At 28.6% G+C, this 71,257-nt stretch overlaps 6 protein-coding genes and 4 long non-coding RNA genes across 29 annotated transcripts in view; 8 read left to right on the forward strand and 2 right to left on the reverse strand.

The window, feature by feature from the left end:
• The first annotated feature begins 12,352 nt into the window (after positions 1-12,352).
• On the forward strand, positions 12,353-19,020 carry LOC145753883 (uncharacterized). The gene is made up of 6 exons (XR_014283882.1): positions 12,353-12,470; positions 17,061-17,117; positions 17,250-17,353; positions 17,424-17,467; positions 17,704-17,948; positions 18,896-19,020. It is a non-coding gene; the product is annotated as an uncharacterized LOC145753883 (long non-coding RNA).
• Positions 15,302-22,222, reverse strand: LOC145753836 (uncharacterized). Of its 5 annotated transcripts, XM_082570309.1 has the most exons (17): positions 22,089-22,222; positions 21,679-22,020; positions 21,031-21,222; positions 20,609-20,748; positions 20,281-20,419; positions 18,869-19,000; positions 18,668-18,747; positions 18,251-18,503; positions 17,686-17,775; positions 17,400-17,510; positions 17,229-17,342; positions 17,046-17,144; positions 16,761-16,886; positions 16,451-16,507; positions 16,076-16,110; positions 15,936-15,967; positions 15,485-15,582 (listed from the first exon to the last, which is right to left on the reverse strand). In XM_082570309.1, the coding sequence occupies exons 1-16, from the start codon at positions 22,135-22,137 to the stop codon at positions 15,959-15,961; spliced, it is 1,968 nt and encodes a 655-aa protein (XP_082426435.1). In that variant the 5' UTR covers positions 22,138-22,222; the 3' UTR covers positions 15,485-15,582; positions 15,936-15,958. The 5 variants fall into 5 exon arrangements, with proteins under 5 accessions (XP_082426432.1, XP_082426434.1, XP_082426433.1 ...); XM_082570306.1 differs by lacking the exon at positions 15,936-15,967 and having other exon boundaries at positions 15,302-15,582; positions 20,612-20,748; XM_082570308.1 differs by lacking the exon at positions 15,936-15,967 and having other exon boundaries at positions 15,302-15,582; positions 17,686-17,742.
• LOC145753875 (uncharacterized) lies at positions 20,744-28,050 on the forward strand. 2 transcript variants are annotated; one of them, XR_014283866.1, is made up of 8 exons: positions 20,744-22,395; positions 23,101-23,319; positions 23,743-23,864; positions 24,326-24,420; positions 24,607-24,754; positions 26,292-26,451; positions 26,877-27,003; positions 27,161-28,050. It is a non-coding gene; the product is annotated as an uncharacterized LOC145753875 (long non-coding RNA). The 2 variants fall into 2 exon arrangements; XR_014283865.1 differs by having other exon boundaries at positions 20,744-23,319.
• A 2,962-nt stretch (positions 28,051-31,012) lies between these two features.
• On the forward strand, positions 31,013-35,147 carry LOC145753313 (uncharacterized). The gene is given in 2 exon segments (XM_082569723.1): positions 31,013-33,580; positions 33,582-35,147. Coding segments are annotated over 2 exon segments (4,134 nt in total).
• Positions 35,148-35,225: 78 nt separating this feature from the next.
• LOC145753314 (uncharacterized) lies at positions 35,226-37,016 on the forward strand. The gene has a single exon (XM_082569724.1). The coding sequence runs from the start codon at positions 35,226-35,228 to the stop codon at positions 37,014-37,016; it is 1,791 nt and encodes a 596-aa protein (XP_082425850.1).
• Positions 37,017-38,811: 1,795 nt separating this feature from the next.
• On the reverse strand, positions 38,812-44,780 carry LOC145753854 (uncharacterized). Of its 2 annotated transcripts, XM_082570354.1 has the most exons (12): positions 43,311-44,780; positions 42,591-42,941; positions 41,983-42,174; positions 40,831-40,970; positions 40,511-40,649; positions 40,302-40,421; positions 40,160-40,242; positions 39,800-40,067; positions 39,551-39,591; positions 39,384-39,414; positions 39,273-39,313; positions 38,812-39,174 (listed from the first exon to the last, which is right to left on the reverse strand). In XM_082570354.1, exons 2-12 carry the CDS (start codon positions 42,757-42,759, stop codon positions 39,103-39,105), a joined length of 1,296 nt encoding a protein of 431 aa, XP_082426480.1. In that variant the 5' UTR covers positions 42,760-42,941; positions 43,311-44,780; the 3' UTR covers positions 38,812-39,102. The 2 variants fall into 2 exon arrangements, with proteins under 2 accessions (XP_082426480.1, XP_082426481.1); XM_082570355.1 differs by lacking the exon at positions 39,273-39,313 and having other exon boundaries at positions 39,084-39,174.
• An 848-nt stretch (positions 44,781-45,628) lies between these two features.
• LOC145752663 (uncharacterized) lies at positions 45,629-53,711 on the forward strand. Of its 8 annotated transcripts, XM_082568971.1 has the most exons (14): positions 45,629-46,242; positions 46,734-46,873; positions 47,678-47,766; positions 47,892-48,040; positions 48,355-48,519; positions 49,512-49,574; positions 50,027-50,077; positions 50,192-50,251; positions 50,371-50,433; positions 50,847-50,903; positions 52,081-52,245; positions 52,599-52,664; positions 52,892-52,922; positions 53,089-53,711. In XM_082568971.1, the coding sequence occupies exons 1-12, from the start codon at positions 46,182-46,184 to the stop codon at positions 52,652-52,654; spliced, it is 1,119 nt and encodes a 372-aa protein (XP_082425097.1). In that variant the 5' UTR covers positions 45,629-46,181; the 3' UTR covers positions 52,655-52,664; positions 52,892-52,922; positions 53,089-53,711. The 8 variants fall into 8 exon arrangements, with proteins under 8 accessions (XP_082425097.1, XP_082425098.1, XP_082425100.1 ...); XM_082568972.1 differs by lacking the exon at positions 52,892-52,922; XM_082568974.1 differs by lacking the exon at positions 52,599-52,664 and having other exon boundaries at positions 45,630-46,242.
• A 3,165-nt stretch (positions 53,712-56,876) lies between these two features.
• On the forward strand, positions 56,877-59,334 carry LOC145753005 (uncharacterized). Of its 4 annotated transcripts, XR_014283803.1 has the most exons (6): positions 56,877-56,939; positions 57,029-57,244; positions 57,510-57,872; positions 58,012-58,209; positions 58,559-58,624; positions 58,827-59,334. It is a non-coding gene; the product is annotated as an uncharacterized LOC145753005 (long non-coding RNA). The 4 variants fall into 4 exon arrangements; XR_014283802.1 differs by having other exon boundaries at positions 58,012-58,624; XR_014283801.1 differs by having other exon boundaries at positions 58,559-59,334.
• Positions 59,335-62,235: 2,901 nt separating this feature from the next.
• On the forward strand, positions 62,236-64,533 carry LOC145752315 (uncharacterized). Its single transcript, XR_014283780.1, has 4 exons — positions 62,236-62,361; positions 62,634-62,993; positions 63,097-63,291; positions 64,439-64,533. It is a non-coding gene; the product is annotated as an uncharacterized LOC145752315 (long non-coding RNA).
• A 3,756-nt stretch (positions 64,534-68,289) lies between these two features.
• The window catches only part of LOC145752314 (uncharacterized), a 4,175-nt gene continuing 1,207 nt past the window's right edge, over positions 68,290-71,257 (forward strand). The window contains exons 1-3 of one of the 4 annotated variants that reach the window (XM_082568578.1): positions 68,290-68,577; positions 69,163-69,465; positions 69,605-69,799. In XM_082568578.1, the coding sequence (XP_082424704.1) occupies positions 69,447-69,465; positions 69,605-69,799 (214 nt within the window). In that variant the 5' untranslated portion in view covers positions 68,290-68,577; positions 69,163-69,446. The other 3 variants (XM_082568577.1, XM_082568579.1, XM_082568580.1) reach the window with 3 other exon arrangements.

Genomic DNA, 71,257 nt, shown 5'->3' on the forward strand with positions numbered 1-71,257 from the left:
TTTGGAAGCTATTAAAGAGCTAAATGAGAGTAATATTTTTTCTGCATCTGAAATTTTTAAGTTTGCTTGTATATCCCAAGATGAATTTGAAGACGCTGTTAATATTTTAGGTACACGAAACCAGGTTGTTTTAAAACGCAATTCGGAAGAGATGTGGATAAATCCCTACAACCCAAATTTACTTCGCGCATGGAATGCAAATATGGACATCCAATATGTTTTAGATCCATACAGGTATTATAATATATACAGTTTTATAAATTTTTTTTATGTGCTATAAAGTTACATTTGACCTAGACAATATCAATTGTAAAAGTCATAATTAATTTTTATTTTAATTTCACAGTTGTGTTATGTACATTCTCTCCTACATTACTAAGGAGGAGAGGGAAGTTGGAATGTTCATTAAACAAGCACAGAAGGAGGCGCGTGAAGGAAATTTGGATGCGATGAAAGAACTGAAGTCACTTTCTAATGTCTATCTTAGTCATCGGGAAGTGTCTGTGATGGAAGCGATCTATCGTGTTGGGGGTTTACCATTGAAATAGTGTACCAGAGATGTTGTTTTTATACCTGTGGATGCTGACAGTACCAGGTTAGTTTCGTTAGTCTTACAAATAACATGAAAAATAAAGAATTTTTTATATGTTTATTAGCTTTCTATAATTGTATAATTTAAAGTTAATCTCAGGTAATTTCAATATTAAATTAGTGCACTTTGTTAGATCAGATGTTAAATATCAGGTATAAAATATGCAATATTATTGTTATGTATGGGTTATCGAAGAGCTTTGGTTTTAAACTTCACTTTTATTTTAAGGATTTCTTTACCATTGTCAGTATTACAATCGCAAGCGGAAGATGGCATTCAAAATATGTGGATGACGAGTTTAATGGATCGTTATCTTAATCGACCTGATTTGCAACAATTCCAGAATCTCTGTTTGGCGGAATTCTGTTCCAAATATAGAGTAATTTATGATGATTCAAAAGATGGAGCAGATGATGGAGATGTGTCAGAGTATTCTGTGTTTTTACTAAAAAATGACATGGGTCGTATTAAGAAACGGTGAGCTACACGTTTTTTCATGATGTATAATGTGTTTTACCTATTCCAATTAAAAATTACATAAAATATTTTTTTGTTTTAAAATTTTTTTTTTGTCTACATAGCCTATAAAGTAAGAATAACAACTATTTTTATACCGTTTTTTTAATTATATATTTAGAATGGGACGGTCTGCAGTGATTAAACACTGTAAGCTCAATAAAGAACGAGACGGTGATCAATATTTTGAAAGAATCTTGCGATTGTACTTTCCTCATCGTAATATAAAAGAACTCATACCTGATGGTCATAGCACTTACGAAGATTTTTATGAAAACGGAGAAATTTTCACAACAGATTCTGTTTTGAATGTGAAGGATGTTGTAATTAACAACATGGCGGACTTCACAAGCCACATTGAAGAAGCATTGGAAACAGCGGCAGAATCGATGGATCTGGAAGATCTTGAAGATGCTTGGGCAAACTTAGCTCCCCAAACTGAATCAGATCGACTGGAATTGAAGGACCTTAAAAAATCTGACGTTGTTGATAGTGAAGAAGAAGAGGTGCCAGCTGAACTGACTGTTGTGAAAAATCTCCCAACTTCTCAAATTTCCGAATGTGTGAGTGCTCAACCATCAATTGCTTATGCTGAGGGTATGAATATGATACGGACTTTAAACGGTAATCAACATGCTATATTCAACTATGTACGTCTTTGGTGTTTAAAAAAATTACATGAAGACACTCCTGAACCTTTAAGACTATTTTTGACTGGTGGTGCTGGAACTGGAAAAAGCCATATGATTCACTGTATTTTCTTTGAAATGCAACGTGTTTTTCAAAGAGCAGTTGACACTCCGGATAGTTCTTCTGTGTTATTAATTGCTCCAACAGGTGTCTCTGCTTTTGCCATAGGGGGTCAAACCATTCATCATGCTTTTCGTATCAGTCCAGGAATGAGGCTGAATCACATGAAAGGTCTTACTGAAGAAACTGCAAACACACTACGATCACAATATCAAAATCTTAAACTTTTAATTATCGATGAAATTTCAATGGTCAGCAAGGAAATGTTAGGTGTCATTAGCGAACGTCTTAATCAAATTCTTCGACCAAATTTAAAAAATTCTTCTTTTGGAAATGTTGGTGTGATTGCAGTAGGTGACTTTCATCAGCTTCCTCCTGTCAAAGCTCGTGCTTTGTATGATGTTGATCCTGGCTCCCTCCTTCCTGAACACTGGCTTCATTTCAAAGTTCACCATCTTGATGAAATTGTGAGGCAGAAAGGTGACCAACAGTTTGCGACAATGCTAAACAGACTTCGAGTCAAAGTTAACACAATCATTCAAAAATCAGACGATGAATTACTTCAATCTAAAATTTTAAACAAAGATACTAATTTGGGTAGTAATATTTTGCACATATTTGGCACTAATCGTGAAGTTAATATGCACAATTCTAGAGTTATTGAAAAACTGGACAATCTGTACGACTTGAAAGCTGTTGACATTTCGAAAAATTTGAGTGGAAAAACCTGTATTGAATCTGTGAATTTTAAATATCCTGCAGCAGCCTATCAAAAAACTATAATTTTTGATGGGGTTATTCAAGTTGCCGTGGGATGTCGTGTCATGATCTTGGTGAACATTGACGTAGCTGATGGTATCTGCAACGGTTGTATTGGAACTGTAAGATGCATCATTGAGGGTGAAATGAAATATGGTCTTCCCCGATACATCGGAATCTCATTTGATTCCTCTAAGGTTGGGAAAAATCGTAGATTAAAACAACCGTACTACAAAGAGGTTGGTGAAGATTGTCTTTTGATCGAACCACATCTTTGCCAACCAATTAGATCTGGGACCAAAACTTACAGCAGATACCAGTTTCCAATACGTCTTTGTTATGCCTGCACTGTTCACAAAATCCAAGGGATGACACTTCAAAATGCAGTCGTTGACATGGCTAAGATTAATCGCGCAGGTAACTTGATTAGTTTAATATTGTACATAAAAAATGTAAAGTCAATTTTTTATGTTAAACTACATTTCTAAATAAATTATTTATGTTTTTTAGGACAAGCTTATGTCGCTTTAAGTAGATGTCAAGAATTAAAAGGATTGCATCTCAAAAATTATAATTCGGACTTTATCCATACCAAACATTCGATTATTCAAGCTGTGGAAAAAATGCCTAAAATTATTTCGCATCAACTATTCCCCATTCAAACTTTAAAGCAACATGATTCTCATTTAGTAATAACTGCAATTAATGCACAATCTTTATCTTTGCATATTGATGATTTCAAATCCTACCATGAACTTTTAAAATCAGATGTTATTTGTGTCAGTGAAACATGGTGTAAAGAGACAGATTTAACTACGAGGTACTTTTACTTTATTTAGTTATCTATATATTTACTTGTTTGTTTTAATAATTTTTAGTTGATGAACTAATAATCTCTTACAGTCGCTAATTAACTCAATTTACATTATTTTTAGGTTTGAAATCGAAAGCCATTTCCTTTTACGATTTGACCGAAACAAAGGATCGCGAGGTGGTGGCATAATTATTTACATAAAAAACAATTTGAATCATCAATTTCTTGAACAATATTCGGACTCCTATTATAATCAAATCATGTGTGTCAAAGTTAAAGATTGTGTTATATGCGCAGTGTACAGGCCCCCCAATTCAACAACTACCAACTTTCTAAGATTTATTTTAAAAATTCAAAAATCTTATGGCACTGTAATTTTATTGGGTGATTTCAATGAAGATTTATTAAGGTAATTTTTAATTCATTATAAGGTTTAATAGGAAATATTTTTAAATTATATATAGATTATAATTTTCTTATACACTAATTTTATTATTGAACATATTGTGGTTATTTAAAAAGATTATTTTTAAATTTTAGTGATCGGAGACTTCCTATAAATGAAGAATTGGTCGAAAACAAATTTCTGCAATTAATGAAGACTTCTACAACAACAAACAACACCTTGTTAGATCACATTTATACTTCAAAAAAGCTATCTTGTCATGTGGGAATTCTTTCTGTGCATTTCAGTTACCACAACGCCATTTATATCGCCTTATGCAACAATGAAAATTGTGAATATAATCAAGGTAAATCACTAACCAAAAATAAGTTTAAAATTTTTAAATTTTTCATAAGTTTATGTTGTATTTATAATATTTTTTTTTACTCTACAGCTGCTGCAAATCATTTTTCTTTGGAACATATCAGTAATAAGACTCTACAAACTAATTTTAAATCCGAAACTCCAATCATTCAAGTTAAATCTAGTAAAAACCACATAAAACTTCAAGTTAATTCATACAACCTTTCGGACAACACTCTTATTCGTGGCAAAGCTCGAGTTATCGATTTTATGGCAAGTAGAGTTTCTCATGATTTGGTTGATTCTTTAAGAAGAATTGGTTTCAACGTGACAGCAACTATCAACGATTCTCAACGTGGATATTCTTGTGGATACATCGGCATTGGAGCAAGCTGGTCAATCTATCACACATTGGATAAACTCACCTATACCAATTAATTTGTTAAAACGGGGCATTTTAAATGGCCCCACACGCCATTCAAGGCGACGACACCCACACAATAATGTTAGAATTGTTATAGTTAACACTGTTGAACAGTCGGCTGAGCGTTGTAATGAAGTAGCTGGTGCACATTGGTTTACTGTTGCTTATGAATTCGATTGATGCTTTTAAATTATTTAAATTTTAAAATTCTTTTTTATTTATTGTATTATGATTATTTATTTTTATTTTATTTATTCTATATTAGCTGATTTTTGTTTATTTCTGCATTGACCTATACCCTTTTATTTTTCTTTGCTTTAATTGATCTTATTTTTTCTTTTTGATTGATCTATACACTTTTCTTTACTTTAATTGACTATACTTTTTCTTTGTTTTTAATTGACAAATTTTCTTTTTTTGTAATTGATCTTTACCTTTTCTTTTCTTTGTTTCTGTTAACCTAAAAACTTTTTACTTTTAAACATATTATACACCTTTTCTACACTCTTATTAATCTTTAACTATTTTTTTTTAACTTTTTTTATATATACTTTACTTTTTACCATTTTTTCCTGGATAAAAGCAACCCCTTGTCGTGGGATCTGGGCTTTAAACTAAGATTGCTTATTTATTTTAAAATTCGTTATTAACACTTCTTTAATTGAGAGTCTAATGCTTACCAAAAACAAATAAATACATATATTTTTATGTAATTACCAACAGCATCTCTATATTAAATTTATATATTGTTTTTTTTTCCAATGTTTAATATATATTTACTGTTGCTATTGATTTTTGTATACTTATTTAGAAAATGTTGGTTGTAAGATTAATTTTTTAGCAATTTGTACCATTCCTAAATCTTTTAAAATAATGCTACATCTATAAAACATATAAATATATATTTTGTTGCATTTTTTCAACATTTCTTTGTCACTTTTGTTCTTTTATTATTCTTCAAGTAATTTTAGGAACGTGTTTACAATTTTTTTATGTTTTACACTTTTAAAGGCAGTCAAAACTTAAAAATTTCCAAAGCAATAAAATAGTTTCCTTACATAACTTAAGGAAAATATTATTTTTAAGAAAACTTTGTGAGAACAAAATTTTTTTTAATGAATATTTCTATAATTACTTTTTTAACTAATTCATAACTTTAACAATGTCCCAACAATTTGTTGTAAACCTAATTTAATTACATCAAGGCATTTATGGGAACAAAGCCCCATTGTTCTTAGCCTTGGTACTAAAATATATTTATTAAGCAAAGTTATTTAGACTTTAAAGGGAGGTTGAATTTGCTAGCTAACCAAGTAATAAAATTGTTATTTTTCAATACATTATGTAAAAACAATAAAATGCAACACAGTATAAGAGAAACATGTAAAATTGTTTTTTTTTATAATACTTTAAACTAATAGATGTTATATTCGCTTGTTGAAGAATGTGGTGTTGTGGTGTGATTAGGATATTTATTTATAAAGGTGAGTCTTATGGGCTTTTAACGTGACATTAAGGCGACTTGAACATAAAATCTTATGGCTTCCAATTTAGTGCAGTGACCGATATACTATGCTAATAAACAGACACACGTTAATTGAACTTAAAAATATATAATAAATTCCAAAGTGTTATATATTAAAAATTATTTGCTTTTTTGTATAAATTAGGGTGTCCTAATTGTTACATGTAATCATTCACACCAAAGCCTGTGTTGCAAAAGCCTAACAGAACCCATCTATTTAATAAAATTATTTATTTAAAGCTATCAAGGGTTAAACTTATTTTGGCCTTTTTAAAAAAGGGAATGTGTTGTCCGTTTTTTTCCTATTTAAAATTTTAACATGAAAATAAAGAAATTGATTATTTTAAGTTCAACTTGTATGGTTAAAACTGCCTTTTAATTTAAGATAAGACTATTTTATACAGTTTATTAAGCGAAAACATGAAGTACACATACATTAGCACACAAAAAAACAAAATATTTACATTTATTTACACAGACCACTTTACTTTTTAAAATTTAAAAATGAGGCAGTATTTAGTGTCCACAATAATTTTTACAAAATCATTGTCCAACAACAAACAAGCAATATCTTCGTCTTCATTGGTTATGTCAATATTGAAAAAATTTGTTAGTACAGTATTACATAAGGAAAGATTGTATTGTTTGTCACCGTCAAAGAAGTCGAGGTTAATATTGCAAACTAGAGTAAGGTTTTTCATTTTTAAAAGTCTGTGACATAGTTGGCATTTGCCAACCTTTGGGTTTGCAGTAACCGAAACTTCGCCCTCACACTTGTTTGCATTACATTTAAGGTAATGTTTTATTTTAGAAACGGAATTAATTTCCCCATTTAGAGCAAAGGGATCACTTGCTTCTATAGTTGAGATAGTTTCAACTTCACCTATCTCCACTATAGAAGTCAAGTGATTAAATTTGCAGTAAGTAAAAACTCCAAACTTAGTATGCTCTAAATAGGTGATCTCGTAGCTTTTATTTATTTTTAAGGTATTAACAAATTTTTCCCATAAAATTATGCCGATTGAGTTTGTATTGTCGGCGACAACAACAAATTGTCGTTGCACCGAATTGCCTTTAAGAAAAGTTAACAATGGCGAGTCCACTTGAACCACTTTAATTCTAATGGAACATGGTTCGACGTCGTTGGTGACTAAAATGTCGTTTAAAGTTAAAAGTTTAAAATCTTCGGGAATATATACCAAATTTCGGTTGGAAGCTTCACAGATATTGCCGGGATTGACAATAATTTGAAGTTTGTCGCCATAATTTGCCCCCGATTTTCTAACTGAAACCCCGCGAGCGATAATCGGCGTTTTATCATCGGCAAATTTTGCAAATTTCGGTTGTTGTTCGTGGTCAAACGAAATAAGAGGTAATTTTCGTTTGCCAGCAGCAACTTCTGCGGTAAAATATGATTTTACTCTGCCCTGCTTTACCGGGGAAACCTTCATGGGAATGATATGCAAGCTAACGTTTTTGCGCTCTTCGTTAATGTTTTCTGCGTCTATTTCTTCGTGCGAGGTGGATTGTTTGTTCTAAAAGTTCTAAATTTTTAGTATGTTTGTTATTATCCCAACGAATCGCAAACCTCCTATTTACGACATTTAATTATCACTAATTACTAATTAATAGGTGTTTGTTTATTAAAATTTAATGGTTGTTATTAATTTTTTAAATCTTGGTCAATTGTATATTATGATATTACTAACTCAAAAATAAATTAAAATTTTAATTTTTATCACTAATTACTTAATAATAGGTGTTTATTTATTAAAATTTAAAGTTTGTTATTTATTTTTTAAATCTTGGTCAATTGTATATCATGATATCAGTAACTCAAAAATAAATTAAAATTTTAATTTTTATCACTAATTACTAATTAAAAGGTGTTTCTTTATTAAAATTTAAAGGTTGTTATTAATTTTTCAAATCTTGGTCAATTGTATATCATGATATTAGTAACTCAAAACTGAATTAAAATTTTAATTTTTAATCACTAAATACTAATTATTAAGTGTTTGTTTATTTAAATTTAAAGGTTGTTGTTAATTTTTTAAATTTTTGTCAATTGTATATTATGATATTAGTAACTCAAAAATAAATTAAAATTTTAATTTTTAACACTAATTACTAATAAATAGGTGTTTGTTTATTTAAATTTAATGATTGTTATTAGATTTTTTAATTTTGGTCAGTTATATGTTATAATATTTATAACTTGAAAATGAAATAAAAATTAATTCTTGTTTGTTTATTATATTTAAATGCTTGTTTGTTGATTAAAAGTTAAAGTCCGATATTAAGCATTAAAAATTTGGTATAATGTATTTTAAAATATAAGTAGTTGAAAAACATATTTGAAAAATAAGTTTCAATTGTTTATCATATTTAAATGCTTGTTTATTTAATTTAAATCAAAAATCAATTTTAGGAATTTAAAATTTGGTATCATCTATATCCTGATATAAACAACTTAAAACTGCGTTAAATATTAGTTTTTGTGTGTATAGTATATATAAATGCTTGTTTGTTTATTCGAAGATATGTAATATTCTTAGTTAATGTTTATGCATATCTTTTTTTATTTATAAAAATTTATGTTAAAAATAATCAAAAAATTTCGAACCATATTTTATTTATCAAATAAATCTAGTTATTATTATTATTATGGTTCGAAATCTTAGATTTCGAAACATATTGTTATTGTCATTATGGTTCGAAATCTTCGATTTCGAAACATATTGTTATTGTCATTATATTTATTGTTTTTATTCTTATTTGACGAATTTTGAAAGACGATAACTTTTGTTCTTTAAAACTAAAAGTTCTAAATTTTTAGTATGTTTGTTATTATCCCAACGAATCGCAAACCTCCTATTCACGACATTTAATTATCACTAATTACTAATTAATATATTTTATTATTAAAATTTAAAGATTAAATTTTCTGAAATTTTAATATGTTGTTGGTATTATTATTTTGTATGTTGCTATTTAAAATGAAGATTTAACTCTAGCTAAATATCGTTTAATCATTATTTTTGTTTTTTTATAAAATATTGAATCAGTGTGAGTTTAACGCTTGAATAATTTAATAGCGTTCTGGTCGCCGTCAAAAATCGTCCTTTTCGCTGTCCATTAAAGTAAAAAATATTAGTTGAAAATTTAAGTAAAATGTTAAAATATAAGTAAAAAATGTGTAAAATTTTTGTTTTAATTGTTTTGTTATTATTATATTTTAATACTTGTTTGTTTACTAAAAAATTAAGATCGGTATTTTGCTTTTAAATTTAGTTTACTTTTATATTACAATATCAATGAATGCGTGTTCGTTTGTTAAAATTAGGTTTAAATATAAAAAAGTTCATATTTAAATTTATAAATTAATTAATAAACCTACTAAATAAATTATATTTATAAAATAGAATCAAACAATTTCGAACCATATTTTATTTATCAAATAAATCTAGTTAAGTTTAAAATAGTTTCAAAAATTGCATTACATGTATACAAAAAAACGAGTTTTTTTTAAAAACGAGTTACTTGTTTTGCCTCTTACATTACAGTAACATATTTCTCATTTTCAAAACCTATTCATCAAATAGTAAAACACAAAGGTAACATTTGTCACGACGACCCGGTCTTAAGTCGACAGTCATGATTGGTAATAAATACGCAATTATAAAGTTTGGCAGAATGTCGTACCGATTATAACGCCTCATTTCAATGCATGAAAGCAAATGCATGAAAGGGGATTAAAATCTGGACTTACAGAACTTAATTTTTTATGGTTACTACTAATATTGATACCAAACATTAATAAAGTAAGGTTGCTTAGTACCGAATTGCAAGATTAATGCACCAACAACAAATCGCTCTTCCAACCAACAAGGAGAAAACTAAGTAACGGTGAAAGATCAACAAACAACAAAGTAAACGGCGGCACAAAAGTCATATCTTAAACAAAAAAACAGGTTTTAAATAAGGTTCTTTCACTCAAGTAAATTTAAAAAAGAATACAGTTAAAAAAGTTACTTTTATAGATATGAATCAATTCTTAAAAATAAAAGAAAATGTTACCTGAAAACGCTCCGTCCAATATATTTAAATTTGTTACTCTTTCACAAATAACAACTGGTAAATCGTAAAAAACAAACCAATTCACCTAAAATTTAACCTAATTTTTTTTTTATATTTTTCTTTCTTTTCACATCTACAATATGTTCTTAGCAAAAAATTAAACTTAGTGGTGAAAGTTAAAGGGTTGTTTTCTATCTTTGCACAAATTTTTAGTTGGAAGTCAACCTTTAATCTGCCAATGTGAAAAGCTTTCTAGGTACAATTTATCCTTTATAATAAATAAACAAAATTATTACTGTAAATAATTTGAATATGTTAAATATAAATATAGACCTAAATGAAGTCAATTTTTACCTTCTCTGCAAATCTGAAGCCAACAGCATCTGTTTTTTTCACACAATAATGTTTTTCTTGGCAGAAATTTCACTTTAGCCAAAAAATTTACTTAACTAGGAAGATATTAAAAGGTCAACTAACAAAATTTAACAGATCAACTAACAAAATTTATTTTTAAACACCTAAATGTTTTTAATTAGTATAAGTTTAGTTCATTCATCAGCAATTTCAATTAGTATTGGGCATCCAAAAATCTTGGAGGTAATATGCTGTTAACTGATTTATCTTTAAGTTAAAAAATAAATGCACTTTATTAAAAAAATTTAAATCATTTATAATTTAGAAAAAGTCGAATAGAAATATAAATTGCTAAATTTTACCTGAACTATAAATGTTCAAACACCTGAAAAAATTACAGAGTTTATTTGTGATTTAAATTGGCGCAAATAAGGTTAAAAAATAGAATACAATTTCTTACCTTTTAAACTCTGTAAAATACTTAACAACAACACCTTAAAAAAGCCTCGTAATGCCTGATGATTTAGCCACTGCAGCTAAATTGCGTGATAAAAAAAGCACACTGCTCCCGAGTATATTGTTGGTTGTACTAATGTTACCAAACTAAAAACAATGCAAATTTAAAAAAATATTTTTGTATCCTAATCAATGGTTGCTATTAGTTGGTTAATAAACCTACATTTGCCTACTGTTCAACACCCCTTGAGAAATTGTATAGAACGTAGATACAAAAATTTAAAAAAGGTCAATCAGATTAATATATATATCTAAAAAAATACTAAAATAAAAAATCAAAAAAAAAAGAATCACTAATTAAAAAATTTTTTTAAGGTTTTTGACCAGAAAGTATATAATGGCTGTTCGGAACTAAATATATTTTTTAATTTAAACTTAAGGTGGGACTAAAACATTATAATTTATAAAGCAAAATTTACTTCAAATTAGTAACATTATTAGCATAAGTCCATTAGACAAAACTAGTATTTAAATCATTTAGTTTTTTTATAATTTTGCATAAAATATATTTTAATATTTATTAATAATTGTATATGAGATATTAATATACCCAAAGTCTACCTTAAAACGGTATAATTGCTATATAGATCGAAAAAATTTAAATTGCCCTATTTAGGATGTATTAATTTCGTTATTACCTCAATACAGAAGCCATTTAATTTCTTACTATTTAGATAAAATTATGTAACTCTATTGAAAATTATGTAAGAAATTATGTAAAGGTTATTTATGCCTAATTTAAGTTTAATTTTAGGCCATTGCCACAATTTTATTTTAATTTTAATATTGTTTCTTACAAAATTTAAAAACCCTTAACAATTAAATTCATGACATCATATTAATTTTGAAAAATAATGTGTCCTTCTATATTAATTTGTTTTATATATTAACCAAATGTAATAAAAAAAACTACAAAAAAGGTTAAATATAAATTTGACATATTTGAATGACGTGCTGGTAGAGAAAAAAAAATTTTGCATATAAAAAAACTAATTTTAAACAAAAAATAATAAGTGCTAATTTTTTTTTAATTTGTTAACAATATTACCATTTTAACTTGGTATAGGCTATACTAATTTATTTTAAGAAAAAAAATAATTCTTGAAAACTAATATGCATGCATGCATAAAGAATATGAATCTCATTCTTAGTCATTATATTGAATAAAATAGTATCTTTAGTTTTTATATATTTATATTTCTTACTAAATATTTCCGGGTGGGTTTTCAATAAAATCATATGATCATATTTTACTCAGAAGCATTGAAATCACCAGACAACAAAGTAACATTTCGATGATAACTTGCTTCTGTATCAGATCTTAGGCTGAATTCTGCAAAGACAATCTTTGTTAAATTTGCAATGAAAAAATTAAAAGAAACTGTATACAAGGTAAATTTATTAAGATATTTAATGTTTTTTTAGTAATTCGTTTTTAATGTTTTAAAAAACAAACTATTAGAAATTTTAAATTTAAATGTAGAAATCTCTTAGACAGTTAAATAACAAAATCAATAAAAAATATTTTAAGTTTTTAAAAGACAATATTTCTGCCTATTTTAAAAATGTTTTTAATATAATTATTAGGGAAGACATATTAAATAAAATGCAATTAAAATAGAAGTTTCTTTAGTCTAAATTAATTATATACAATTTTATTTTATACATAAAAATTCAATCACAATTAAAAGATTTAATTGCTAACTTCAGTTACTCAAAAATATTACAAAGTTATACTTAAATTAAGACTATTGTGTTTTAACAAATTGCTGTAAATATACGATCTTGGTTTATAAGTTTTTAATTAGTTTTACTAAACCTAACAAGATATTACAATGTTAGAGTATTACACCAAGTTGGTGTTAAATAAAATTAAAAGCAAGTAGAATAAGCCCAACATGTTTTTAGTTATTTAGACAACAATAAGAAAAGTTATAAAAAGGTACCAGCAAGCAACATAACTTTAATAGGGCCTTAAAGTCAGGTTTTTGTGTTAAAAAAGACATTATACCAAAAATATAATAAACTGGATTAATTTTTTCTTTATTTTAAATTTTGTACCTGTTCAACATTTTGATGGTTTGTGATATGTTTACATCTTTGGTCAAATGATTCTGCTTGTCATTGTTAATAAATAAATAGCAATTTTTTGTATGTAATTGTTACACTAAAAACAAAATTAGGGTTGTGCATTAAAAATATAAAAGCAATTACCAAAGGCTTTAATTGTCTAGCCTATTTGAAGTTTTTCAACTTTTCAGACTAAAATTAAAAAGCCGATATTAGTAAAACTTTACACTAAGATTACAAGTAGAAATACCGCTCATTGGCTTAGTTATTACAAAATTATTATATATTGTTTAGTTATTTGAAGTTGTTAAAAACAAAATATGGAATTAAAGGTGTTTGTTACCATCAGACAATTTTTTTCCATCAAGTTAACAATTTTTTTTTTGAATCCTAAAATCCACGAAAACCACGTTTTTTTAATTAATGACGTTAGCCGTACATAGAAATCAATAAAATCAGACAGATTTTTTTTAATAAAATAAAAAAATTAATATTGGCCGAAACCAACAATTTTAATCGGGTTTTAAAAAAATCATGCAATTTTGATTAAAATTACTTAAAATTATGGCCATTTAGGTGTTATTTTAAACTAACTGATTTTTGTTATGAAGCCCCTTTAAGGCCTGTTCACACGACAAGTCTAACGTTGTTTTCAAATGGATTTTAAATGGTTACGCATTCTTACTTTACGTTACATTGCTTAAGCCATGTGAACGGGCCTTTAAACGTATAATTGCTTAGGTTCAAAACATAGAGTTAAAAGAGGTAAAATACACGTAACTTTAAAAATGTTATGTCACTTAAAAAAGTATTATACGTCACGGTAAAAATTTTTGATATTTTTATAGAATATTTGTTAGCTTGGTAGCTTTTTTGGATAAACGCGCATAAGCTTACTTTAATTTCAAATACGCCTGTAAAAGATGTTTTTAATATCGAATTACCATTAAATTGTTATTAGTTTACTACTTTTATCCCCATTTTAATAAGTAGTTCAAATGCCTTTCGCTTCAATTTGGTTATCGAATTTGCGGTTTATATTTAACAACTCTTTTTGGCATAGAAATTTTAAACTAGATTTTCAGGTATTAATTCAAATTTTTAAATTATTGGTTTTCACTTTTTATCAAGTACAAATGTTTGTTTTAAAACCAGGCTACAAATTTTTGTTCTACTTAACAGACGCCACCCAATAACCATTGATTAAAACGTTTCTTAAAGAGTTCAACGATTAAGCCGCATTAATGCCACTGTTTATCCTTGAGCCCGATCACCATCACGTAACTAAAAATACGTTTGTTGGTTGCAGATTAAGCTTACTAATGTAAGCAATATTCTTGCATTTTATTTGGTACAGGTCCAATATTAGGTAGTGTATGTAGTTAAACTACTATCGCCTAATTTCTATAGATTAAAATATACGTAAGATTACATTGATTTTATTCTGCATAGGATAAAACAATTTACAAAATAACACAGTATTTGGAAAAAGGGTTTTAAAAATTGCACATTTTATGATTAACAGTCGTTAGTTTGTTACGTTAATATTGCAGATTTTGATTGCACATTATAAATTTATATTTAAAAATATATATAACAGTGTGGGGTTATCTTTTTTAAAGATTCATTTACAGTGATTTGGATACAGTAAAAATTTGGAAAACAAGTAGTACAAAAATACAGAATGTGAAGAATTTAAAAGTGCTAACCAGTGGAAATAAAAATTAAAAAAAAAACTTACATTAAAAAGTGAATACATATTAATAGGCATAAAAACGACATTTTTGTGTAAATAAAGTTCTTAAAGATCTTAACTGTCACTGGAATATAAGTAAATGCAATATGGAATACAACACATTTTTAAAACAAAAAAAAAATAAAAAAATTCATTATTTTAAAAAAGTTTATAATTGAACATAACTTTAACCGAAACTTTTGAATTTTAATTCAAAAATGTTAATCAAGTCATGAACTATAAATAATATTAACATTACCATATTTGGTCAAAAAATTCAAATAAGTGCTACAAATAAACAAATAGAAAGGTTGTGACTACAAGATTTTTAGTTCTATGTATAAAAAAAATGCAACAATATTTTAATTTCTTTACAGACAGTAATTTTTTTTTATATAATAATATTTTTATAATATTCCAATTTTTATTAATTAATTTTATGTATGCTGTGAAAACGAGTTTTTTAGACAATAATTGCTTTTATAAATTCTTAAAACGTTTGAATTATGTTAATAAACACTTAAAATAAGACTGTATAATAATAGCATATATATTATCAGCAATTAAACATTTTCTTACAGTAAATATATATAAAGAATCTTTTATAAGCATTGCTTCTTGGATTATTAAGTGGAACTAGAAGGCCGAAACAGTATATTCTTTATTTATGTTGTCACTGGTGTAGTTTTTAAGCCCAATCTTAGGATAAAAAAATTTTTAGTTAATATATTACATTTTAAATTAATAAAACTTTATACAAAAAAATAAAAAAAATTTTTGTAAAATTTAAAACAAAAGTGCTATTAGGTGTTCCCAGATAGCATCACAGACTTTAATTAGCTATAAATTGTTAGTTTATGATATGAAACATGCTAAAAGTTTAACTAAATTACATGCTTGTGTAAGTTATCACAAGTAGCAAACGAAATATTAGTTTTTATGTTATATAATTTATTTTATTCAAATGCAAAATTTTTGATAAAAAGTTAGTTGAATGTTTAAACAAAAGAAAGTAAACATAATTTTTTAAATTATGTGACAAGGCAACCTACTACTTTTAAACATCTCGTTTGCGTTAGTAGTCCTGTGTAACAATGTTAAATATTCAATTGTTGCTTTAACCAACTAAATTTAAATAACATTTTTTTACCCAAATTTAAGAAATAAAATCAGGAATTTTTTTTTAACTTACATGAGAATCATTGCCATGTAGATCGTCACCATCTCCTTAAAAATAGATAAGGTTATTACTTTGTATTTTACTTCCTTGTTTGAGTTGACATAAGATTGTATACCAGGAAACTGTTGGCTTATTTTTATACGTTATTGTTTGCATTAAAGCATGGATTTGGTGCATAAAATAACAATTAAGATTGTGTGGTGTGTGGGATGAATGCATTGTGTTTAAACTACCAATATTATTTTAAATTGATTTTTTAATGACTGAGCCTTCCTTTTATCTTTGTTGCGTTGTTGTAAATTAAAATCTTAATAAAAAATATTATTTTCGGTCTGCATATAAGTATAAAAATTGCATCAATGGTGAACTATCTTTTTATATAGTTACCTGGTGGCTTTGGTTTTTTGTTTGACTTGTTAACCTCTGCATAGGCTTCATCAGGTGCTTAATTACATATTAAATGATTAAAAATTGAAAAGATTTTTTTGATGTTGATAAATGAATTTTTTACATGTTATTGTATGGCTAATTTACTTAAGCTATATATAATATAAAGTGTATAAATTTAAATAAAGGCAGATGCATCATGTTTGAAAAATTTTAACAAATTAATTTTATAAGAATTAAAAAATTAAATTTCAAAGATTTAAAATTCTATAAACCTTCTTTAAATATACATTTACAGAAATTTAAATACCTGGTGCTGTATTTTTCTTTCCTTTCTTTTTTTTGCTAAAGTTGACTTCAGCATAAGCCTCATTTACTCCTGCAGAAGTGGAGGGAGCATAAAGAGGATTTACCTTTTCCTCTTTCTCATTTTTGCCTAAAATATAGATAAAAATATTGCAAAAAATTATCATTTTGCAAGTAATTGTTTACTTAAATTTTCTTAGTCCAAACCATGTATTATATAATTATTTGCTAATATATACAAATTTTAATATAATTGCAGTTATCATTTTTATTTGTTGAAAACAAAAACCTTTTTTCTTCTTAGGTTTGTTGACTTCAGCATAAGCATCCTCAATGAAGTCAGGATCACCAGGTTGATAGAGTGGGTTTACCTTTTCCTCCTTTTCACCTTTACCAATAAATAGAACAATTAGAAGGCTTTAAAAACATTTTTGATCAAAAGTAGTTTTAAAAGATTATCTCTAAAGTTTACCCTTTTTTTTCTTGTTTTTAGGTTTATCAACAACAGTATAGGCTTCTTCTATTCCATTTCCACAACCAGATGGTCCATACAATGAATTAATTCGCTCTTCTTTTTCACTGTTGTCTACAGAAAAAGTTTGAATTATAAAAAATCATTTTTTTAAATGAAACATGTTTTTACCTTTCTTTTTCTTTTTTCCTTTAGATTTGTCCACAACAGCATAAGCTTCCTCTGCTCCAATTCGCGAGGTACCATATAAGGGATTGCCCCTTTCCACCTTTTCATCTTTAACTGAAATGTTAAAAATCATAAATGAACCCCAAAATTTAAATTTATTTTTTAATTTTCTAAAATAAAAATTTAAAATAGTAACTGCAACAAAAACCATAAGAAAAAGTGGAGTTTTACAATTTATCTAATTAAGAGCTATTGAAAGCAATTTTTGTTCTAAACTATTTTTCATCACCTTTCTTTATCTTTTTAGGTTTATTGACAGCAGCATAGACGTCTGCACCATTTCCACCTGAAGAGATATGCAATGAGTTATCTCTTTCTTCTACATTTAAAAAGCATTTTATCAATAACTTGTTTAGCCTACTAATTTGTAAAAAAGCAATTGTGTTTTCACATTGCTAAAGTTAACATCTGGATTCTGTAACCTCGGACACAAAACTTTTACTTCTTTCATTAGCAAAAGGGGATTGTGTCAATAAACGAGCAGAAAAAAAGGTATTTCTACAAAACTTTTAACTGAATTTTCACATAACAATATATTTACAACTATAATTTATAATATCCTAAACTAGCAAAGGCAACTTAAGTCTTGGTCAGGATGTTACTCTATGTTTAGGTAGTAAAGTCAACCTTCCCACATCAAGAATAAATAGGTATAAAAAAGTGAACATACCACTATGCATATTTTAAATGGGGGTGATGGTGTTATTACTTTCTGTTATAAAAAAAAATTAAAATCTAAAAGTGTATTTTGAGTTTACTTTTAAAAATTTGCAAAAAACTTAAATAAAACTTGCCATTTTTCTTTACGCTGTTTTTTCTTCTTCGACACCAAAGAAATAACAAAACCCCAACCAACAATAAAACAACAACAACAACTACAATAATAATTATAATTGTTGTGTCCAAGCCATTTGAACCACCAGGACCTTTGGGGTCAATCGGTGTTGAATCAAAAACATTTACATCAAATTCAACAGAAAGTAGTTGAGTAGGAAATGTAGGGGATTGAATAGTTAATGTATAACTACCATTGTCAGCTTGTGATACCTATATAAAAACTGATAAATTTTACATTAACACTGGGTTTTAAAACAGCAATCTTTCAATTTCATTAAACAAATTGTTGTTAAAAAAATCTTATTTTACATAATATATAATTTAATCAAAAATTTTTTAAATAAAATAACTACATAAATTAACACAAGATTAACCTTATTTCTTGTAAATGAAAAAGTCTGTGAGTCACTTATATTGGTGAGTGGTTTCATATTATCATTTGCAACATTACTTCCTGCCAAAAAAAATCTAATTTTAATCCCTCATAAACTGATGTTTTAAAACCATTTAAATAATAAAAAATTTCCTGCTAAAATAAGATTAAAACTATTTGTTAATAATTCAAAATTACAAACCATTTAAAGTAAGACTTGAAATATTAGAAAGTGGATTGGAAATAAATTGAAGTGTGCAAGTTCCAGTTTGATTGACAACCCAAGGTAATGAACATTCAACTTCTGTGGAGGGAGATGTTAGTCTGGGTGAATCTATTTTAAAAAAAAGGTTGATAAAATTTAAAATTTACTAATTTACAAAAAAATTAAATAAAATCCAGTAAAAAAAGGTAGTAAAAAACAATTTTTTTTCTCCAAATTAGTACACTATAATGAACCACATAGTTTTAAAAAATTATATATTTTTTAAATAATTATTTACAGTATTATAAACAATAATAAAACCATAGACAAAAATTGTGTCTACAAATTTATTTTTGAATTTTGCCAACTTATTTAAGTAACCAAGATTACATGTAAAAGGTGTTATGCATAAATATTGTGGGTTAGGATTTCTATTAATCGACTTCCCAACAAGTTATTAACAGATTTGATCTGATTAAATATACACTTCCTAATTTTATTACAAACTCTGATGTTTAAATATTATTGGTTTGTAAACTGTGTAATTCTAGTATAGATATTTTGTACAAATAGACCCAAAATAGGTTTACTGGCAAACCAATACAAAAATATAAAGTAAAAGTTAACATACAAATGAATTATAAAAGTTAAACAACTTTACTTAGTAAAACAACCTTAAAAGTAAAACAACCTTAACATTTTTTATTAACATAAGACATTGTTACGTCATATTTTTTTTAATTTTTTTGACTTAGCTACTAACTAAAACTGTAGTCTAAAAAGATGCCTTTACTATTTTTAATTTTTTTTAATTAACATGAAATATTATAAAATAAAAATCTGTAAATAATTGAATTTTACCTAAATTTACTAGGTTCTTTGTTAAATAATGTTACAGCTCAACAAAAAATAATTTTAAAAATAGTTTATATTTTTTTATTTATTTTTTTTGTATATATCTTTATCCTCAATGTGGGAAAGTTGAATGTGCGACTTAAACATAGAATAACATAAGTTCCTCCGACCCAGTCACGAGTTGCCTGTGGCAATTTGGGATATTATAGAGACTATAATTTGCCGGTAACTATGCTGCTGATTAAGTGCTGGCTCAGCAGGAGTTCATACCGTTTATAGCGCCTTACTCAAGGGCGCTACAGCATGAGATCAGTGGGGATTGAACCCACGACCTCATGTGTGGTATAGCAAGAGTTCTTACCACTACACCACGCTGCCGGTTCACACCACAATGCCGGTTCAATACATAAACAGTAAACATTCAAAACAACAAACAAGCATATCAGGAAACAAATATAAGTTGTTATATAAATATATACGCTATGCAATACAAGATAAAAAAAAATTTATCAGTATTTTTATGTTAGGAAAAAATTTGTTCATTAACTACTCACATTGTACATTTAACGTAAAAATATTTGATCTTCCAGTTTGATTAAATTTCGGTAGTTGAGTAAATGAAGAGTTTGCTTGACAATATACTTGCTTACCATTGTCAGATGCTACAAGGTTTGCTGTTGTAAAATTTAAACCCTAAAAATTTATAACAAAAAATATTTGTTAAATGTTTGATTTTTAAAATCTAAAAATGCTAAAAAAAATTTTTTTTAATTAAATGGTATGAATTAAAAAATTAAAAGCAAAAGATTTATTATTTAGCAGATAAAATTAATAAAAATTAAGAACTTTATTCTGAAAAGTAAACAAAAATTAAGTATTTACAACATTTTGTTGATTTGAAGTATCTCCAATATAAAAAGTAGATGAAGTTGCATTAGGAATAACTTGATCATAATCACAAGTTAAATCTAATCCATTTCCTTCAACCACTGTTTCAACTCCATTTAATGTTACAGTTGGTGCTGTGATATGCATTTGTTTTCTTACCAGATATTTTATTTATTTAACTAAATTAATTTATTTTTTAAATAAATAATTTAGGAAAATATTTAATATGCTAGGTTAAATTTCTAATAATATGAGTGATTTTAAGATAAAGTATGTATTGTTTATATTTTTAAATGTGTTGTTTAATATCCAAATTAAATCTATAACCATTTAGTAAACATTAAGTCAATAAGTTCTCAAGAAATAAGGTGATCTAAACAAAATTTACATTTCCAATAACTCGTGTAATATATTACCTTTCCAGCATTGTAAACCATTTTGTCCAGTCCACATTGCATTTGCCAAACAAGTAGTTGTATAAGATGTAAGTTGACTTCCATTTGAATAAAATAACTCTCCATTGTTTGTACAATTAAATGTTCCAACTGAGTTGTGAATTCTAGATGTTGCAAGAACTTCAACATTGTATGGAAATGTGGAACCACAATCTAGAACAATAAATCAAGTTTGATTTCATTTTTAAATAACTTTATGTAAAAATATATTAATATACTCAAGTTAAATAATGGGTGTATCTAAACAATTGCTGATATGAAGGACAACATAAAAAAAATTTGCAAAATATTAAAAATTTGGTCCTTTACTTTATTCTAATTTATAATATTTTAATAATCCGCTATGTTACACATATTTTATTATTGGTAGTTTTATTACCAAAATGGCCTAGGCATTGTAAAATAATACCGGTTTTACAATTGCATTTTAATGGTTTTAATTTTTTTCTGATAAATATCTAAGTTGGGTAAGAAAATATTAAACTGCACTAATCCTTAATTACATGAAACAGTTATGTATTTAAATATTTTTTGAATAAATAAAATTACACTTTGTATTATTCCTACATTTTAAAGAAACCCTCAAATATGAAACTGTTATTTACCAACCTTGAACCACAATCACCCAAACTTGAGTTAAAACAGGTGTAGCACTACTATCAGCACATATTAAAGTAACATTAGATGAACTGTTAAGAGGTTGTAAAAAGGTGAGGTTAGAATAAATATTTTCATCTTCTATTACACAGGAGAATGAACTGGTGTTAGAGCATTCCATAAAAACACCACTATAAAACGGTGTTGGGCTTTCAGATTTAATCGAAGTCCATGAACAAAAACTAACATCAGTTGTTTGTGGTATTGTAGCAGTTACAATTAAACCTGTGTAACCTGTTGCCCAAACATCTCCACTTTGTGAAGGTGGAATTGTTGCTAGTTGGGCTTTAACAACTGCAAATAATAATTTTAAAGGTCATAAATATATATTAGCAACCTTTTAATTTAAAAAAAACGCTTACCAAATAGATCAAATCCCAGAAAGATGATTATAACAAAATTGAAATTCATATTTAAAAAAACAACCACCACACAGCCAGAGCAGCTACTGAAATATTAAAACTTTTTTTAGCACCAATAGTCTCATCGAGCGGTTAGAAAAGCCGGGTCCAAACCTTCGAGCGGTTAGAAAAGCCGGGTCCAAACCTTCTTCGTGTGGTTCTCTCCTTTTTTGCGATTTGCAAGGCGGCACGTGTCCGCATGTTTTTCCGCATAGCATTGTAACAGAAATCGTAATAGCTGTCGATCTGAATTTTTACACGCGAATAGGTGGATAACAACTACCTATTTAAAGACTAGCTGAATAAGCAGTCTGACACCCAGCTCATTTTAGCATTGCTTCTTTTTGCAGTTATGTGTAGCTATTTTTGGATAATATCATTTGTATTTTAGTACCACCATAACCGTCAGCGTGGTGTAGTGGTAAAAACACTTGTTACACCACATTGAAGCCATTGTGGTTGTGGGTTTAATCCCCACTGCTTTCATGCTGTAGCGCCTTCAGTTAGTTGATTTATACGGTATAAACTCCTGCTAAGCAAACACTTAATGAGCTTAACTATCGGCAATTATAATCACATAATATTCTGAACTTCTAAAAGGCAACCCGAGACTGGGGTTTGACCTTTCCAAATCAAAAAAAAAGTCTTGTTTAATGCTGTGTTTTAGATACTTTTTACAATACTTTTTGTCTTTACAAATCCAAATTATTTCTTTTTGAATACAAAGCAACTTCATATTTTGTAAACATACTAATAAAATAGTTTAAAAAAGAACTTATTACTAACAAGCAATTTTTTTTCTTAGAATCAAGTATGAGCTTTTCTAAAATTATTCTTAACAAATAACAACCACATCAAACTTTAATCTATATAACTCAAATTAAATCATTTATTTCTCTTCAAGCTACACTAAAGTTGTCAAATCATCTAATAACTTTTTGTAAAAAAACTAATCTTTTTTTAATGTTTGCAGTGATTGCATAAAAATGTTTCATGGCTTGCAAATTGTTTTTTTCCTGTACAAGAAAAATGTACCCAACGAGAGCAACTTTTGCATTGAACCTAAACACAGAGTTATGTACTGTCTATTATCCCTATTTTCTGAATTAAAAAAATTTAAACATGTATGTTTGACTAACCCATGAAGAATTTTCAAGTTCGATGTTGCTATTGCAATGAACACAAAAACACTGTAAGTCTTTTTTATCTAAACATTAAACATTGTTTTTATTATTAAAGCCTATAGTATTTAAACGAATAAAACATTTTATTTAGATTTAAACTTCACTGAATATTTTAACTTAAACTTTGCTTAATATCTTTAGGACTTCCTGCTAACTATTTGTCTTTTTAAGGTTTATGATTCCTTAAACATACTTGTTAACTGCAATAACATGTTTCCAATATATTTTCTATAAAAATCTGTCGAAACTTTATCTGTTTTTATATTTTCCATTAGACCCTTTGTCTGTATTGCTTCTGCAGCCTAAAATTTGATTTTATAGTTAATAATGCCATCTAGTTTTTTATTTTTAGATTTACTACTATTTTACTTTCTGATAAATTATTTGAACGGGTAAATTTGCTAAACTACTTTAAACTTTCTTGGTTTTAGTTTACCATGATTGATAAGGGTCCGCAATTATACCCATCAACTTGTTTTGCATGGTTCGAATAACTTCCCTTAAAATGTCTTTTGCCCATTGGAAAGTAATACTTCCAAAAGTTTCTGTAGAGGTATACACATACAATAAATATTTTTTAGTTTATTTATTGTCAGATGATAATTTTTACCTTAAATTTTGCAATAAAATTTGATTAATGCTCGCTTCGTTACCCATAGGATCATATAAAAAAACATTGTGTTCCTGAAGGGTCTATATAAACATAAAAAATAAAAAACGCAGCCTAAGAAAAATCATGAAACAAATGCTTACTTGCATTACATTTACAAATTAGTCTAAATCCATATAAATGACCCTGTGTACGTACCATTAAAACCCAATGTTGTCCAATGTTAACTGGAGAAATCCAGTTCATTTTTTTTATTATGCCAAACTGTAAAAATTAAAAGAGTTAAAAATATCCTGTTTATTTTGTATTTATAGAATAATTAAAAATTAATTTAATGTTGATCTTGCATATATACCATTATATAAATATATGTATTGTCTTACCAACTTGCTATTTTCCTTCAGATTTTTATCAAACTTTCCATGAAAAAACCAAAGTGAAGATGTATGAGTCGATATTGGTATCCAGTTTGTGTTGTGCTATCAAGTTAAAACATATGGTAGTATTTTATGCTAACTAGACTTACTAATAAAAAGTGGTTAAAATAATATTTGGATATTTCTAACTTATTCACCTTTTGCGTTATTGCAAACACTGCAGCATCCATAATCTAAATTATGATTTTGTTTAGAGAACAGTTAGTGTTAATTTAACTTATTTTAAACTGTAAAGTTTTTACTTTTAGGCTTTATGTAATACCTTATCGTCAAGCCAATTGTTGCCCGATAAAAGCAAAAGCTCATTTTTGGTTAAGTATAGGTTCTGTGCAATGGCTTCAACCCGGCTGCCACAATGTTGAGAGGACCAAAGATTTTCTATTTCTATAAAAAAAGGTAGGAACTTTTATTCTCATTAATAGATAAAATTTACCCATTTAGTACGGTCTGATTTGCAATCAGTGTAATACTTTCGTATTTTGCTTTAATTTGTTTATCTTCTTTTTTTGTTTTTTGGTAGCTATCCCTCATTTCCTTCACTTCAGGTTCTAAAAAAATATTTATTCAAGAAATATTTTATAATTGTAAATACCCTACTAATTTTAAAGCTTTACTTTTCCAAAAATACAATGGATAATAATTAATTAATTTTAGTTTTTTAACCTGTTTCTAGTTCAGGCAGAATTTTTGCATATGTATGTTCGGGTTGCCATGATTGTATTGTTGGAGCTTCCCCAATTAGATTTTCCTTAATTAATTCTCTTTCTTTAAAATTTGGGTTATTATAAGTTCTTTCTTTGTTTACAGTTTTTGAAGTTTTATAAAATTTTCTTTGTGGTGTGATTTTTTTATTGGGTGGTGTCATAATTTTTTCCTTGTTTTTGAACTGAGTTTTCAAATTAATTGGATTGGTTAAATTGCTTATACTTATACACGATTTAAGTTTTTCAATTATCAATTTAGATTGGTTATCACTTAATTGTTTTGTTGCAAGTATTCCTTGTAATGTTAAGGCCAAATCACGAGCTTGGTTAATTGGATTTATAATTTGAGAAATTTCGTTAAGAGTTGTGGAATGTTCTTTTTGAGTAGTATTGGCTGCTGTAACTTTTATTTTTTTTAAATTTTGTTTTCTTATGCAAATGAAATGAATATGTTTGCAAATTGTCCCTTTAATTAGATGATCTAAACATGTGCACGTGTAATTGTGAATGCACACATTGCAATCTTCACATTTTAAATGGCAATTTTGTGAACATTGCTTATTAGTTTTCGTGATAATATACTCATTTTCAGACTGTTCGCTCTGTACAAGGTAAACATCTTTTTTTTTAATATTGTAATCTCCCTTCATTTTTTTAGCACTCACATGCCTTTCTTTAATTTGATTTAGTTTCCACCCATGTTTATTTTTTTCCAGTCTTTCCAATCTTTTGAAAACCAAGTTTTCTTCAAAGTCCAGCAGACTTTTAATGCACCTATAATAATGTAATTATTGGTTAATTTGTTTAATTTATTGTCATTGTTATATACTGATCAACTTACTTATCGACTCTTTTGCTACATTTTCCTCCCAAATAATTGTACTTAAATACTTTATGGAAAGCTTCCACATACATATTGGTGTTGATGTTTGAGCCCTTTCTTGAACAAGTAGACCATTGTTCAAAAATGGGAAACCACTCTTTTTCAAAATATAGCCCAAATTTATGTGTAATTTCGGTTTCTAAAAGACTGTCTTTTAGTTCTATAAGCATAGATTTTGCCTCTAAATATTCTCCAGTTTGACTCACTGTTAAAAGCTTTTTATAAATTTCTTTTCGCAAAATGTGATCCTTGGGACAAAAAGGTTTCATTAAATAATATTAAATATATTTAAATATAAATAAAAGAATAATACTATAATTTAAAACATTTTGCTTACATTTATTAGATTTAATTTCCCTGTCCAGTCTTTGTGAACATGCCATGAACACAAAAGTTTTTGGGGAGTGCAATTAAAAACTTCACTCCAAACACGATAAAATTGAGGGGCCTTATCAGACATGAAATATTGAGGGGATGGAACCACAATTTTAAATTGATCAAAAAAGGTATTTTTTATTGAATAAAAAACGGTAAAAGAACATTAGCACTTTCCCTATTGCAAATCATCCAGGCAACTGGAGCATCGCAACCAAATTCATCAACAATAAGGATTGTTACCAATTTGAAATCATATGCATTAGTGCCATGGGTTGAATCCATACATATGACATTGTGCCCAAATTTTTTTAAAAGGTTTAACATATATGTTGTAGTAAAAGCTACACAAAAATCACCATTTTCAAAATGTAACGCTTTGGCTCCTTGTTCCTTATACACTAGCACTTTAACCTAAAGAAAACAATGTAGCTTATAAAATATATTGTATTATTTAAATTTATGTAATTCTTTTTGTTTTATTTGGAATAGTTATATAACTAAATTTTAAACTTTCTATTGTTACATTTTGACTTTTTTTCATTTCTTCTACCAGAATCTCAACACTCAAGCAATCATTGGAATGTTTTATAGAGTTGTTAAGATTTAATGAATTTTGAAAATTGTTTAAATCTTGGCGTGAGACCATGTGAATTCTCTGATATTTAGTTTTTGGTTGACAGGTAGATCTAATATCTTTTAAAATTCTTTTTGAGGTGACACCAATAGCTAATTTTCCTAGAAATAACCATTTATTTTCTTAAAATTTTAAAGCAATAAAAATCACCCCAATTATTGTTGAAATAAATGTACCTTGTAATTTAATTTTGTCCATTTTAGGAACTGAAATGTGACCTAAACTTATGCTGTGGCCATAGTGCAGCAGTGACCCAATCACTTGCACTTTTCCCCCTACAAGTTGTTTTGCAAGAAAAGATGCGGTACACATTTGTCCAATTTTCCGAGTACCTTGCGATTTTAAATGGCGCTCGCCCTCAACAGAAGTACTTTTGAAAAAACCACTCCTATTACATTTATATTTGAAACTAAATAACCCATTGATGGCTTTCGTCGTGTCTTTGTGTACAAAGTACGAAGCATTTTTTTTTTCTACATCAGCTTTCCAATTTAAAAAATCTGTAAATTTTTTTACAATTATAAGATTGTAATAATTTTTAAATGAAATAGTTGTTTTTTCAATATTATTAATTTAAATTTATAACCTTCTTGTGTATTAAATGTTTGATTTATTTCTTCCCCTTCAATTTTGTGTTTAATTTTAAGGTGATTACGTAAATCGTCGATAAACATAAAACCCTTGGTACAATCATTTTCTTTGCAGAACACATTGAATTGTTTCACCTAGATATGTAAATATTCAGAAAGCTTGTGTATTGGTTTATATTATGATTCTTTAGTACATGTTACATTTACTTTCTTTTTTAGGTTTTAATTTGTAGATGGACTTTTTTAAATTTACCTTGCTGTGAACGTTATTCAGGTGATAGTAAAAAGTTGATTTCTTGCTTGTTTTAAAGGTGCATTTTTTACAAAGATACTCCACCATGTTTTAATTTTAATTATAAGTTGTGGGTGTTTTTTAACTGTTCTTAGTTTTATTTTCAAAATAATTTAGTTTTCCCGCTATTTTTTACGACATTTTATGTTGTATTAGAAGTGGTTTTACTTAATATTTGGTCTAAATAAATTTAATTCATTTCTTTCCCGTATGCTTGAAGTATAAAATTGTATATATATGTGATTTATCATAATACAGTCTTGAAAATGTATTTATTATGTTTTGTTTAGCTTTGACCATGTTTTATTTTAATTAAAATTAAAAATTTAATGAATTAATATACGGGCTTAACGAATTTGGAATGACAACTGTGACGTCAAAATGGCAATAAGTTTTGAAAATCATAATCATTGGCGCATGTCTAAGAGAAAAGAGAGAGAGCAATAAGAAAAAGGTTTGAAGTTGGACCCGGCCTTTCTAACCGTTCGTGTCTCATAGTAACAAGGTGTTGTAACCGTTGTCTAGCACATGTGTCACAACAATTTTTTTGTTAAAAATTTATTATAACTTAAAATTATAAACTGTATTTAATAACATTTTAAACAAATCAGTTTAGTATCTAAATAATTTAATTATTTATTAAAATTAAAACAGCTTGCGTAACCTTTTAAAAAAATAACCGCACTATGATTTGTTTAGGCTTAAATCCGCTAAATTTAGTTGTTCGTAAAGTTCAATGCATTTTTATTGTATATTGCAAAATGCAAATTACCATCGTAAAATGTCTTTTTTACTAAACAATTAAATTTTAATTTTAGGTTCATATCGGACATGCTATGTTATATAATATGTAGGAAAAGCACTTAGCATCGCAATCAATTACGCTGCAAAGGCTTTCCTAGCCTCAAAACAGCTGTGGTGCTGGTTCACAAAGAACGGCAAAAATCACCTGCATTGACAGCCGTGATGTTTTCCGCCGATCAAAAGCAAAAATATTTACAAACTTTACCAACACCATTAACCCGAACCAATCTATTATGAAGTACAAAAAAGAATACGTAAGAACCCCTTCTCAGGCAAAATAATAACTTTCGTTCTGTGAACCCAAATAACTGTGCAAACTCGCTGCCATTCTATGCGGTTAAAAGCCGTGCAAATTTATTAACTATAAGAGAATTACAAAGAAACAATATTCATATGTATTGGTTACTTAAAAGGGTATAAAAACTAAGAAATGCCTTTTTATTCAAGGACAGATCTAATTACCCATAAGGTAATTAGAATTACCAAATTTATTGCGTCATTATATTGAAATAGTTAAACATTGTATAGACGCATCGCCCCAATTTTGAATTTAGGTTATATCTCGATAACATTTCCTGTTGTTGTTCAGTTTTTACTATATAGTAAAAACCTATAAAAAAAACATTATCAATAGTGACATAGTTTTTCTATGTATGCGTCAGATTTTTACTGAAAATATTTTTTCCTGAAATTTGTGATAATTAATTAAATTGATATAGAATTACCATCCATTTTTAATTGACAGTGAAACGTACAGCCATGTAATGTAGTTTTGTATTATTTAACCCAGTTTATTATTTATTTTCGCATCGCAGAATAATTTAGTTTGTGTCTATTATGTACCATTTGATTAATGTGTCGCTTTACGTGGAAGGAGAAGTTGTGAGTGTGTTGTATTTTTTTGATAATTGTGATTGTGGAGAAAGAAGTTAGTGTATTTTATATGATAATGATGTCAGTTTAGAAATGATTTAGCGTAATGTAATATTGTAATATTATCGCCCCCATTTTTGTATATATATTGTTATCAATAAAGTATGTTAGCCAGAATTCTATTTGATAAGGTTTTACCTAGGAATTTAGTTAAGTATTTTAATACATTGCTGGACCTTTCTGTCACTCACCTGACCCAATTCCCTACAGATAAAAAAGGCATTATTATATTGTCGCGGGCTAGTGTGTTGTTATGTTATCTTTTCTTTTTCGGGAATGTAATTCAGTTTCAAAAATTGTTTTTCTTTCATTTTTTCTTTTAAAATTACCACAGATGTCTGGTTACAGATAAGTTGGTAACAATTCTTGCAGCCTTACCTTACAAGCTTAGCCTTATTGTCTTTAGCTTTGTTGATTGGCGAAAATTCTTTTTCGTATACGGCTCGTTTAATTTTGATGAAACTATGATATTTAAAAACAATTTGCGACATTAACGAATTAAAATTAAAATCATTCTTTTTGTGGTAAATTGTACACGATAACAACACAAAAAAATTTAACGGCGGTAGTAATATGTTAGTGGTACGTGGTATTACAAACCAATTGTTGTGTCCATTATCGATCTTATTAAAAATTTGAAATGATTTATTAGCGGGAGGTCACTTTTAGTGAGCTTCGGCGTTTCATGCTGAATCATTCGGCTTGATCCCAGCTGCGGGAGATTTTTCACTCCCCATCGTCATTTATGACGCACTTGTTGTTCTGTTTATCGATAATGCTTTGTATTTTCTTTATTGTTTGTAAGCGTTTTCTCCTATTTTATTTCGCTTTAAATAACTGACAATATAGCTTTTTGGTCAGTTCGCTGGACGTAAAAACTCATAAATAAGTAAGGCCGAAGTAAGGTTTAACACACAATTAGACTTTCGCTTTTATACTTAATTTGTTGATTATATACTTTGTAGTTTGTGTTTTATGTCATATTTTTGTGTCGCATTTATTTCGCATTTCCTGTAGTTTCAATTCTGATTAAAAGCCGCTTGTACAGATTACATTTGGTAGATTGAATCCTTGGGCAGGTTTTGGTAATAAGTTAGCGAGTTTGATTTAACACGACTATTTTGTGTATTTTAATTAAGTGTGGCTTTCTTATCGATGCTCATCTTTACAGCGTACTCTATTGGGGTTTAATAATTGTTTAAGCCACAGTAGGAGTGTATTAGATCCTACATTGCGAGATTTATGAGTTTTACCTTAGTAAGATTTGGAAAGTTGTTAGGTATTACTTGTGCGTAGTTAAAAGCATTTTTTGTGTGCTAATTTGTGATAGTTAGCTTTTGCGAAGTTGTTGAATATAAGATTCAATAACTTGTGTGTGTGGTTAATAATATACATAGGGTTTTGTTAATTAAGTTGTTAATTAATTTTTGTAAAATATGGAGGAAGGAAACGTCACTTCTCCCGCCGTAACAACGGAAGGTATGGTTGTTACTTCGTCCACCACTGTGGACACTTCGACTAGTAAAACTGTTACTAAGTCGGGACCTTTGGGGTCAAAGGAAGATCGTACATATGCTCTATCGGCATTTACCCGATGTGAGAACAAACTTTGCAAAGAAATAGAAGCAGAGTGTTCTGATAGTAAAGAAGTCACAAGGTTAAAGGGTGACTTTGATACGGCCTACGAAAGAGTTGTAGGCGCGTGCAAGAATTATATTTCCCAGTCAGAGGGAGATGTAAGAACCTCCGCTACTTCAAAGTTGAAGGAAGTAGAACAGCGGAAAGTTGTAGCCGACAATCGGTACCAGGCATATTTGGAGACCTGTGTCCGTAAAACTTCTTCAAGAGCAGGTTCTGTTGCCGGACGGTCGATCAGATCTGGTCGCTCGCACCGCAGCAGACGAAGCGTTGAAGCTCTCGAAGAAAATGTGGAAGTTGTCCGCTCAACAGCTGAGTTTATGAAACAGCGTCACGAAATTGACAAACTTCAAGATGAACTTGAAGCCCAGCGCCAAGAAAGGGAACTTGAAGCCCAGCGCCAAGAAAGGGAACTTGAAGCTAAGCGCCAGCGGCAGGAGCTTGAAGCCCAGAGAAAAGTTAAAGAGTTAAACAGGAAACGCGAGGAACTTAAAATGCAAAAACAAATTGTTCATGCACAAGAAAAGGTTCGTTTTGCTGAGAGATACGAAGATAGCGAATTTGGCTCCGACATCTCTGAGGTTTTGCCTTTAAGACTGAAACAATATGCTGCAAAGCCTGTTACCGAACCAGAAGTGAACTTTAATGAAACATCATTGTCGCATTTACGAATATACGAAGGCGACAAATCACATCGCTCAATAAAGGCAGCGGGGCCGGCACCAACTGCAGTTTCACCGGCATTGGCACATCGACCAAAGCCGTCCGTATTAGCGGACCCGAGGGATTATCTTTCCGGCCAAGAGGATCGTGTTTATGACCGACCTCAACCTGTTCAGCAGCATCAACCGCCATTTTCAAGTTTTGATTTTGCCACGCCAAAGATTGAGTTGGATAGCTTCAGTGGCAACGTGTTACAATACTTGGGATTTATAAGACGTTTTGAAGAATTTGTTGAACGTAGAATTCACGATAACAGTGCCCGTTTAAGTTTTCTACTTAAATATTATACTGGGGAGGCCCTACAAGCGATTTGCGGTTGTGACGTCATTGCAGACCGAACAAAGGCATACCGTGAGGCACGACTTAGACTGCATGAAAAGTACAATCAGCCTGATATACTCAAAGAAGCCGCAATGAATAAAATAGTGAATGCACCAAAACTAAAGGAGTTTGATGCCGACGGCTGGAACACATTTGCCGACGAACTTTACTTTTGTGCTTGTACTTTAAGTGCAGGTGGCTTTGAATATGACCTTAACAGTCAAGACACAATCTTCAAAGTCTTACGAAGATTTCCAGAAAATGCTTGGAAAAGTTACAAAGAATTCGCTAATGACATGGAAGATCATGGCAAGACACCAACATTTGAAGATGTTATGTTGTTCGTAAAAAGAATTGCGAAACATCAACGTCGATCTTTACACCGCCTGCAGCTTGAACGGGACTGCAGGTCAAAGGTGCCCACTGCCCAATACACCGCTAGAGGTAAGGCAACCCGCCTTGGTCGTGTATCCGCTGCTGTTGAAAAGGAAAGCAACAAAAGAAGATATAATGGTCCTGTGCAAAAGTGCACATCTTGCAGTGAACACCACCCTTTATGGCAATGTGGAGTTTTCAAATCAAAAACCCCACAAGATCGACGTGAGCACGTAAAAAACAAACGCTTATGTTTTCAATGCTTTCGAGCAGGACATCAGTCCCGAGATTGTAAATATGACAAAGGCTGTAGGGATTGTGGCAAGAGACATAATACTCTCCTGCATATTAATATTCCGCCAAGTAGCGCCGAGGCTAGTGCGGAGCCGCAAAGCGAGTCAGCTATTGTGGCATGCAACGAGGTTTCCCACAACAGCGTAAAAAATGTGAAACGTTTCAAGATTGTGCCAGTTAAAGTTTGGGGCAACAATCAAAGTAATTTTGTGAAAACATACGCCTTTCTAGATGACGGTTCAGATACAAGTATTTGCACTGCAAGCCTTGCAAAGAAATTGGGTCTCAAGGAGACAAAGGAACATATCGAGCTCTACACAGCAAATTCGGTAACAAGCCATGGGAGCCGAGTTGACTCGTTATATGTAAAGGGGATCAATGAAACAGAATCGTTTAATGTCGAAAAACTTTTGGTGCTCGACCATATTGTCAACGTAAGTGACAGCATTCCTACGGAAAAGGTGGCAAACATGTATCCGCATCTGCGTGACCTGAAGTTTCCTGAACTTAAATCAAAATCAGTGGAGCTGCTTTTGGGAAACAACGTTCACGATGCATTCAGGGTTTCTGAATGGCGTTACGGCAAAAAGGGCCAGCCTTTCGGGTTACACACGGCCTTAGGCTGGACATTGTTTGGCTCGCTCGGACCATAATATAAAGAAACAATCGCAACGAATAAATGTTAACTTTATGCATGAACCTGAACAAGTATCAGCATCATGCAGCGACATTTTAAATGTCTTGTCGAGCGACTTTCATGACTTTGATTGTGAGCAAAGGAGCGAAATGTCATTAAACGACAAAAGGGCTTTAAAAATTATGGATAAAACAGTTTTGCGGAACGGCGAACACTATGAAATCGGATTACCATGGAAAGAGGAATATATCAAACTTCCGAAGAATAGGAAAATGGCACTTCAAAGGCTGCAATCTTTGAAGAAGAAGTTTATTGCTAACCCTAATATTTTTAGGCAATATAGGGAGAAAATTGATGAATATGTAAAATTAGGACATGCCACTGTATTAGCTAATAGGAACTGCTTAAATGATATAACGTGGTATATACCACACCACTGTACGGGCCCTAAGTTCCGTATAGTGTTTGATTGTGCTGCGAAACACTGCGGTGTTTCGTTAAATGATGTTTTATTACAGGGGCCTGACCTTACTAACAGTCTGGTGGGAGTGCTTTTGCGCTTTCGCCAAGGGGCTATTGCCCTTGTGGCAGATATTAAAGGCATGTTCCATCAGGTTTTTGTGAGACCATGTGATCGTGATGCCATGCGATTTTTGTGGTGGCCCGATAATGACCTTTCTCGAGCCCCAGTTGACTATCAGATGAACGTGCATATTTTCGGTGCAACTTCGTCGCCAAGCTGTGCGTCATATGCGCTTAGGAAAACTGCTGACGACAACGCAACAAAAGCAGATAAGAATGTTGTAAATACTATTAAGCGTAACTTTTATGTAGATGATTTGTTAAAGTCGTGTAAGTCTGTTGATGATACTGTAGAACTTATATCTGCTATTTCACCGCTTCTTAAAAGCGGTGGCTTTCATTTAACGAAATACATTAGTAATAACAGGTCCGTACTATCGTCAATCCCAGCGTGTGACTTGGCATCTTCGGTGGTAAATTTAGACTTACACGAACTGCCAACCGAGCGAGCGCTTGGTGTGTATTGGAACACCTCTTTAGACCGTTTCGAGGTAAAGGTAAACGTTCAAACTAAACCGTCCACGAGACGCGGTATACTATCGATGGTAAGTCAGGTATATGACCCATTGGGTTTTTCTTCTCCATTTATTCTTCCTGCACGCAAACTTTTACAGAAAGCATGTTCTGCACAGTTGGGCTGGGACGATCTGGTTCCAGAACAACATATTAACACTTGGAATAATTGGCTTAACACTCTTGTTGATTTAGAGCACATTAGTATACCCAGATGTTTTAAACCTGTAAATGTTGATTATTGTTGTATTGAGCTGCACACGTTTAGTGATGCTAGCAATGTGGGTTATGGTGCTGTTAGTTATCTACGCATGATTGATTTGCATGGAAATATTTATTTGTCTTTTGTAATGGGGAAGGCACGTGTTTCTCCCCTTAAGCCTGTAAGCGTACCCCGACTCGAACTTACGGCGGCCGTGGTAGCCGTAAAACTCAGCGACCTTATACGTCGAGAACTGGAATATAAAATTGACAATGTTTATTTATAGACTGATTCTACAACCGTTCTCCAATACATTACAAACACATCAACGCGATTTCAAACCTTTGTCGCTAATCGATTAGAAATGATTCATTCGCTTTCGAAACCAGAACAGTGGATGCATGTTGACACAAAGCGAAATCCCGCTGACATTGCATCAAGAGGCTTAATGCCTAATGAACTGCACAAGGCAGACCTGTGGTTTAAAGGCCCAACCTTTCTTTATAAGACAGTCGAACATTGGCCGGTTCGCCCTGCTATCTTGCCGTTATTGACCGCCGATCTTAAGGTCAAGTCAGTGACCTTGTGTAATGTTGTTTGCAGTGATCAATTTAGTTTACTGCGTTTGTGGCGTCGTTATTCTTCGTTTACAAACCTACAACGAGCAACCGCCTGGATTCTGCGATATCGCACCTTTTTGTTATGGAAGGTGTCTCAACGGAAAGCTAAATCTAACGACAAATACGCCATTCCTGAATTTTTATCGCTAAAAGAACTAAATAGCGCAACAGCTGCCATTGTGCGGGCAGTTCAACGACAATCTTTTTCCGAGGTGATCAATCAACTTCATGACCACCAAACTTTTTACGAGCCTTTACAATTCAAGTCTAAGCAACATCTAAATAAATCAAAACAGCTTAGCACTTTAAGAAAGCTAAGCCCGGTTTTAGTTAAAGGCATTATGTACGTTGGTGGCAGGCTACATAATTCAACCGTCCCTCTAATCACCAAACATCCGATGATTCTTCCATCTAACCATGTTGTAACTGAACTTATTGTGACAAACTATCATAACAGGCATGGGCATTCGGGAACAATTCATGTCTTGTCCGCCATTCGAGAACGTTTTTGGATTCTACGCGGACAAGCCACTGTCAGAAGGATTCTAAGAGGCTGTAGAAAATGCCGATTTTGGTCTGCTAAAGTGGGGGAACAAATTATGGCCACTTTACCGATGCCGAGGGTCACTTCAAATAATCCTCCATTTACATGTGTGGGAGTTGACTACATGGGGCCAATTCTCACAAAAAGTGGTAGAAGTCAAGTTAAACGATATGCTTGTATTTTTACTTGCATGGCTACTCGGGCTATTCACATCGAAGTAGCCCAATCCTTAGAAACAAGTGCTTTTATTGATGCTTACCGCCGATTCTCGTCTCGCCGCTTGGGTCCAAAAAGAATTTATAGCGATAACGGCACAAACTTTGTTGGGGCCGAGAGAGAGCTACGAGAAGGCATCAGGAGATGGAATAAAAAGCAAATTCACGACGCGCTCCTACAAAACGAGATTGATTGGAGTTTTAATCTGCCAGCTGCGAGTCACCAAGGCGGAGTCTGGGAGCGGATGATACGATCCGTTCGGAAAATCATGAGGCTAATAATGGACGAAACCATTCTTGACGATTTTTCACTTTTAACCTTGATGGCTGAGGTGGAACGAATCTTGAACAGCAGACCTCTGGTGCCACTCAGCGATGACTGCAAAGATGAATTGGCATTGACGCCAAGTATGTTGCTAAAAGGAGCAATAGACAATGACCTGCCTCCAGACACGTTTGTCAAGGCAGACGGTTACAGGCGATCGTGGAGGTTGGTTCAACTTCTTGCTGATCAATTTTGGGACCGATGGACCAAAGAGTATTTGCCTTTGTTACAATTGCGACAAAAATGGCTTCAACCGATGAGGAATTTCACGGTTGGCGACGTGGTTTTAATCGTTAATGAGAACGCGAAGAGAGGACTCTGGCCGAAGGGGATTGTCGAGAAGTGCATTAAAGACAAGAACGGGATGGTGCGCCGTGTCCAGGTGCGCACTGCATATGCTACCTTAACCCGAGACATTCGCAAAATTTGCCTTTTAGAAGGGGTCGCATAAATTTGTATTTTCGATGTTTTATTTGTGTTTGTATTTACGCCTGCATGCCTCACAGTTTTTCTTCTTTACACTTTCATATCATTTTTGTAAAACGTATTTTTGTGATAGGTGTGCCTTGTATTGCATGAACTGACACACTTGCTACCTTATAGATGTAGCGTTAGTTTTATCGTTATTATATGTTATACGTAATGTTAACTGAATACTTTGTATTTTTGTTGAAGTTTCGAATGCATAGTTATTGTGTTTATTTCTTGTATTTTGTTATCGTATAATGAACATTTTTGTTGTTAAATGCCCTCGTGTTATTACACTCTGTCATTTGGGGCCGGTATGTTATGTCCATTATCGATCTTATTAAAAATTTGAAATGATTTATTAGCGGAAGGTCACTTTTAGTGAGCTTCGGCGTTTCATGCTGAATCATTCGGCTTGATCCCAGCTGCGGGAGATTTTTCACTCCCCATCGTCATTTATGACGCACTTGTTGTTCTGTTTATCGATAATGCTTTGTATTTTCTTTATTGTTTGTAAGCGCTTTCTCCTATTTTATTTCGCTTTAAATAACTGACAATATAGCTTTTTGGTCAGTTCGCTGGACGTAAAAACTCATAAATAAGTAAGGCCGAAGTAAGGTTTAACACACAATTAGACTTTCGCTTTTATACTTAATTTGTTGATTATATACTTTGTATTTTGTGTTTTATGTCATATTTTTGTGTCGCATTTATTTCGCATTTCCTGTAGTTTCAATTCTGATTAAAAGCCGCTTGTACAGATTACATTTGGTAGATTGAATCCTTGGGCAGGTTTTGGTAATAAGTTAGCGAGTTTGATTTAACACGACTATTTTGTGTATTTTAATTAAGTGTGGCTTTCTTATCGATGCTCATCTTTACAGCGTACTCTATTGGGGTTTAATAATTGTTTAAGCCACAGTAGGAGTGTATTAGATCCTACACCAATAAACAATTTAAAGAAATAAAAGTTAAAATTTTTGGAGGAAAAAATTTTTTTTTCCTTTTTGGAAGAAGATTGATTCACATTTTTTTTCGGTTTAGGGTTACTTTTATAGCTTCGCAATAATTTTTGAACTATTTAAAATACTATAAAAACCAGAAGAACTCAAAAAATGATATGCTAAGGCATTAAAAATTATTTGCTCTGTCTCCATTCCATGCATTTTGAAATCATATATACATCGAATTTTTTTTCGTATCAGTTTTTGTAAATATTTGTATTGTTTTGTTAAGTGGTAAAAAAGTTATGTTTTTATTTTATAACAGTAAAATAAATAAGCAACTTACTTAAGACTAGTGTGGCATGAATAGGCATAAATAAACAAATAAACTGGTTTTGTTTTTTTGTACGCAAGTTTTTATTCTTTAGACCCGGTCTTAAAATTTTTATTACTACCGGCGTTAAATTTTCTTGGGGGTAGTGACGGTTCAAATTAATTTTTTAGATTGCATTTTTATTTTAATTTACAAACACCTAACCAAATTTTTTCTGACAATACTCTAGGGATTTTATTGTGCAATTGATTCTAAGCATAGGACTTTTAAATTCTGCATCAATAAACTTCGTAAACTAGAACGTGGCTTGTCTGACTTAAAATTTAAACCATGTCAGGTTAGTAATTAATTAACTTTAGAAAGTACAGCACTGTCCTTGGGCTACAAAAGGAAAGTCTTAGGTTCCACACTCTTTATATTAAAAAAAATAATCAGTTGTAAAAATTTCTAATTTTAATAAAAACAAATATTTGATTCTCAAGCCACAACAGCTAATTGGTCAAGCATTAAAGTAGTTTATTTGAGTTTTAACCTATATAGTCAATTTTATTACAACAAACAGTGGATTAAGTTTTAGTTCTAATATTAAAAATACAATTTGGTTCTAATATTAAAAGTAAAATAATTTAAATGGACAAAAAAACTAATAAAAAAAAACAAAAAAACCAACATAATTACATAAGTAAGATTGCATTATACATACAAATTGCACGAATCAAAAAAAAAATAAAATTACAGTTAAAATTTTAAATTACTAATTAGTTGTAATGCTGTTAAACATTGCCTAAATTTTAAAGATCTTTTTGGCATTGTACATCTACATTTTCATATTTTCCTTTTTGTCTCACATTTGCATATTCACCCTTTAACAAATTAGCACAATTAATATTTTACTAAATTTAGGGCAATAACAGATATATTTAAATAATTGTTAAAATGCATAATGTTTAGAAAACCTTACATCTTCTTGAATTCTTTGAGATGTAGGAGAAAAGGATAAGCCTTAAAAATGTATGGCTTTATTATTAAATTAAAACAATAATTGTATTACAAGTTACTGGCTTATTGTTACCTAGGTGAGAAGTTGTTGTAGAAACTTTTTGCTAAAACAATGAAATTATATTATAACATTAACAAAAAAATAAAAATAATTGTTAATAAACCAGAACCAAATCTTGTTACTACTTAAATAGAATTAATTCAAAATGTAAAAATAAAGCCTTTAAAAACAAAACTTACCTTTGAAGATTGATTAAAATTAATATAGGCTCCATTTTCACCTAATGTAAAGTTGTTTAGTTTTAAAAAAATATAAAAACATTTAAATAACCATTTTAAACAAAACTGTCAGAGAAAGATTGTGTAAGAATGTCAGTTTTGTTTAAAATGGTTATATAGGGGAAATTTTCATTACAAACATAGTGTTTCAGTGGTAAGATAAAGGTTTATAAATAAACTATTAATAAAATCAAAAATTAAAACCAATACCTTGCTGAAATTGTTGCTTCGGGCATTTTCTTTGTGTTGTAACATTATTTTTTTTGTAGTTAAAATGGGTATACATCCATGATGAAATAAGTAAAACAGCAAGTATGGAAAGCCCGCAACATAGTCCAATAATGACTGGCTGATTTATATTTATACAATCCGCATCTTGATAACTTACTTTAACATTAAACTTAATTAAAAGTATTTCTTTAAGAAACTTGGACAATATAATGTGGGCTATATATTCTCCTTGATCTTTAAAAGAAACCTAAGGAAATATTATGCGGAAAAAAATAAAAACAATGTTTGGTAGGTGTTTTAAATTTTCACAGGTTTTAAAAATATAAAAATAATTGAAACCTTTTCTTGAATCAGCAGTGCTATCTGTTGCATTTCTTGATTTTCGGAATTTAAAAAATATGTTTTCAAAGAGCTTGGTTTACCTTCACAGTAATAATATCTAAACTAATTATTAGTAAATAAAATAAGTAAGCAAACTTACCATCTTTGGTAAGACTTATAGAATCAGCTAGTGGATTAGAAGAGAAAATCCCATAACAACTGCCACTTAGATTAACTATCCAAAAACAATTTATTTTTTTTATCTCAGATTGAGGAGCATCTTAAAAAATAAAAAATTCAATTAAAATAGAAAAGACATAACCTCTTGGATTTTGCACAAAAATATTACAAAAACTATTTTAAACCTACATTGTACATTTAATGTTGCAATATTTGATCTTCCAGTTTGACCAAATTCTGGTAGTTGAGTAAATGGAGAATTTGCTTGACAATATACTTGCTTACCATTGTCAGATGCTGTTAAACTTGCTGTTGTAAAAGCTAAATTCTAAAAGTTAAAATAAAATATTTTTGTTAAATGTATTATTTTTCAACCAAACATGTTAATAAAATAAACTTTTATTAAATGCTAAAAAATAAAAAATTAAGCATAATATTATTATTTCAGCTGTTTAAATAAATATATATTATAAACTTTATTGTAAAAAGTGAACAAAAATAATGTTTACCACATCTTGTTGATTTGGGGTTTCTCCAATATAAAAAGTAGAGGAAGTTGCATTAGGGATAACTTGATCATAATCACAAGTTAAATTCAATCTATTTCCTTCAATCACTGTTTCAACTCTATTTAGTGTTACTATTGGGGCTGTTATGTACAAATTTTACCAGATATTCAATTAAGTAAACTAAATTAATTTATTTTTTTAAATAAATAATTAATTATAAACAACATTTAATCACAAATTTTATATTTTTAATCCTTCAAAAATTTTTTTTTTGCGGCTTAACACAAATTTTATATTTTCTAAGTGTGTGACTAAGTAATATTAGTTTCTAAGTGTGTGATGTTACTAAGTGATATTAATTTCAAAGTGTGTGATGTTACTAAGTGATATTATTTCAAAGTGTGTGATGTTACTAAGTGATATTATTTCTAAGTGTGTGATGTTACTAAGTGATATTATTTCTAAGTGTGTGATGTTACTAAGTGATATTAATTTCAAAGTGTGTGTTGTTACTAAGTGATATTAATTTCTAAGTGTGTGATGTTACTAAGTGATATTAATTTCTAAGTGTGTGATATTAGCTTTTTTGTATATTCTTTGTTCTTTTGTAATATTTGAGAACTTATGGGGCATAAATGGAAGTTTTTATTTTTGCCTTTTATTTGCAAAATTGTCATGCTGCTTTTTGCTATTGTAAGTTTATTATGATTGCATTTTTTTTTACTTAGTGTTATGTTTTTTGTGGTAAGTTGAGGTTTTAACTATTATGTTGGATTTACTATTACAGTTAATGTTAATATCTGTTTTTGATATTTTGTTTTAATTTGGTATTTATTCATGTTTATTTTTTACCTAACAAACAAAATATGAGCGATAAGGTTTTGTGGTAGTAACTAGATTTATTAAATTAACAAAAAATCCCACATGTCACTTTAACGTGACAACCTGTTTGTTTGTATAAATTTTTACTAAAATGATTGTGAATATTTTTTTGTTTTTGTAAGCCAAGCTTTAACAACATGCATTCAACATTGGCGCCGGTTAAATTTAATAGCCAAAATAAATAACCATTCAGGTGAAATTTGGTCACTTACAAATGTTTAGCGAAAACGAGACAAAATCTAGATTTATTAACATTGTGTAAAATAATACCTGTCCAGCATTGTAAATTATTTTGTCCACTCCACATTGCATTTGCCAAACAAGTAGTTGTATCAGATATAAGTTGACTTTGATTGGAATAAAATAACTCTCCTTTATTAGAACAATTAAAGGTTCCAACTGAGTTATAAATTCTAGATGTTGCAACAACTTCAACATTGTATGGAAATGTTGAATCACATTCTAGAACAATAAAGCAAGTTTTATTTTATTTCTAATCAAGTCTATGTAAAAATATATTAATATACCCATGTTAAATAATCGACGTATCTAAAAAATTACTGATATGAAGGACAATTTAACAAAATTGTTGTAAAATATGAAAGTTTTGGTTTTGTACTTCATTCTTAAAATTTTTATTGTTTTAAGTAGCCTATACGCTACAGAACATAAGTTTTGTTATCGATAGTTTTTGATAGTTACTTAATTATCGATAGTTACTTAACCAAAAAAAGTTATCGATAGTTACTTAACCAAAAAAAGATGCAGAGCAAAAAAAAATATTTTACAATTGCCCTACTGGCGATCCCATCTATAACCTCCTTTTTGCAAATTCTCATAAAAACCATCTCATAATAAACTTTCATAAAATAACTAACCTTGAACAATAATCACCCAAACTTGAGTTAAAACAGGTGTAGCACTACTATCAGCACATAATAAAGTAACATTAGATGAACTGTTAAGAGGTTGTAAAAAGGTGAGGTTAGAATAGATATTTCCATCTTCTATTACACAGGAGACTGAATTAGTGTTAGAGCATTCCATAAAAACACCACTATAAAACGGTGTTGGGGCTTCAGATTTAATCGAAGTCCATGAACAAAAACTAACATCAGTTGATTGTGGTATTGTAGCAGTTACAATTAAACCTGTATAACCTGTTGCCCAAACATCTCCACTTTGTGAAGGTGGAATTGTTGCTAACTGGCCACTTGACAATGAAACAACTAAAAAAAAGGTAAATAATTATCCATGGCATAAAGAAAAAACATAAATATTGGTGGTGCCTACGATTAAATTCAAGATATAAATTTTGACATATTTGATCCATGAGAAAACCTAAACACAATAATGGTGACATAACTATTTAAAGTTCTGATGGGGTTTATTGGGTAGATTTTATTAAAAAAATAACTGTAAATATATATAAATTATTTATTAAAAAATTAATTGCGACATAGCTTATTTGTCTAAACTAAAATCAAACAAACAGTTCCTTCTTTAATATTTTTAGCTTAGTGTATATATATATATATCAATTAAATTTACTAATAACAACACTCTATACAAACTTAACAAACAGCATTGTAACTTACTTTATTTGACAACAGCATTGTTGTCACCTACTCAGGTAATATAAAATATCAAACCCTCTTGTTACTTTGTGATTATTACTGAAGATTGCAGAGCTATCTACACAGTTAGTATTAGGTTGTAAACATAAACTTAACGCTTGTAGAATATTTTTTTAACAAATAATGTGCAAAAACATGCTGCTATTTGGTAATTTTGTTTTATGCTGCTATTTAGTAAACACTTTAATATATATCTAAAACTTAAAAGAAAAATAAAGTTAGGGCCAATACGGAATGTGAGTTGTCGAGTGGTGAAATTTCTTAATAAACCCCTTAACTCAAGAAAATATTTCAAGCAAAAATCTATATATTTTAATTATGCTTCTGAATAAGTGCTGGCTTAGCAGGAGTTTGATAGTGCTGGCTCAACAGGAGTTCATACCGTTTATAGCGCCTACTCAAGGGCGCTACAGCATGAGATCAGAGGGGATTGAACCCCAGACCTCATGTCTTACCACTACACCACGCTGCAGGTCCTTTTTTTTAAATTAAGCACAAAATATTTAAAATTCAGCACTTCTTGAAGGGATTGTGCAGCCACCGTAGGGTTTATTTTTTATGTTGAAATTTTTCTAACTTGCACGAGAATACCATTACTATTAGATTGGTCAAGTAGTTCCCTGTAGGTGTTTGTTTAACAACATAACCTTATTTTGTTGTAATTTTATAAATACAGCCTACCCAATTAAAAATACTTTAAAAGTAATAAATGTCTTATATAATATAGCTAAATTTTGCTTTTTATGCAAAGTTTGTTTTTTGCAAAAAAAACTATAAAAGAAAACGATAGACCGCTTAAAAATGACAAAATAAGAATATCTTCTTATGTCTGCCAAAATATGAATTTACGACGATAACGTTGTGGGTCACGTGACTCGCGATTGTGGGGATTTTCCCTATTTAGAATTTTTCAACTTCAAACCCCGATATCTCGAAAACTACTTAATCAATTTTAAAGATAATGGTATTATAGTGCAAGTTAAAATTTTTTTTTAACATAATTAAAATAAACCCTGCGGCCCCACAATTCATTCAATTAGCGAGATTAACAGTGTTTTTTATTTGTTGGATATCCGTGGACGAAGTATTTGAGGGAATAGAGAATGAAGGAGCTGCTTCGATTCACTTTAAACAGCACGGAAGCGACAGGGAAGTAAAATATGTATAAACTAGTAGGACTCTTAAAACCTCACTGCCGTAACATTGCTATTTGCAGGTGTTATAATGAGCACTTTTGTAAAGTATGTGATATAGATATCATTTAGTCCGATATATTTAAATAGTAGACACGTGAAATAAATAAAAACTTATATTTGCAAAAATTATTCAGTATAGAAATTCATGATATAATAGTAAATTTTTATTTCAATCACGAAATTATTTCGAAAAATACTACTAATCAACAACTTACATTGTTTTCGTCACTCTAAAGACAACATATTTTTGCACAATGTTAAAAAAATTATTGATTGATTGCTTATTTGAAAACTTTTTATAAATACACAAATAATTTTTTTTTGTTTTATTTAGAATGTAAATCCTTGCTAGTTGCTGTTCTAACAAAAAAGTTGCTGTTCTAACAAAAAAAATTTTGTGTCTTGGTGTCTGCTGGCTAAAGGGACTGGTTATCTTTCTAAATCAGGTCCTACTAGTAGTTACCACACAGTGACTATTTACCACACAGGACGCGTTGACTGTTTGTTGACTGTTTTTTTGAGGATATCGTCATTTGATTAAAAAAACAAATACTGATAATGACAACAGGACACTTCTTTAGCTCCAGCCTTAATCCTCTTTGAAAAATGCCGTTAGTTCTTCTAAATACAAAAAAAGATTAAAAAATGTCCTTATTTTTTTTGTGTGTTAAATGTATAATTAGTAAATGTAAAATTAGTGTGGTAATTAGTAGGAACGTTCTACATCACATACCCAATGATCAAATTTTGTTAATTTAACCTTTTTTAATAATTGTGTTTATATTTTAGAAGGTTTTTACCATAAATTCCAAATGTTAAATTTAGCTATAATCTTTTTTTTTCTGCCATGTGCTTCTATCCCGGACTTGTTTCTGTTTTTAAATATTTGGAATCACTGAACGAAAAATATTTGGAATAAATATTTGAAATCACTGAACGAAATATTCAGTGATTCCAAATATTTAAAATTTAACGTATAGAAAAATAAATTATAGATCATAGCTGAAATAATAATAAATCAGTAAATTTAGCGGCATTTAAGATAACCCAAGTAGCTGATGAGAAAAATCAGTTGAAAAATGTTAAGCTGTGGGGCTACTTTTAAACGTTTGCCGAATAGCACTAAAATACGGGGTGCGGAAAGTTGATGGGTGCAGGAAATGGCGAAACCGTCTTTAAACGTTTATAAAATAAAAGAACGTAATATTTATACCTTTTTCTTATCATCCCTTAAGTTTACAGTAGATTATAATCAATCACATTTATCCCTTACCCTTTTGAAAATACCGTATTCATCCCGCAGCAAAGTACAAAAATGCCGTCACGTCCCGCATTCCGCAAATTTTTGTTAACGTTTACATTCAGCATTGTCTCGTTTGCCGTAATCACAGACAGCCAGAGTTAAAATAAATTTTAACAAAGTTTTATATGTTAAACTTGTTATATATTGATTGTAAATATTTCACGTGCAGGCATTAGGCATTGAATTCCATTTTTTTAATTTTGCAAATACAGATATTACAATCAGATAATTATTTGTTACCAAACCTTTAATGCAGTGTTTGTAAGTTTTAGAAATTAAGCTTTATTTTTATCAAGATTCGTTATAAAAATTTACCTTTTTAAAAATGATAATATGTTTTTGTGGTTTAAAACCGGTTTTGTTGCAGTTTTACTGATTTTACTCAACATTTCAGGTAGGTTTTCCCTTTGATTTATTGGTAAAAATAAAGACAGTCTGACATTCCACAGCCTTAAAATGTTTGCAAACCATTAATCAGTCTTTAAATGTCTTTGTCATTTTTTGTTTATTGTGTGGACTTCAGTTTTTTAACTTTGTTAGCAATTTTTTCAATTACCAAAAATATTTGCTTTTTGTTACTTAACTTATAAAGTATAGTTAGTTGTTAGTTTATACTCAAAACTGGAATTTTAAACTGCTGTTGCTATGGATTCATGTCTTTCATAAAATCTTTTGCTGGGCAGATATTGTTTTTATAATATACTGTTGTAACATATTGACATAATTTTTTTAAATTTGGTGATATCCCTAAATTTTATAATAGAAAAACTAATATGCATATATATTCACTTTTTAAAAATTGTATATATAAGCTTTATTTTATTTTGTAAAAGTCTGGTTTAAGTGTAACAGGTACTTTAAAAAATTATCACATGTTTTTTTTAGATGTGGGACTTTCTCAAGACATCGTTTCACCAGTAACTGGAGAACCAGGCGCAAGATCATTTGGATCCAATTTAACATTAACTACAACTGCAAGTTCTTCAAGTACAACTTCATGGACATTTACTTGGTCAATAGACAATGTAAGATTTATATTGTAGAAATTGAAATAGAACTTAAACAAACTTGCATAAAATATAACTGGCGAGCATAAAGCAGCTTATTTTCACAAGCAAAATTTTTTTACATAAAAAACAACTTTAAAACAAAAAATTTGCTACTGGGCCAGTTTTATAACACTAGATTGGCATGCAGATGCGCACAAAGTCGCATATTGGGTTTACTTTTTTGGCGTAATTAAACATTCAACATTTTTTTAATTTTTAAAGTATCTGCTTATCCTATTTAAGAGTAACCAAACTGTAAAATAACAAAACTCACATGGTTTATTGAAAGGTTGATGCAATTCTTATTTTTATTTTATCAAAAAGACAAAAATTTATAATGTTATTTTGCTCAACTGGCCTAGTGTTTCTTAGCACAAATTTACAATGTAAGCTTAGCTCACATAAATTTGTTTGGTATACTTTATTTTTTTTTATAAATGCTTTAGTGCAAGTTAGTAACAATGTTTGTTAGTTACATAAAATATGTTTTTAAGAATTTTATCTGCAAAATTCTGGTCCCAAATTTATGACACGCAAAATGAAAATTTGTATTTTTTGTAAAAATGACATTAATTAATTTACAGGTTTAAAATTTGATATGAAAAAATAGCGTTAATTACACATCCTATAAAATCAATGCTACTAATATGTTTTTTTGTGAGAAAGAAAACATATAAACTTATTTAATGTGTTTTAATCGAAGATACCAAAAAATTCAACCAAACCCAAGCCAATTGGTGTAATATATTAAGGCTAATAAAACAATTATAATATTTTTAGACTGTTGTGGCAACAATTTCAGTTTCAGTGACTTCTTCAAGAACGGTTGTTTCAATTGTGCCAACAATATACCAACCAAACATCGTTGTGTATGTGCCCATATTTAATATTTGTTTTCACATTTTGCATATTTTTTAATTAAAATAACTTTATAAACTTGTATTGCAAAAAAACATTGTTTTTAAACTCAAATTTTTTTATTTGTTTATTTTAGTCCGAATCCTGTTACTTCAGATTATTCAAACATTACAGCACAGTTAATATTCAATCCCTTGGACTTAGCATATAATGAATTGGAAGTTAAGGCAGATTTTAGCCCAAGTATAGGTTCAAGAGCAGAAACATTTATGTTGAATGTAAGAGGTATGTAATTGTTAATTTAATTCATTTGCTCATTTTTGTACTTTTTACTATTGTTTGAAATTCGCAAAAGTAGTATTAAAAATTTATATTACTATAACTAATAAGAATCAGTAAGTTAAAACTGAACTTTACTTAGGAATTTTTATCTGAATACTCACAGGGACCTAAAATGGTATCAAAAATTACAGTTTCTTATGAAGCAGTAGTGCACAACTTTTGCATCACTTTCTATTTGTTTTAATTTTTTTGTTTGCTGGTTTTAATGTAACTAGATTTTTTTAAGTTAACCCAATAAAAAGCAATTTAAAATTTAGGGTGTGAAAATCCGAACCCTATGTTGTATGTCATTTCATCAAATGATTCATGTGGCTTTCAATGCTCTAGAACTTTTTCATGTAACACAGGGTACACTGGAGCTGATGTTACAGCAACTTGCATGGAAGATGCAGCATGGAGTGTACTTCCTAGTTGTACCCAAAGTAAGTTGTAACTTGTTTATAAATATGTACAGACTAACTAATGTGAAAAGTTTAGAGGGACCAACCATCAAAGTAAACCTAAAAATGACAAAGCAGTTGTATACATAAAAACATTTTGGAGTCCCTTAGTACTTTTATAAATACAAACTGAAAACTTTAGTAATTTTTGTATTGGGGTTGATCCTATGTAATTCAGTAGGTTTAAATTTTTCAATGTATGAGACGCTAGAACTTAAAAAAACAAGTTTTTTTTAAACAGTCTTTTTAAAAATATAAATAATTCACTTACAATTATAAAGTTGCATTTGTGCATCTTTTCTGTGTGGTTTTAAATATACTAACCCAAATTCTTTAATTTTTTTTTAAAATAAGATGTGATAGATTTGTTATTATTGTATACACAAATTATTCTTTTACTTTTGTGAAGTGTTGGTAGCATTGCTTTAAGTTTAATGTAGAGGTATTTTTGTTTTTCGTAGATTTAGCGTGTTCATGAAATAGATTTAGCTTGTTCAAGATTTGTAGAAAGATTTTAGTTAATTGTTTTATTTTTTGGTAACATCGTTGTCAGCTGTAACTAAACAGAGGCGGTTCCAGCAATAACACAACGTCCATCTTAATATATTTAAATGTTTGTTATTTTGCCGATGAAAAATAATATGTCAACGCTTGTAAAATAAGTGTAAAATGTTTATAATCAAGTAATGCAATTTTATATCATATTTAATACAAATGAAAATAAGTTTAGGCTTTACACCATTGTACAACTTAACTTTTCGATTTTACTATTTATTTACAAGATAAAATTATATAAACACACTTTTAAACAAGATAACTTACTTTTATTTTAATATAATTTTTCCATATTGTTGATTAAAAAAGTAATAAACAATCGCTTCTAAATTTAACCTTTTTCAAGTTGCTGCAACCGCTCCATGTCACAACTGTTTCATAATAGAATAAGTTTTTTTTCATTTATTTTTGTAAACTAGTTACAACTACAGCCATCCCAACTACATCAGCTCAACTTTCAACTTCATCAGTCACAATTTCTGGTACGTTAACATAGCAATTTATTACAAAACTAAATTGGAATATATATTAACAATCAGAATATATTAGTACATTTACTGTTAATTTAAGTTGTATATAAGGGTTTTACCCAAAATTGCTTTATTAATAAAATATTAATTTATTTAAATGTTTTAAAAAATAATAAGTACAGTGGCAACAGAAAGGCTAACTACAATATGTTATTTTTATGAATTTGTTATTGGGTAAAGCTAACTGTTTTTAACTATAAATTTTGCATAAAGGGCACTATTAAGTTTTCTTTGATTTTGTAATAAGGTAAGTTTTTTAATATTTGTTGTAAATAGCAACATTCTCATTTGTGGCATTAATTTTAGTATATATTTAGTTTTAACATTTATTTTAGTTCTGTTGGTCATTAAAAGAAAACAGGTTGTCCAAAAAAAAATTATTTTTATTGTTTTTAAATATATAGTAAATGATTCAACTACAAAAGACTTTACTAGCAATACAACACAAAACAGTGGTATGTTTATGGCATGTTAAAATTTAACCACTCTTGTAATATTCACGAACAAGTTGTATTTGTCCTCGTTATTATCATTAGGTGTTTATCACAAGTTGTTTTTATTAAATATAGTTTTTTACTCAACAACAGTTTTAATAACGATCAACACCACGCCAAATACTACACTTAATGGTAAACTTACAAATAAATAAATTGTACAATATACGTTAAATTGTCACAATTTGATTTGTGTGTTAAATGAAAAACAATATGTATGACAATTTGTTTAAATATATTTTGGTTAAATTTAGTAGTTAACTCAACGATAAATGACACCACAAGTAATACTACACCTAAAACAACACAGAACAATGGTTTGTGTATAACATCATAGCAAATTTATTTAACTATGCATCTACTGCTGCAGTATGTAAATAACAAATACAACAAATCACCTTCGTTTTTTATGTTGGGCAATATTTAACTCTTCTGATACTATTATATTAACTTTGATTGCTTCTAGTAATGTTAATGTGTATTTATAAGAATATGAACTTGCATAATGGTTGAGAATTATTGCTTGCTCTATTTTAAGTTTCCTGGCTTTGCTTTAAACTCAGAAAATGGCATGCGCATTTCTCTATAACAATTTTTGATTTAAATTATCCAAATTTAAAATGTATTTTTGTTTAAAAAATTGTCTTTGTAATTGGATAAATTTTTTTTTATTTGGTATACTAGTTAAAAATAATTTTGTAAAAATTTTTGTTTTATTGTTTCTACTTAGCATCAGTGCCAACTACAATTAACTCTAACAATGTCAGCAGCACAAAACCTAGTGATGGTATGTCATTTATATTTGTTCGAAAAGCGAAACCAATTTAGTAACAAAAAATCATGGTTGAAATAGTTTATGTTTTTTTTATTTTGTTTTTTGCATCATTTTTTTTGTTTAAAGCTATTGATGTTCTGTTCTTCTAAGCTTTAAAAAAGAATGTTCACGCTAAACACAAAGTAAAAAAGACTGTAATTGCAAGGCAAAGATTATATATGTAAAAGTGTTTAAACTTGTATGCAAAGTTAGATTGTTTTTGAGTTGGCCTATCTCACTGGCAACATTAGAATTGTTTTCCTATAACATAAACCTAAAAATTTACCTTATTTACTATGCATAAACGTTATCAAATGTTTAAAATAGGTAAATTGTTAAAGATACTAAATTGTAGGGTCACTAAAGTTGGTTCATATAATTTAAAAAATACTTTTGTCTGTTTATTTATTTATGTTAGATAAACAAAAATCCAACAGTAAATTTAATTTTGTTTAGATTTTTAACAGGAATTCCTATAGTACTTATTAAAGGTAATATCTTCAGAAACATATCATGGTGTGTTTTTGCAAAAAAAACTTTAATTACATGTAACTGATTTTAAAAATTAATTTTGCGTGGCATGAAATAATTCTGTTCAGTTATATATACATTTTAATTTGTAACTGGTGTTTTAATTTTTGGTGCAAAATCTGATGCCCTATTCGAAAAACGGTTTTATAGTTAATAAGGTTCACAGGCAATTGTTAAATAAGATATATTATTTCCACATTTACATATTTATAAATATTTGGTATAACATTTTTATATTTCAAGTAGCGTTAAAAGTATGAAAAATCCATTTATTACATACAGTGTTTTAAATTTAATTTTTGCACTTAGTATTTAAATAAGATAAGTATAAATCTTGTAATGCATTGTTTGGGTCTATTGTAATAAAATTAGTAATAATTTTTCAATTATTTTTTTTTAATTGCACAGCATTTAATTTAAAAATTTTGGGCCTATACACCCTCAATATTTAGATAAATTAATTAGTAATTCAATAAGCTTTTCTTTTTTTAAGTAGTAATTTTTTTAGTAGGCTATTAAATTTTCGTTCAGTAAAATTTGTCTTTAAGAACTGCACACACAAAGCCCATATTTATAAAAAAAAACTAATATAATGCAACACTTGCATTTACATTTACAGAATGTGATGCATTATGTTCACCTGGAGAAATAGCTGGATTAGTCATAGGATTGATTATCTTACTTATCTTAATATGGTTCATTCTGGCTGTCTGTTGGCCAAACTTAGCATGTTGTTGTTCAGCCTGGTTTATAGCATTTAGAAAAAAATTTCCCTGCGTGGAAGGTTAGTATTTTACTTAAAAAAAATAAGTCTGTTTAAACATGTATAATCTTAAATTACGAAGTTGCTTTTAACTAGTAATTAACTTTAAATGCATCATACCATTAGTGCTTAAAAAATTTTTTTTTTTTAAAATAAAAAGTAGAGTATATAATATGGTATTTCTATTTATTCTTTTAGATAGTAAAATTTTAGACTAATTATTTTGTTTGTAATTTGCATGACAACTAATTTTGTAAGTCACATCACCCTTTTCCTTAAACTAACTACTACATGTCATGCTGAACATTTTATTCTTTTATTTTTTGGGTAACTATGTAAGGTGGCCTTATATTAATTATTTAACCCAATCACAGATAGTCCAAAAAATAATGGGAAAATATCTCCAGGTGAAGATACAGAAATGATATAACTTTAAAGAGGTTTGTTGTGCATTAATATAGGAGGTTTTATTAATATCAATTTTATAATTTCAAGATCTTTGTTTTTGCTTTTGATAATGTTATTGTTATGTTTCAGGAAAAGGGTGTGGCAAATATAAAATTTTTTTGTGTTAAATTTTTTCTGAAACTTAAATTTTTTTTTTAAATTTTCCTTAAATTTCTTATGTGTGTACCACAATTAATAACTTGGCTGTACTTTTTACCAGATTAATCAATTTCTTGTCTGTGCTGTAAAAGGTTGGTTTTTATAGTTTAATAGTTTTATTTTCCAAATATTAGTGTCAAGTCTTTGTGAATATTTTTTGATTGATTTGGTTTAAAGTATCAAGTGTTTTGTAGATTTTTAACCTTCATTAACTTATGCTTAAAAAACAAAAAAAAAAGTTATTTTTGTTTTGAGTAGATGATGAAGACGATAAGACTGAAGTACAAACTACTTTGGAATATATACCCCCAAACAATGAAAACAAATAAAATTCTACACCAGCACAAAAGAATTAAAATTATGTTTAAATACTTTAAGTATATTGCGTTTTTTATATTTTATAGCATATCTTGTTTTAGCCTATTAAACTATGTATTAATATTTTGTCGATTATAAATCGTTGTTGTATTTAAAAATGTCTTCAATTTTAGCATCTTTTTATTTTTTAAGTGCTGTAAATAATTTTTTTTTTGAACCTGAAAAGTTTTTATTTTTTTTTAACTTGAAAAGTTTTTATTTTTTTAACATAAATTTTTTTTTTATGTCAAAGTGCTGTTGTGTGGTTTGTTATTTTTAAATGGTAAATATACTTAACAATTACAATAACTGCATCAATTTCTAACATCTCTTTTGCTGTAGGTCCCTCTTTTTTTAGTAAAAAAATCTAATGTTAAAACATACAACATTAAAATTAAAAAAACATTTAAAATTTTTTTTTTCATTTTTTTTTTCTGTATGCATCGCGAAATTTAATAACTGTGATATATCCAAAGTTCAATAATTGTTATTTGTAGGTATTATGTATAATAAAATTAACACGCAACAAACATGTAAGGTTTTTTTTGCAAGGCAATTATAGGAATTGTGCAGTAACTATATATTAATCTTAAAATTAAAAAATTACAATACTTTTAAAGCTTAATTTTGCATTGGTATAAAGTTTAAATAAATTACGCATATATTTTTTATTATGTAAGGGCCATTATGTTCTTGTTTTTGTATAATAGATTTCACTTCTTTGGGTACCAAGCTATTGTCTTGATGTTTTATTTCCGTGTATTTCAACGTCAGCTATTGATTTGATCCGCTATCAATTTACACAAAAACATCACGTGAGCTTTTATACAAAACCAGACAGCGAAGCAAAGTTACAACACCAGCAAAATAAAAAAGACGAACTAACAAATCGCAAAAATACAATTCCCGTTTTTTTTTCTGCTTTGTAAACAACATACCAAAAGTCAACACTATTTGAATAAATCCTGTTGGTGGCTTATAAACTCAGCAACTTAGTCTTTGTTATAGACCAAGTTTTTGTTGGTTGCTAAGTTGGCTAATAAACTTAGCAACCAAATTTTAAAAGGCATTTGGTCTTTGTTATACGAAGGCAGATAACATATACAAAAATATTTTTTAAATTAAATTCAAAATCGAAATTGTATTGTTTAACTTTTAACGGCTTACGTGATTTTTTCAATTAAAAAAAGGGATGGGGAATATAAATTTACAATCTTGTATAGTTGTAAGTTTTTACAGTTGATCGCAACTATAACGCTCCTGAATAGAACAAGTAACCTGATGCGAAGTTTATTATTGAAGAAACCACTAGTCCACTGTTTTAAAGCCAGACAAAACAAACTTGTCCGGGCAAAGTCTATTCACTTGATCATAATGTTTGTACGAAAGTAATTATTTTTGTAACGTAGCAACAAAAATAAGAATTGTAAATACAACGGGTGTTTTTGCATGGTTAATGAAAATTGTATAGTCGACAAAATACCCAAAGTGCTCAAATTTGTTTTCAAAGTTTTTCTCAATGTGTTTATACAATAGAAGTTTATAGTATTTAAATGAGGCCCAAGGTTTAAACAACTCCTGAAATTCCCAGGGTTTGTTTTGGTAACGAAGGTTACTAATACACACACACACAAACACACAATAATGGCTTTTAGGTTTCTATAGGACCGCTTCGTAGTTAAAACAACAATGATTCAATATTTATAAGAAATGTGGGTTACCTATCTGTTTGACAATTATGCAATATTATGTTTTTAATGGTATTAATTTATTAATTTAAAGCTTTGCTTGTTTATAAATTGACTAATTAAGTGGGAGATCATATTTTATAAGCGTCATATCCTTGCAATAATGGATTAATATCCTGGTATTCGTTACCACAAGCTGCTAAATGCTTATATATGTTGTGTGTGTAAATATACTTGATGCAATCAATTGTATAAATAAATATGCAACTGAAAATAACAAACGATTAGCAGGGCCACAAACAAAATATTTGGAAAAGCCCCCGTGTTTTGCGTGAGCGCATACTTTACCGTATAAGCAATTGTCTGAATTTTACATGCTGCAATAGTTATTTATACCCTGTTAAAAATAACCGCCACACCCTGATCACGTGATTTATGCCAGTCTTTTTCCTACTCCAAGGCGACACCTACAGCTTTACATTCGTCATTGAGCTTAATATCATGATGTACGTTTAAGATTATTTGTACCAGTATTTAGTTGCAATTACTATTGAATAAAAAATTAAAAGGGACTTATATCGGTTTAATGTTTTAATAAACTTCTGTAAAAGCTTTTGTGTTTCTCTGGGTAAAAAAAAAATACATTTGCATACTAGTTTTGGGTTTGTTTTGTTTATAGCAACCGAATTGTCGGCAAAATTTAAAAAATAGGGTTTCCTAATCCTTTTTCTATTGTGGTTTTTAAATAAATTTTGTATTTTTCGTGCTGTGAAGATGAAAACATTTAATTTATTTTTATAGAAAAGCGATTTCATTTTTACACAAGTTTTTTCGAAGTAAAAGCGATAATAATTTCTGTTACCCATTTACATTTATACAAAAAAAGTAATAAAATCTTTATCAATAAATTTGTAACAAAATGAGTTGATTAGGCCGCGATGAACATTTGTTAAAAAATATATAAAAGTTTTGGTGAAGCAATTGTAACCACATCTATAATAAACACGTGATATACAACTAGAAAGTTAGGGAACAGCTAACGAGCGACACCAAATGCGAAAATGTGATTTCCAAATATACAATTACGTCATCGTTTTGGCTCCAGCAAAAATCTACATAAATGTACCTTTAACCAATTATATTTTTAGTTGTTTTTCTCTTCATAAATAATTTATTTGTTGAATATTTTAAGTAGCGCAACAAAAGTTATACTGAATTTAATTTTTTTTTATTAGCTGTTTGATTTGCTAGTTTTATTTTTTTATTTAATGTCAATTAAACATTGAAATTAAAATGATATATTTTTTTAATTATTTGTTTAAAATAACATATTGTTCAGAATATTTTTATTCGTAACAAAAATATATTTTGGCAACACTACGGTTACGTTTAGGGAAACTACATTTAGAAAAATCACCGACATTTTAGATTGTAACTTAATCCACCTGACGAGAATATATTTTCGGATCGTATGGATTGATTGACTATTAGATGGATAGAAGGATCGAAAGGGTTGGATGTGTTAATGGGTAATCTGAATAGGTGAGGGTTAGGGTAAGGGTTTAATTTATGAAAACTTTTTGTTTAATTAAATATCCGTCAAATATGCATTTGAATTATGTAATATCTATTTAATATATATTCGATTCAGTTAATAAAACTTGATCCATTAATCCGTTCGATCCGTTGATCCGTCAAATATATGTTTTCGTCAGGTAGATTAAGTCAGATTCGACATTTTAAATTCAAAACAATAAGTTGCAAAAACTTTTTTTTATTGGTTTTAATTAAAATAAAAAATATAAAATTTTCCGCTGGGTTAATTCATATTAGTGTAATAAACTGCTTTAAAAAAGTTTTAAAAAGAAACTTATTATATTTAAAGCTAAGCAACGGTAACCACGTGCTATATTCAGATGTATATACAGGTTTACCCACGTGTTTAGTGATACTGATTTGGTGCTATAAAAATTTCCAAACTGTTTTTTTTTATTTTGCTAGATGAAAGTTAACCATTGAATTTTTTTCTTTAAACGGCAAAAATATGGAGATATAAAGACACAGGTAAGTTTTATTTTATATATATTTGTTAATTGGGCAATCAAAAAAAAATGTTAATACTACTATACAAGTTATTATTTGGAATTATTTAGGTTGGTTCTTTAATTTTGATCAGATGTCGTAACTTTGATGAGAAAATTCTTGTTTGTTTAATATTGTTCAAATTTTGCGAAAGACAATTATAGGACCTGAACTTTATCTAAAATCAACACATTAAAAGTAAATGTGCTGATAAGCAGATAAGATACAGTCCTTAAATAGACATCTTTTATCTTAATACTGTTCTATTCAATCATTATTAAAGTAAGGTTAGTAAAGTTTTTAAGAAAATTGTTTTTAGAGAAATTAAATAATGTTTCTTCAGTTATTTTTTGTTGCATTAATTCAAGGTTGGTTTCAAATTTTTATACAAATTAATATTTTAGTTAAGCATAGTTAAGTAATTTAAATTTGCTATCTTCTGGTCTATATTTTTGTAAAAACAGTTTAGGCTACGGTAAATTTTAAAATATTAGTTTTTAAATATATATACACTTAACTTTTATAATAATTCATTTTATGTTTTTTTATTAGTTTCTTTTTCTCAAAATACAATTACAACTACACCATCAATTAATGGTGGGGTTATAGCAAAGGGCTATAGTGGGTTCATTGTGAGGGCAACTTTTGAAGAAGTACCTTCAACTTCAACAATATGCAACTGGGTTTATGGTGGTGAACTGGATAAACAAGCTTTTTACTATGCGGCTTTTGGTTGTACTGATCGCACAGGAGCTAGTGAGACAATAACATGCACACAAGACCCTTCAACGAACATTATTACTACCGATTTAACATTTTTAAATCCACTCTCTTTAGATTTGATTGTAAAAATGGAATGTGGCGATAGCAGTGGAGTATTATTATTATCACTAAATGTTTATATTGGTGTACAAGGTAAGAATTTAAAAAAAAATAATTACAAATACGTCTTAGAAGCCTTTTATATACCTAATACTATCTAAAAACAATAAAAAAAAATGTAATATAAAATTAATTTTAAAGAGAGTATAAGTTGTTTAATGCTCTTTTTTAGATTGTCCCACTTCTTTATCAGGGGATTTAGAGGTTGTAGTTACTTCTGGGGATGGAGCTGTTTATAACAGCATGGGTGAATTTACTTGTGCAAATGGTGACTTAGTTGACTCCAGTAATAACCTTGTGTCTTCTGCTTCTACAACTTGTCAAGCTGATGCTACATAGACTAATCAGGCAAACCGAAATTGTGTTTTGGGTAACTTTATTTAAATTTAATTTATTTAGGCTATGTTTTATAAAGTTAAAAATTTTTTACAGTAAATGAGCCAATAAAATTTAAATTATTTAGAATTAAAACATATAGAATTTAGATGGTGAAGCAAATTAGTTTATAATATTTCAAAATAATTAATTTTTTGATGTAGAGTAACTATTATTAATTTGTATGCCCTTGTGTATAATATATAGTATATTAAAAATAGAAGAAACCAAACTACAAACATTGTAAAAAACAGTCAACTGCTTTGTAAAATTAAAATGCATTATTTATAACTTGTTGATTTATTTTAATGTTTTGATGATTCTTTTTGGTTTTAAACCTATAGCAACCACCCATAGGCCCGGCGGCGGCGGTGGCCTCAACATTACCTATATCATCACTACACCGGGAGGTAGTAAAATGTATATATAATAAAATATTGGTTTTAATTCAATTGAAAAAAGTCAAGTATTTTCGCCCACTACTTGATTGTATTTAAAACAAACATAAGATTTAACATATAAAAGGTTGTATTAGCTGTTTTTTGTAAGTTTTGTTTACAAACTGGTTTATTTATTGTACAACCACATCACAATTTAAATATTTTTTTGCAGTTCCAATACAACCAAAATAAATCAGTTTTAGCTTAAGGTTCCTTATAAAATGAAAATGGTGAAGAATAAAAAATGGTCTATAAAAGTGGTAAATAATTTAAAATTGTATAAACGCGGTGCCTAATTATGTGAAATTATGTAATATATTGTCTTTAGCAAGGGTGCTAAAATAATAATTTTATGTTATTGTATATGTGTCTTAGTTAAACATGTATCAACTCAATATTAATTATAATAACCTTATTTATTTGCAATATTTAATTCTTTTTCTACCAACAAAAAAATGAGTTTTTAAATATTTAAATTAAAAAAATTTATTTAAAAAAGTTTTCAATTCTAAGTTTATGTTCAATTCTCTAAATTACAAAATAAACTATACAATTAACATAGCTTAAGTAGTCGGTATTATAATATTACGTTTTTGGTACCTTTTACCAATGTAAAGGGCGTTACTACACATGACATGATATTGAAATTTCGTGTTTTAAAAGCAAAGAGTAAAAAATGTTCGCTCAATTCTTTATTATATTAGGAGCTTTACATTCATGTATATAAATATTATATCTCAACCTATACTTTATTAACTGTTTTGATTAGGGCACTGACCTGGTATTACATTTCCATGTATTTTAAACTGAGCTATAAATATATTTCGCTCTGTTATAATATAAAGCTAAAGCATGTTTTTTATGAAAGGGTTTTGTGCTTTGTACGTAACAAATGAAAGCTGAAATTATTTGAAAAAATTACGGATTGTTAAGTTTAGTGGTCACTAAAAAATAATTTTGCAAATCATATCAAATACTAACCTTGTTTAAAGTTTAGGTAAAGTTGTGAAGTGAGTAACAGTTAGTAAATTTAAGAATACATATATTAGTAAGTAAAATATGTGAAGTTATTACAAAAGTTTTGTTGCAGCAAGTTTATATTTAAAATAAAATAAACATATAGGTTATTTTTCATTTTTTTTTCAAAGGGTTTGAAAATGATATTCTACGTATTTTTTGTTGCTTTAATTCAAGGTTTGTTATATTTTTAAACAATTTTATATTGAAATATTTACTTAGTCAAATGATTTTGATTTGCTATATGGTTGTGTCAGACTTTAGCAACTTATAAAGAATTAGTTTTCATTGTGCTTGAATTTAGAAAAAAAAACATGTTTAATCAGCTATGCGAATATTTACAGTTTCCTTGTCTCAAAATACAATAACAACTATTCCATCTAATGGCCAAGTAGCAACAGGTTACCCTGGACTTATTGTTAGTGCAACATTTGCAGAAGTGCCTTCAACAATATGCAACTGGGTTTATGGTGGTGAATTGGATACACAAGCATTTTATTACCCGTCCTTAGATTGTGTTGATCGTACTGGGTCTAACGAGGCAATAACATGCACAAAAGACCCTTTAACTAGTGTTGTAACTTCTGATTTGACATTATTCGACCCAGTTTTTATAAATTTAAATGTGGGGATGATTTGTTCGGACGGCAGTAAAGACCATGTGTCATTAAATGTGACTGTAAATGTACAAGGTGAAAGTTAATATGCGAAAGTTATTATTTTAAAATCGGTATCTTACGGATATATAAGATTGATTTAACAAGCACTTACAAGTTGTTTTGTTTTTGTCCCATTGTCCCAATTGTCCCACCTCTTTATCGGAGGATTTAGGTCTTATCGTTACATCCGAGGGTGGAGCTGTTTATAACAGCATGGGCCAATTTACATGTGCACGTGGTTACTTAGTTGATTTCAGTGATAACTCTTTGCCTTCTGCTACTACTTGTCAAGCTAATGCTACATGGACTAAACAGGGAAATAGAAATTGTTACGGTTAGTTTGTTAACAAATATAATAAAAAGTTAAACAAATTGTAAAAATTTATATAAAAAAGTTTTATAAGTTTAGAACATGCATTATTTGTATTTTAGTTTATTTCCAAAAATTTAGTGTTAGTTACTAAATTTAAATAAAAACTAAATTACTTTTAAAGTACAATTCTTGCATTTTATAAACTCTGAATTTTGTTTTCATTTAAATAGTCTTAGCACCATCTTCGAACAAAACAGTAGTTCGTGCCACTTTAACGCATACAGGTACTACAACATATGTATATAAATATAGGATTTAAATATTTACATTAAAGTTAACTTTATTTAAAACACGACATTACCTTGTATAGGAATTTTAGTAAGGTTTTATGTTTTATATGTATTTTACAAACAATTTACAATTAATCCTTTTTTACAGTGATAGACCCTTAAAGACCAAAATAAATGGTTTCGACTACTTTCTAAAACCTAAAGTTTCTTTATGTAGTGGTGTAATATGTTAATTTTATTTAATTATTCATGTTTATCGTATAATTTAATAATTTGGCGAATTTTTGTTCTTAAAATGCGTCAAAAATTTTGTTAATCCGTTGGTTAAGTAGATGCTCTGTTTTTAAACCTTAAATGATAAAATTACAACTTAAATAATTTTTTATGACGAATGAAGAAAGTTTAACGAACTTAAGTATTACAAAATATTCCAGTTGTACTAACACAATCGGCCTTATGGGTTTTAGAAAAATGTTTATTAATTTTAAACTTAATTGAGGCCACTTGAGATTTTATAACAAAAATAAGATATTTAATATTTATTTGTTAAATACTTTATGTAACGCAATTAAAGTGATACTAAACTTAAATTGCATTTTTTATTAGCTGTTTGATTTGCTAGTTTTATTTTTTTATTTAATGCCAGTTAAACATTGAAATTAAAATGATACATTTTTTTTAATTATTTGTTTAAAATAACATATTTTTCTTTAAAAAATATTTTTATTCGTAACAAAAATATATTTTGGCAACACTACAGTTACGTTTAGGGAAACTACCTTAAAAAAATCACCAACATTTTAAATTCAAAACAATAAGTTGCAAAAACTTTTTTTTATTGGTTTTAATTAAAATGAAAAATATTAAATTTTACGCTGGGTTAATTCATATTAGTGTAATAAACTGCTTTAAAAAAGCTTTAAAAAGAAACTTATTATATTTAAAGCTAAGCAACGGTAACCACGTGCTATATTCAGATGTATATACAGGTTTACCCACGTGTTTAGTGATACTGATTTGGTGCTATAAAAATTTCTAAACTGTTTTTTTTTTATTTTGCTAGATAAAAGTTAACCATTGAATTTTTTTCTTTAAACGTCAAAAATATGGAGATATAAAGACACAGGTAAATTTTATTTTTTTTGTCAATTGGGCAATTAAAAAAAAATGTTTATACTACTATACAAGTTATTATTTCGAACTATTTAGGTTGGTTCCTAAAGCAAATAATTTTGATCAGATGTTGTAACTTTTATGAGAAAATTCCTGTTTGTTTAATATTGTTCAAATTTTGCGAAAGACAATTATACTACCTGAACTTTATCTAAAATCAACACATTAAAAGTAAATGTGCTGACAAGCAGATAAGATACAGTCCTTAAATAGACATCCAATGTCTTAGTACTGTTCTATTCAATCATTATTAAAGTAAGGTTAACAAAGTTTTTAAAAAAATTGTATTTACAAAACTTAAAAAATGTTTTTTCAGTTATTTTTTGTGATTTTAATTCAAGGTGGGTTTAAAATTTTTAAAACAATTTAATATCTTGGTTTAGCTTAGTCAAACTATTTTAATTTGATTTCTCATGCTGTATATTTTTATATTAACAGTTCAGGCTGCGGTAAATTTTAAAATATCAGTTTTTGAATATATATACACTTAATTTTTATATTAATTTACTTTATGTTATTTTTATTAGTTTCCTTTTCTCAAGATACAATTACAACTATACCATTAACTGATGGTGGGGTTATAGCAAAGGGCTATACTGGGTTCATTGTGAGTGCAACTTTTGAAGAAGTACCTTTAACTTCAACAATATGCAACTGGGTTTATGGTGGTGAACTGGACGCATCAGCTTTTTACTATGCGGCTTTTGGTTGTACTGATCGCACAGGGGCTAGTGAGACAATAAAATGTACACAACACCCTTTAACAAAGATAATTTCTACCAATTTGACATTTTTAAATCCACTCTCTTCGGATTTGATTGTAAAAATGGAATGTGGCGATGGCAGTGGAGTACTGTTATCACTAAATGTTAATATTGGTGTACAAGGTAAGAATTTAAAAAAAAATCCTAATACTACCTAAAAACCAAAAAAAAATGTAATATAAAATTAATTTAAAAGACACTTCCAAATTGTTAATGCTTTTATTAGATTGTCCCACATCTTTACCAGGAGGTTTAAATGTTACTGTTACTTCTGGTGGTGAAGCTGTTTATAACAGCATAGGTGAATTTACTTGTGCAAATGGTGACTTAGTTGACTCAAGTAATAACCCTGTGTCCACTAATACAACAACTTGTCAAGCTGATACAACATGGACCAACCAGGAAAATAGGATTTGTTTGGGTAGGTTTTAAGATAAAGTAACTTACAATAAGTTTATTCAATTAAATAAAAAAATCCAGGCATGTTAATTATAGGACTGAAGAAATAAAATTTAATGGCAGGCTTTCTTTTTTCTACTTTTACATGTTATTCTTGTAAATTATATTAAATTGTCCTTTTGTCAGCATCAATATTTTTTATATAAGGTGTTTAGATGTTTTTTTTTTGTCAACTTGGTTTTAAGAATTTAAAAATGTTTAGTTACTTGTGATGCAACACTTGCTCCTATTGGCAATAGCGTAATAAAAATTACTGAAAATCCAGTAGCAAATACTACAGTAAATTTAAGTTGTGTGCCTGGTTATAATAGTCCCCCAACAATATATTGTGGACCAGATGGCAATTGGAACTCTACCATTATTGTTAACTGTATAGAAGATATATTAGTTTCTTAATCAATTCTAATCAATCAAATAGATATGTAATTCATTGCAGGTGATAATTGTGTTTTGGTACAGCAGTATTAATTAAATATCTGACTTTTACTTAGTTTACTGTATTAGAATATTTAAAATCCTCAAAAACTAACAAGAACGTTCTTAGGAAAATGTCATATTTGTGTAATTTAGGTATTAGCCTAAACCACGATAGTACAGTTTGCAAGTTGTTATTTTACAAAAAAACATTTACTATTACTGTTAAAGAAGTAATGCAATTTATATTTTTAAAAACCTTTTATTGGTGCTAACACTATTACTTAATTTGTTTGTTTTTTTTATTTCTCATCAGTTTATTATAATAAAAGGTTTCTGAATTTAGCTGTTTTGAGTTTTATTTAGTCAATTTAAGTACACTGAGTAAAAGTCTTTTTGGTTTTAAACCTATACAAACCTATACCACTTCAACCCATAGGCCCGGCGGCGGCGGCGGCGGCCTCAACATTACCTATATTATCACTACACCGGGAGGTGTTTAAATATATATATAATAAATATTGGTTTAAATTCAATTAAAAAACCTAAGTATTTTCGCCCACTACTTAATTGTATTTAAAACAAATATAAGATTTAACCTATAGAAGGTTGTATTAGCTGTTTTTTGTAAGTTTTGTTTACAAACTGGTTTATTTATTGTACAACCACATCACAATTTAAATATTTTTTTGCAGTTCCAATACAACCAAAGTAAATCAGTTTTGGCTAAAATGAAAATGGTGAAGAATAAAAAATGGTCTATAAAAGTGGTAAATAATTTAAATTGTATAAACGCGGTGCCCAATTATGTGAAATTATGTAATATATTGTCTTTAGCAAGGGTGCTTAAATAATAATTTTATGTTATTGTATCTGTGTCTTAGTTATACTTGTATCAACTCAATATTAATTATAATAACCTTATTTATTTGCAATATTTAATTCTTTTTTTTCTACAAAAAAAAAATTTTGAGTTTTAAAATATTTAAATTAAAAAAAATTATTTAAAAAAGTTTTAAATTCTAAGTTCATGTTCAATTTTCTAAATTACAAAATAAACTATACAATTAACATAGATCAAGTAGTCAGTATTATAATATTACGTTTTTGATAACTTTTACCAATGTAAAGGGCATTACTACACATGACATGATATTGAAATTTAGTGTTTTATAAGCAGAAAGTAAAAAATATCCGCCTAATTCTTTATTATATTAGGAGCTTTACATTCATGTATATAAATATTATATATCAACCTATACTTTATTAGCTGTTCCAATTAGGGCACTGACCTGGTATCACATTTCCATGTATTTTAAACTGAGCTATAAATAAATTTTGCTCTGTTATAATATAAAGCAAAAGCATGTTTTTTTATAAAAGGGTTGAGTGCTTCGAACATACCAAATGAAAGCTGAAATTATTTAAAAAAATTACGGATTGTTAAGTTTAGTGGTCGCTAAAAAATAATTTTGCAAGTTATATCAAACATTAACCTTGTTTAAAGTTTAGGTAAAGTTGTGAGGTTGAGTAGCAGTTAGTAAATTTAAGAATATATATATTAGTAAGTAAAATACGTGGAGTTATTACAAAAGTTTTGTTGCAGTAAGTTTAAATTTAAAATAGATAAACATAGACGTTATTTTTCATAGCTTTTTGTTGCTTAATATTATAGAAAAGTTAAACGATTTTTTTTTTAAATTTTGCAAACAAAATTTTGTAAAAAAAGATTTGAAATGATATACCACGCATTTTTCGTTACTTTGATTCAAGGTTTGTTATATTTTTAAACGATTTCATATTGAAATATTTACTTAATCAAATAATTTTGATTTGCTATATGGTTGTGTCAGACTTTAGCAACTTATAAAGTATTAGTTTTAATTGTGCTTGTATTTAGAAAAAAAAACATGTTTAATCAGCTATGCGAATATTTACAGGTTCCTTATCTCAAAATACAATAACAACTATTTCATTGCATGTGCAGTTATGTTGAATAATGTAATAAATTGTCATTTACATGTTTAAATAATAGCGAACAATAAAATAAAAAAAAATTAACTTTAAAATATGACATTGTTATACTAAATTTACCTTATTAAGAATGTATAGCAATCAATATTAATAATAGTAAATTTATTTATATGCATAATATATTTTTGTTTTGTTAACAAAAAATAGGCTACATCTGATTCGATCTGTCACAATTTAAAGCTATGGCATGTTTTTACGTAAAGTCGAATTATCGATTCGTTTTTATAGATTTTAAATTTTGATTTTCATTAATTTTATTTGAGCTTTGTCAATATTTAAATAAAAGCTAATTTTTTTTCAACGAATTACAGGTTGTTAAGTTTAATGGTTGCTAATAAAAATGATATTGCGAGGCACACCAAATTTTGACCTTGAATAAAGTTTATATAAAGTCGCGTAGTTAAGTAATCATCAGTTTTACACTCTTTATTTGATAGCTAAATGTAGCTCATTTTATTAAAAGTTTTAATATTCTTTAGTATTTTTTTTCCTAAACCAGGTTTAAAATTTTTAACCTCATTTTGAATAGGCGTACATCAGTTAAATACGTGAAGTGATAACGAAAATTTCGAAAAACTTTGTTGCGGCAGGTTAATATTTAAAACAAAATAAACTTTTATGTTATTTCTTATAGCTAATCATTGGCGTAAGTTAAACAAATATTTTTTAAATTTTGTAAAGAAAATTTTGAAAGAAACTTTAGAACATGTTTTTTTACATATTTTTCGTTGCTTTAATCCAAGGTTTGTTATATTTTTATACGACTTTATATTAAAATGTTAACCTTATTAAGTAATTTTGATTTGCTATACGGTTGTGTCAGACTTTAACAACTTATAAAGTATTAGTTTTAATTGTGCTTGAATTTAGAAAAAAAAACATGTTTAATCAGTTATGCGAATATTTACAGTTTCCTTATCTCAAAATACAATAACAACTATTCCATCGCATGGGCAAGTAGCAACAGGTTACCCTGGGCTTGTTGTTAGTGCAATATTTGCAGAAGTGCCTTCAACAATATGCAACTGGGTTTATGGTGGTGAATTGGATACACAAGCATTTTATTACCCGTCTTTATATTGCGTTAATCGTACTGGGTCTAATGAGACAATAACATGTACAAAAGATACTTTTACTAATATTATTACTTCCAGTTTAACATTATTCTACCCAGTTTTCTCTAATGTATCTGTGGACATGATATGTTGGGATGGTAGCGAAGCTCAAGTATCATTAAGTGTTACTATTAACGTAACAGGTAAAAATAAATATTTAAAAATTAATATTTTTAAATCGGTAGCCTACGGCAATATTTGCTTAATTTAACAGACACTTACAAGCTGTTTTGTTTTAAGATTGTCCCACATCTTTACCTGGGGGTTTAGGTGTTACAGTTATTTCTGTTGGTGGAGCTGTTTATAGCAGCATAGGTGAATTTACATGTGGAAGTGGTGACTTAGTTGACTTAAGTAATAACCCTGTGTCTTCTTATACAACAACTTGTCAAGCTGATACAACATGGACCAACCAGGAAAATAGAGCCTGTTTAGGTGGGTTTGTTAAAAAATATATGTTGTTCTTGCTTTATATAATAAATATTAACACGAACTGTGCAAAATGGTATTAATATGTTCCGTAAAACTAGCCCATTGCATTATTTGTGGTTTAGTTTGTTTTGCAACTTTATATTAAAGTCAATTTACTCGCTACAATTTTTGTTACTAAATCATAGATATTTATTTAGTAGCCACAACAACCGCTTCAAATCTTACAACATCAGCTTCAAATCCTACAACAGCAGCTTCTACTACTTTTCCTACTATTCCAAGTACATTAACACGAGTATTTAAATAGTTGTTATAAATAGATTCGAATATTTTAATTCCAATTAAAATTATTTAAAACACAACATTATTAATAAAAGGTTTTCTCTTAGTTGTTTAACGTTTTGTATTTACTATACAAACAATTTACGTTTTACTTTATTTTAAAGGTGGACCCCGAAGACCAAAATAGAAAAGTTTTGACTAAATTTTAAAACAAAAATTTCTTCTTGTAGTGGCCTGATTATTGTTTTTTTTTTTAATTTTTTTGTGTTAATTATATTAATTAATTAATTGTTAAATGTTTAGGCTTTAAATGTGTGAAAATTTTTTTTTACAAAACACTTTAAATTTTGGTTGCAACACGTTACCCGTTAGTTCAGTAGATGCTTTGTTTTTTTAATTTTGAAGCGGTAAAATTGCAACATTTATCAATTTGTTTTGTTTGCTTTAGTTGTATAAACAAATTTAGTAAACTTAAGTAATATAAGGTATTTATTTATTAGCTGTTTGGTTTGCTAGTTTTATCTTTTTTATTTAGTGCCAGTTAAACATTAGAATTCGAATAATATTTTGGCAACACCATGGTTACGTTTATGGAAACTACCTTAAAAAAATCACCGACATTTTAAATTCAAAACAATAAGTTGCAAAAACTTTTTTTTATTGGTTTTAATTAAAATAAAAAATATAAAATTTTCCGCTGGGTTAATTCATATTAGTGTAATAAACTGCTTTAAAAAAGTTTTAAAAAAGAAACTTATTATAATTAAAGCTAAGAAACGGCAACCACGTGCTATATTCAGTTTTATGTACTGTCAGACTGTATGTACAGGTTTTTCACCCACCTGTTTAGTGATACTGATTTGGTACTATAAATAATTTTAAAATGTTTTTTTATACTTGTTTTGCTGGATGAAAGTTGACCATTGGATTTTTTTCTTTAAACGACAAAATATGGAAATATAAAGACGTAGGTAAATTTTATTTTATATTTGTTAATTCAGCAATCAAAAAAAATGTTAGTACCACTATACAAGTTATTATTTGGAATTATTTAGGTTGGTTCTTAAAACAAATAATTTTGATCAAATGTTGTACCTTTGATGAGAAAATTCCTGTTTGTTTAATATTGTTCAAATTTTGTGAAAGACAATTATACTACCTTTAGACAATTATACAACATTAAAAGTAAATGTGCTGATAAGCAGATAAGATACAGTCCTTAAATATACATCCTATATCTTAGTACTGTTCTATTCAATCTTTATTAAAGTAAGGTTAACAAAGTTCTTAAGAAAATTGTTTTTAGAAAACTAAAAAAATGTTTTTTCAGTTATTTTTTGTGATTTTAATTCAAGGTGGGTTTCAAATTTTTAAAACAATTTAATATTTTAGTTCAGCTTAGTCAAATTATTTTAATTTGCTTTCTTATGCTGTATATTTTTATAATAACAGTTTAGGCTACGGTAAATTTTAAAATATTAGATTTTGAATATATAGACACATAACTTTTATATTAATTCACTTTATGTTATATTTATTAGTTTCTTTTTTGCAAGATACTATTACAACTATACCATCAACTAATGGAGGGGTTATAGCAAAGGGCTATACTGGGTTCATTGTGAGGGCAACTTTTGAAGAAGTACCTTCAACTTCAACAATATGCAACTGGGTTTATGGTGGTAAACTTGATGCATTAACTTTTTTCTATGCAGCTTTTGGTTGCACTGATCGCACAGGGACTCATGAGACAATAACATGTACACAAGACCATTTAACAAACATAATTACTACCGATTTGACATTTTAAAATCCACTCTCTTTAGATTTGACTATAAAAATGGAATGTGGCGTTAGCAGTGAGTATTATTACCGCTAAATGTGAATATTAGTGTACAAGGTAGAAACTTGTTTTTTAAAAAAAAAATTTTACAAACCCTTTTTTGTGATATAAAATTAATTTAAAAGAAAGTAAAAATTTGTTAATGTTTTTTTTAGATTGTCCCACTTTTTTATCAGGTGTTTTAAATGTTGCTGTTACTTCTGGAGTTGAGGCTTTTTATAACAGCATGGGGCAGTTTACTTGTGCAAGAGGTGATTTAACTAACTCCAGTAATAACCCTGTGTCTTCTAATACAACAACTTGTCAAGCTGATGCTACATGGACTGACCAGAAAAATAGAGCCTGTTTAGGTTGGTTTGTTTAAAAATATATGTTGTTCTTGTCTTATATATTTAAATAACTACACAAAATGTGAAAAGAGATTTTAACGTGTTTTGTAAAATTAGGACATGCATTGATTGTAGTTTAGTTTATTTCCAGTGATTGGGTATTAGTTATTAAATTAAAATTAAAACTAAATTAATTTTTTTTTATACTCTGAATTTTGGCTTTTTATAAACTCCTTATTTATTTGCATAATTTAGTCCTTTTTCTACCAACAGAAAATAAAATTTTGAATTTTAAAGTATTTAAATTAAAAAAAAAATTAATTGAAAAATTTTAAATTCTAAGTTTATGTTGTAACGTTTATTTGCCTAATAGTCTTTTGTATGAAACCATTTTAATCTTATAGAATTTTATTGCGAAAAGGTTCACAAACAACCGTTTACAAGCTTGTACCACGAATACCACATATAATACATTGCAACAAGTTTAACTAATAAATCACGTGATACAACCCACGTGATAGAGATAACGGTGTAAACACGTGACTTGAGGTGTAAACACGTGACTATAGGTACAGATAACACTTAGCGTAAACAAGAAAATGGTGGATTCGTCACAATGTTCAATTTTCTAAATTACAAAATAAACTATACAATTAACATGGCTTAAGTAGTCTTTATCATAATATTACGTTTTTGATAACTTTTACCAATGTAAAGGGCGTTACTACATATGACATGATACTGAAACTTCGTGTTTTAAAAGCAGAGAGTAAAAAATGTTCGCTCAATTCTTTATTATATTAGGAGCCTTACATTCATGTTTATGGTATAATATTTCAACCTATAGTCTATTAACTGTTTTGATTAGGGCACTGACCTGGTATTACATTTCCATGTATTTTAAACTAAGCTATAAATATATTTCGCTTTGTTATAATAGAAAAATAAAGCTTGTTTTTATTATGGAAGGGTTTTGTGCTTCGTACATATCAAATAAAAGCTAAAATTATTAAAAAAAATACGGATTGTTAAGTTTATCAAATATTAACCTTGTTTAAAGTTTAGGTAAAATTGCAAGGTTGAGTAACAGGTAGTTAGAAAAATTTAAGAAAATTAAGTAAAATACGCGCTGTGGAGTTGTTACAAATATTTTGTTGCAGCAAGTTTTTATTTAAAATAAAATAAACTTGCATGTTATTTTTTATAGATAATTATTGCTTAATATTATAAAATAGTTAAACATTTATTTTTTTAAATTTGCAAACAAAATTTTGTAAAAAAAAGGTTTGAAAATGCTATTCTACGTATTTTTCGTTACTTTGATTCAAGGTTTGTTATATTTTTAAACGATTTTATATTAAAATATTTACCTAATTAAGTAATTTTGATTTGCTATACGGTTGTGTCAGACTTTAGCAACTTATAAAGCATTAGTTTTAATTGTGCTTGAATTTAGAAAAAAACATGTTTAATCAGTTA

The sequence above is a fragment of the Corella eumyota genome, chromosome 5 (assembly GCF_963082875.1).
Source record: "Corella eumyota chromosome 5, kaCorEumy4.1, whole genome shotgun sequence".
NCBI lineage: Eukaryota > Metazoa > Chordata > Ascidiacea > Phlebobranchia > Corellidae > Corella > Corella eumyota.

What these genes read in the sequence shown, in the direction of transcription:
- LOC145753836 (XM_082570305.1), bottom strand. Translation starts at nt 22,137, where the DNA reads ATGAATTTCAATTTTGTTATAATCATCTTTCTGGGATTTGATCTATTT. An exon ending in TTGGGTGATTGTGGTTCAAG is followed by an intron (nt 21,223 to 21,678) that starts GTTGGTAAATAA and finishes TTATTGTTCTAG; the next exon opens with ATTGTGGTTCCACATTTCCA. An exon ending in AAAGAAAAATACAGCACCAG is followed by an intron (nt 16,508 to 16,760) that starts GTATTTAAATTT and finishes TATGTAATTAAG; the next exon opens with CACCTGATGAAGCCTATGCA.
- LOC145753314 (XM_082569724.1), top strand. Translation starts at nt 35,226, where the DNA reads ATGATTCATTCGCTTTCGAAACCAGAACAGTGGATGCATGTTGACACA.
- LOC145753854 (XM_082570354.1), bottom strand. Translation starts at nt 42,759, where the DNA reads ATGGAATGCTCTAACACTAATTCAGTCTCCTGTGTAATAGAAGATGGA. An exon ending in TGCAACATTAAATGTACAAT is followed by an intron (nt 40,422 to 40,510) that starts GTAGGTTTAAAA and finishes TTATTTTTTAAG; the next exon opens with ATGCTCCTCAATCTGAGATA. An exon ending in GAAGCAACAATTTCAGCAAG is followed by an intron (nt 39,592 to 39,799) that starts GTATTGGTTTTA and finishes ACTTTACATTAG; the next exon opens with GTGAAAATGGAGCCTATATT.
- LOC145752663 (XM_082568970.1), top strand. Translation starts at nt 46,182, where the DNA reads ATGTTTTTGTGGTTTAAAACCGGTTTTGTTGCAGTTTTACTGATTTTA. An exon ending in TAAAACAACACAGAACAATG is followed by an intron (nt 50,434 to 50,846) that starts GTTTGTGTATAA and finishes GTTTCTACTTAG; the next exon opens with CATCAGTGCCAACTACAATT. An exon ending in CAGCACAAAACCTAGTGATG is followed by an intron (nt 50,904 to 52,080) that starts GTATGTCATTTA and finishes TTACATTTACAG; the next exon opens with AATGTGATGCATTATGTTCA.